General features: G+C 40.1%; 9 protein-coding genes across 10 annotated transcripts in view; 4 read left to right on the forward strand and 5 right to left on the reverse strand.

Moving 5' to 3' along the window:
• LOC113743329 (uncharacterized) overlaps positions 1 to 90 on the reverse strand; it is a 1,586-nt gene extending 1,496 nt beyond the window's left edge. The window contains exon 1 of the mRNA XM_027271312.1: positions 19 to 90. Coding sequence (XP_027127113.1) covers positions 19 to 90 — 72 coding nt within the window. The remainder of the gene's footprint in view (positions 1 to 18) is intronic.
• Positions 91 to 1,194: 1,104 nt separating this feature from the next.
• On the reverse strand, positions 1,195 to 2,390 carry LOC113732819 (ethylene-response factor C3-like). The gene has a single exon (XM_027258807.2). It carries the CDS (start codon positions 2,264 to 2,266, stop codon positions 1,457 to 1,459), a length of 810 nt encoding a protein of 269 aa, XP_027114608.1. The 5' UTR covers positions 2,267 to 2,390; the 3' UTR covers positions 1,195 to 1,456.
• A 17,315-nt stretch (positions 2,391 to 19,705) lies between these two features.
• Positions 19,706 to 20,299, forward strand: LOC113729981 (ethylene-responsive transcription factor ERF098-like). Its single transcript, XM_072049133.1, has one exon. The coding sequence runs from the start codon at positions 19,744 to 19,746 to the stop codon at positions 20,209 to 20,211; it is 468 nt and encodes a 155-aa protein (XP_071905234.1). The 5' UTR covers positions 19,706 to 19,743; the 3' UTR covers positions 20,212 to 20,299.
• Positions 20,300 to 25,294: 4,995 nt separating this feature from the next.
• Positions 25,295 to 25,687, reverse strand: LOC113743346 (ethylene-responsive transcription factor ERF098-like). Its single transcript, XM_027271331.1, has one exon. It carries the CDS (start codon positions 25,685 to 25,687, stop codon positions 25,295 to 25,297), a length of 393 nt encoding a protein of 130 aa, XP_027127132.1.
• A 3,371-nt stretch (positions 25,688 to 29,058) lies between these two features.
• On the forward strand, positions 29,059 to 30,992 carry LOC113732826 (hyoscyamine 6-dioxygenase-like). 2 transcript variants are annotated; one of them, XM_027258817.2, is made up of 4 exons: positions 29,059 to 29,412; positions 29,588 to 29,838; positions 29,984 to 30,302; positions 30,457 to 30,992. In XM_027258817.2, exons 1-4 carry the CDS (start codon positions 29,206 to 29,208, stop codon positions 30,706 to 30,708), a joined length of 1,029 nt encoding a protein of 342 aa, XP_027114618.1. In that variant the 5' UTR covers positions 29,059 to 29,205; the 3' UTR covers positions 30,709 to 30,992. The 2 variants fall into 2 exon arrangements, with proteins under 2 accessions (XP_027114618.1, XP_071938671.1); XM_072082570.1 differs by having other exon boundaries at positions 29,274 to 29,412; positions 29,543 to 29,838.
• Positions 30,993 to 31,736: 744 nt separating this feature from the next.
• On the reverse strand, positions 31,737 to 34,737 carry LOC113732836 (flavanone 3-dioxygenase 2-like). The gene is made up of 4 exons (XM_027258828.2): positions 33,771 to 34,737; positions 33,339 to 33,595; positions 32,863 to 33,181; positions 31,737 to 32,298 (listed from the first exon to the last, which is right to left on the reverse strand). Exons 1-4 carry the CDS (start codon positions 33,978 to 33,980, stop codon positions 32,056 to 32,058), a joined length of 1,029 nt encoding a protein of 342 aa, XP_027114629.1. The 5' UTR covers positions 33,981 to 34,737; the 3' UTR covers positions 31,737 to 32,055.
• A 7,551-nt stretch (positions 34,738 to 42,288) lies between these two features.
• Positions 42,289 to 43,610, forward strand: LOC113743355 (RING-H2 finger protein ATL16-like). The gene has a single exon (XM_072049135.1). It carries the CDS (start codon positions 42,332 to 42,334, stop codon positions 43,379 to 43,381), a length of 1,050 nt encoding a protein of 349 aa, XP_071905236.1. The 5' UTR covers positions 42,289 to 42,331; the 3' UTR covers positions 43,382 to 43,610.
• Positions 43,611 to 44,851: 1,241 nt separating this feature from the next.
• On the reverse strand, positions 44,852 to 47,860 carry LOC113732842 (protein KINESIN LIGHT CHAIN-RELATED 2-like). Its single transcript, XM_027258843.2, has 2 exons — positions 46,048 to 47,860; positions 44,852 to 45,363 (listed from the first exon to the last, which is right to left on the reverse strand). The coding sequence occupies exons 1-2, from the start codon at positions 47,721 to 47,723 to the stop codon at positions 45,117 to 45,119; spliced, it is 1,923 nt and encodes a 640-aa protein (XP_027114644.1). The 5' UTR covers positions 47,724 to 47,860; the 3' UTR covers positions 44,852 to 45,116.
• A 916-nt stretch (positions 47,861 to 48,776) lies between these two features.
• LOC113732846 (CDT1-like protein a, chloroplastic) lies at positions 48,777 to 53,166 on the forward strand. The gene is made up of 7 exons (XM_027258848.2): positions 48,777 to 49,364; positions 49,554 to 49,673; positions 49,775 to 50,009; positions 51,102 to 51,821; positions 52,008 to 52,209; positions 52,290 to 52,380; positions 52,532 to 53,166. The coding sequence occupies exons 1-7, from the start codon at positions 48,997 to 48,999 to the stop codon at positions 52,587 to 52,589; spliced, it is 1,794 nt and encodes a 597-aa protein (XP_027114649.2). The 5' UTR covers positions 48,777 to 48,996; the 3' UTR covers positions 52,590 to 53,166.
• Positions 53,167 to 54,436: the final 1,270 nt, after the last annotated feature.

The following is a 54,436-nucleotide window of genomic DNA, read 5'->3' on the forward strand; positions in this document are numbered from 1 at the left end:
TTGAGTGAACATTTTCACTTTGTCATCCCCACCGTGAACCTTATTGGGTTCACCTACGGATTGGATGCCTTTTCTAGAGTCTTTCGCCATTTGGATTTGGAACCCCAAATGGAAAACAGTTACCGTGTTCCATGATACGATAAACATCAGCACAATACCAGACTTTGTTCAACTGAATCAAACATCAAGAAGGGTTTTTGTAGCTTTTTTTTTTTTTTTTTTAATGGAATTTTTGGACTCTCAACTAGCTGAGATATCATGTTACTGCTGTTTAGTGTTGATTTTGTGACACATGATCTCTTATCCTGGAGACCTGGACTGGAATGGAATTGTGCTTTATTTGTTCGCCTCCTAAAATAGAAGTATGGCTAGTGTTTAGAACCCAGAGGCGTTGTCGCTCCCAGCATACTTGAAGGTAGGCCCAACCCAACTTTCTATGAGACACATGTGTGCTTGGTCCTCAGAGTAGGCCGCTAAAACAGTTCTTCAACTCTAACACCTTGTCTTCTTTGGACCAACAAAGGCATCCCGCCGTGAGTCAACGATTGGGCCCATCGTGTACTGTATATATACATATATTATATAGATAAATCATCATACTTGACTCAAGGCCAACCAAAAAGCTTCCGACGGTAAAAGAAAAATAATTAAAACAAAATTATAGGAGGAGGAAATTTGAAAAGTGAGTGGGACCTGCAAAAAAATAATAATAATAATAATTGTCCCACAAGTGAGACGGTGTGTACAACGTCAGAGACTTTTAGGAATTGTCGAATTTGGCACAAGAAACGAAAAAATGTATCAGAATCTTAGTGAATTTATTGTTGGGTCTAAAACAAGAGATTAGTTGGTTATTGAGACCCGCCAGAAATTTCCATCACTTTGCTCGCAAAACCTCTGCAACGGTCCTTTGGGGGCATATGATGTGAGCATAAAAAAAGTTGGTGATATCAAATAAAGTACCAATTTCTTTTCTGGAGAATTTGTCCATTGTTAAGAAGTAGTAACAAATTAGAGGTTAACAAAAAAAAATATAAAGAAAAGAAAAAGACAGTAAAGTGTTAGATTTGGTGGGATTAATTTGAACCCATCCTCAAAATTCTCGAATCCCAATCTCAATCTCGTTAGACCTGAAAAGTCGAATACGGGCCGGGCCGCACGAGCACCTGGCGTCCAACTGTACAGCCGCAGACAGAATCAAAATGGATGTAATTAATTAGTAGTAGTAATTACTTTACGCTGATCGCCTTTTTCTTAAAACAAAAGGAAAAGAAAAAAAAAAACCACACATCCTCAGAGGGAACAGAAATGACTAAAAAAGAAAAGAAAAGAAAAGAAAAGGTTCTCTCTTTTTTCAAACAAAGAAAAAAAAAAAAAAGGAAAGGAGCAAATTTATATACAAACGGAGAAGGAATTGTTATTGTTTGAGCGGTACAGCAGAGAGAGAGAGAGAGAGTCACAGGGCAGCAGGGATTTCTGATGATGAATTTAATAGTTCTTCCAAATATTCAGCTCCCAAATCCTCCAATATAACCACATTCTCTACCTTGGCTGCCGCCTCTCTTGCAATTTTGTGATTCCTAATTGAGGATTTTTTCTTTTTGATTGAATGCCTCTGCTTCAGTGCCACCACGGGAGAGCACCCTCCTCCTCCTCCTTCAGAACCGCATTTCATATCACGAAGGGACTCTTGCACCACATCCACAGGAAAATTGAGCACGGCCATGGGACCCCTCATACAAAATGCAGCTTGATCATACGCCAAAGCAGCAGCTTCGGCGCTATCGAACGTTCCGAGCCACACCCGGATTCCCTTCCTCGTGGAATCCCTGATTTCAGCTGCATATTTTCCCCACGGCCGCCTGCGGACTCCTCTGTAACTCTTTTCCTTGTTTGTTTCTTTTGTGACGTTGGAAGTCACCTCTTCCTCCCTAACGCCGCCGCCGGAGGAGTTGGAGTTGGAGTTGGTTTCCGAGGAGGATTGTCTCAAAGAAGCATCTCTGGCAGAGGCTCCTGCTCCCTCGGCCAGGACATCGAAAAGAAACATGTCTTGAGAGTCATTGAAATTGAAGGGAAGAAAATCGCAATTGTGCTGGAAAAGCACCTCATCCCATGATGATGACGAAGGTGATGTTGATAACGATGATGATGATGATGATGGGGTGAAAGAATGCGGTTGGGGTGAATCAAATGAAGATGATGATTCGAAGGGGCAATCTAAAATTATAGTGTCGTGAAATTGGAATAACGACCTATTAGCCTCCATTTCTGAATTTCGAATGAATTCTTTTGAATTCTATATAGCTTATTAGCAGCAACTACCAGTGGAGATGCCAAATTTGGGCGTTCGACGAAGTTAGGACGCCGACCTCCCCCTTTATAGACTCCTGAAAAATGGATAATCCAAAAGTACTACCAGAGAACATCCTATCTTATTTTTTTCCTTTTTTCTTTTTTTTTTTAAATATATATTATTAAAAAAAAAAGGGTCATAGTCATAGATTACTGGATTTTGGGCAAAGAGGGGATGTCCCGGCAACGTTGTTGTGGCATCAGATGCATTCGTGTACCCCCCCCCCCCCCGGGGAATTTGACCATTGACCCCACCCGCGTAAGACAAAAAACTGCCAGGTCTTACAACACTCGTGTCATGAATCATGATGCATGGAGTGTGAGTGTGTGGAGGTTACACACTTTACACTAGGAGAGTTAGGATTTCATTTCAGGGGCAAGGGGATGCCTTTCGGTTTCGGGCCACGTGAGTCAAAATGACGCACGGCGGCGGAGTCTAGTCGTCATTGGGTTGGGGCCGGGGGCACCAAAATTACCGGAACAGCTGCATAAATACGAGTCCGAATGAAAGGCTTTTATTCCTTTCTATTTTGATAGGTCGAAGTCAAACTAGGGGCACAGATAAGTCGAATCGACTCGAGTTTCGATCTAATCAAGCAAAGTCTTGACATAATTTTATGAGATTCGAAATCAAATTTGAACTTGACATTTCGAGTCTAAATTTCAACGTAATTTTACAACACTCGAACTCGCGCTCAAATTCGACGAGTTCAAAATGTCAGATTTGAGTTCGAGTTTTAAAAGACAAAAAATAATTTTTCTTAATTAATAATAAAAATATTATGAATATATATGTAATTTTATTATTAAAATAAAAAATTATATATATATAATGTAATCGAGATCGAATCGGTTCGCGAGCTAACGAGTTTAGTATTTTTGAACTTAAATTCGAGTTCGAATTTGATTTGATCAGCTCAAATTCAACTCATATTCGATGTTAATCGAGTTCGAGTCGAATTCGAATTCGAATCGCTCGCGAGCGGTTAGATTCGTTTGCAGTCCTAGGTTGAACAACAGACTGAACGATAGAATCGTGCAAGCTCGTGAGCGACATTAAGAGGCTTCATCCCCAGAATATATATAATTGTTCTGGGGCTGTTGTACTAGTAACAAGTTAATGGGTAAGTGCCATTCTAATTAATCCAGTCAAAGTTTAGTGTGAAGTAGCATAAATTTCCAGTGGGACAATTTGATTCCTTATTATGATCAAGACGGCAAAATTGAATGGATAGTTTAACAATACTACATTAGTGGAGTGGACTGATTACTACATATTTGCATTAGTAATAGTCCATGGAATGTATGCAAGAAACTTCCTACCGGGGTGCTCTGCAAAGCCTGTTTAATCACCTTTCTTTCTTTCTTGTGGGAAAAAAATAAATACTTCGCACCACTTCTTTTTTAGATAACGCTTAACATATAATAGATATAGCAAGAAAAAACGCTTTTCTATTCCACAAACGAATGGCACACTCCGATACAAACATAAACAAAATTTTAGGCTAGTGGGAGGGCCAGCAGTACACGAAATCCCGACGAGACATAAACTCATTAACGCTGGTGAACAAGTTCATGAACGCAAATTAAATATATTTGATATTTATTCCACTTTCTTTCCCATGCTTACCGCTTGAATGGATCAATTCAGCTATTCTCTCTGACATCAACTCTTTCTTAGCAATAGTGGAAGAAGAAAGTAACCGATGACCCATATTGGTAAAATTCAACACTTTTGGTTTTTTTTTTTTTTTTTTTTTTTGGGTTTTATATAATTACTGCTACAAAACATCTCACTAGCTATCTGCACCCTAAACACATAACTTATTTATTTCTGGAAGTGTTTAGTTAGGTGCAGGTACCAACCATAAAAGCTCATTTCCTTCTTCGGGTTGATAATTTATGCAAAGAAATATATGGCGAAAGGGTACAAAACTCGCTACTACTAGTTAGCCAAAGATGCTAAAAACGTTCTACACATGAATAATATTTTAAAACCCTTTTTGTACACACACACACACACACACACACACACACACAAAAATTATTGAAGCCATGGTGCACTCCTCTGTTCTGTCCGTTGAAGGACCCGACAATTCCAAGGTACCAACCTTATCACAGTCTAGATTCAGGCCTCCTCGCCTGTCTATTTTCCGCTGGTCTTTTTATTTATTGACGCATGGATTTAATGGCCGAGCCTTCAATTTAAAAAAAAAAAAAAAAAAAAAGAGTCTGAGATTGTACTCGCCTTTTGCGATTTTGATGAAAGACATCCGCATAATTATACAGTCATCATGGGACACGAATCCGTCTTTTGCAAAAAGCAGAGTCGTGAAGTGAAACTCAGGGTGACAAAGAAAGCAAAGTGTGTCTTCGTTATTTGCCATGAAAAGAGTGGCAGTGTGGTTTCTAGAAACGTAATACTAAAGATACATTCCGCTTTGTCTACATGGTAGTATCTTATAATCTTACAATCAATTCCCAGCTTCGGTTCCGATCCTCTTCTGCAAGCAAACAATCTTATCATTCCATTTGTAATACGTTGGCTGCAAACCGTAAATAGCATATTGGTTAATCGTAGTAACAGCGACCGGTTGCAGGCAAGAGGGCTGCATTTGGCATCGCCTTCTTCCAGATTCATCGTACTTGGCTATTGCTTTGAAATGTTCTGTTTTTTTTTTGCGCTTTTGCTAGTTATTTCCCTGTTTTGTGGAAGCCTGAAAGTAGTTTTTTTAATGCAAAATTAGTGGGTAAATTAGACGCGGACGCTTGTGGCTACGGGGCATGAACCCGTACCAGTCTGATATCACGCGACCCTTTCATAAATCCTTTCCTTTTACGGTGTTAACCATTCAATTCCATTTCCATCACTCTCATCTCTAATTTTGGTCAAAAGTCAAAATCGTACCCGTAATTACTAATATATTTCTCTCAATTTTAATTTTGGGCAAAAGTCAAAATTGTTTTTGAGCAGAATTTCTTTAGTCATTATTGTGTCGATTCATAAAACCCAAAAAAAAAAAAAAAAACCCGAACTTCATTAGCCATTATTGTGTGCAAAACGTACCAATCCCAGTTCAAGTTTCTCTATTTAAAGCAGTTTGCATGATTGCCGCCATAAAAAAACCGAACCAATCCTACACGTCTTTATCAATAATGAACTCCAGGGTAATTCCTCCTAAATATGATGAGAAGAGAGGCATAATCAATTTACCTTGACAATTGGTTGGACCCAACCGTTTTACATCATTGAGTTCTGAGGATGGTGGTCTCGGCCGGGGTAATCCGGTGGCTCACCCCGGGTCTCCCGCTCCGAACACCGTCCATCGAGTCACTCCCCGCCCTTTGGTCACCTCGGTCAATCTCATAGCCGAGGTGACCTATGGACACCCGACTACAGCATAAAGGTTGGATGTGACTCCTGGAGCCTCTGACACCCGACAGAAGGTTGTCCTGACGCGTCGCCTGAACCTTTCCAACGTCCCATCATGTCTTTTCATAGGGACCGGTCTAATCCACCGGATGCGCTGACCGAATCAGATCTCTAGGGACCTGTGATGGAGGTTCTTCCCACGCAACCTTCCCCTATAAATACTCAACCCTTCTACTAAAAAGGGGGATGATGAATTTCAGGTAAAACAATACTCTCCTCATTCACTATCCAACTCTCTTTACTTCCGAACTGACTTAAGCTTCGGAGTCATATCGGGGGATTCAGCCCCCCCATAGCCTGAGCAGGTGACTTCGTCACAGTGACCAGTCTCCAGGAGGAGGTATTCTCAGTCCGGTAAATTCTCTTCATCCGGTCAGAATTTACCTCTTCAATTGGCGCCGTCTGTGGGAACGCAAAGACAGTAGAAAATGAAGCCTGCGCGTTCTAAGAGCAGAAAAGCTCTCACTATAGAGGCTGAGCAAAGCAATGCAGTTCAACCGGAGAATATTTCTGAAGGACAGGAGCCCCCGAGGGCTCCGCCCCCGAACGAAGAAGCCATAACTCGTATGGCCGATTTCGTAAATGAAAACCCCAACATTTTCGAGGAGTTGGGAAGATACCTCAAGAGGCAAGGCAAACAAAAGGCCGAATCCTCCAAGAGGAAGTCGGATGGGTCTCCTGAAGACTCATCCGAAGAGGAGTCAGATGGAAGGCGCCTGAGCCGAAGTGCGTCGAAACGGGCCTTCTCTAAGGCCACCTCCAAGGTAGCCTCTATTACTAAGGCCTTTTCTCGAGGGCTCCTAGGGAGACGACCCGAGGAAGAGCCTCGGCCTTTGGGAAGACCTGGGGTGGATTACATGAGAGCCCCACCCTTCACTAACGATATCAATGAGGAAAGGCTTCCTCCAAATTTCAAGCTTCCATCAATACAATCTTATGATGGCCGAGGTGATCCTGAGGATCACATCCACGCCTTCATCTCCGCTTTCCGCATGTACTGCATTCCTGACCCCGTCATCTGCCGGGCTTTTCCCGTATTCCTCCAGGGCACAGCCCGAAAATGGTTCGCAAGTTTGGAACCTAGGAGCATTTCGACCCTGGGAGAATTAGTGGAGAGATTTCTTCACCGGTTTATCTCCTCTCGACCTACAACTAGGACCTCGGCTTACCTGCTGAGTATGCAACAGAACCCGGGGGAATCACTCCGGTCATACGTCCAGAGGTTCAATGAGGAAAGTGTACAAATACCCGACCCCAATGAGCAGGTTACCATAGCTGCCTTTACCCATGGGCTCGTATCCGGGGTATTCAACACGGGGATTCATAAAAAATACCCCCGCACCCTCCACGAGTTGTGGTCCAAGGTCGAGAAGGGCATACAAGCCGAAGACCTCAACCGTATGAAGAAAGAGGTCCAAGTTGCTCGCCCGAGGGTTGATACCCGAAAAGGGAAGGACCTCGGTCGAAATGACGCAAAGGCAGGAGGTGGTTTCCAAAGCCCCGGCCGAGATCGCCGCAGCGTGTTCGATAGAATTTCTAAAGGGAAAGCCCCCATCCCTGAGTCTGAGGTGACTCCACTAAATACCTCCCGATCTCAGGTGCTATCCGTAATGGAACAACGCAACCTCGGGAAAGCACCCTCCAAGATGAACGGTAGCCGAGACAAGAGGAACTCGAACCTCTACTGCTTGTATTACCGGGACATCGGGCATGAGACTGAAGATTGTAACGATCTAAAGAGGGAGATCGAGAGCCTGATCAGACAAGGTCACTTAAAGCAGTTCATCCACCGAGGTGATCAACGCCGGGACAACCGCCGTGATGGACGAAATGACCATCGCCGAGATGAACGGCGGATTTCACGCAGCAGTTGCCGACCTCCTGAGGATCCTAGGGAAACCAAAAGGCCCCCTCCAGACGGATCATCAGGCCAGGGGTTGGGTTACGGACCAAATATTGCCGGGGTGATCAACACTATCGCCGGGGGTCCGACGGGGGGAGATAGTCAAAACTCCCGGAAGAGGACCTACAGGCAAGCCAATCCGGAACAGGCCGAGTCGAGCTCTCGCCTGGCCGAGATGATCACCTATGGGCCCAGCGACCCCGTGCCAGCTGCCTCTAGTAGTCATGAGGCCTTGGTGATTGAAGTCCTCACCAACAATTACATTGTAAAAAAGGTCTACATTGACCCGGGGAGTTCAGTGGACGTCATGTACCTGCGCACCTTTGAGAGCCTCAAGCTGGCCAGGGGGAGCATGACCCCGGTAAGAACCCCTCTTGTGGGGTTCGGGGGACACATCGTGCACCCCGAAGGGATGGTGACTCTGACTGTGACTGTTGGACGCCACCCCCGCTGCAGGACCGTCCCCGTTAACTTCGTAATAGTCAAAGCCGACTCGCCTTACAATCTGCTCCTAAGTCGACCTACACTAAATGCTCTGCGGGCAGTATATTCCACCTACCACTTGAGCTTCAAGTTTCCCACTCCTGCTGGGGTGGCCGAAGTAAGCAGCGATGTCAGTGCCGCCCGAGAATGCTACCTCGCCACTCTACAGGCAGCCTCACCCTCAACCTCCGAAGTGAGGGCTGAGAGAAGGTCAAATATCCTCTCGATTGACAGCATCGATCCTCGGCGGGCTGAGAAGGCACCGAGGCTAGAGACTGGGGATGAAGTGGAAGAGTTCCCTCTGGACCCCACGAAACCCGATCAGACGGTGCGAGTTGGTACCCGATTACCCAGGCTCATCAAAAAGGGGATGTTGGATCTTCTCAGAGATTACCGGGACATCTTTGCCTGGAACTCAGAGGAGGTCCAGGGGGTCCCACATCACCTCATGATACATGAGCTGAACGTCGACCCCCAGATCCGCCCGATCAAACAAATAAGAAGGCACCTCGGCCCCGAGCGTAGCCGAGCTGTAGGGGAAGAGGTGGACAAGCTTCTCCCGGCCAAAATCATTCGGGAGGTTCAGTACCCGACCTGGCTGTCCAACCCGGTCATGGTAAAGAAGGATACCGGGGCTTGGAGAATGTGCGTTGATTTCACTGACCTCAACAAAGTCTGCCCCAAGGACTGCTACCAACTACCCAAGGTTGATACCTTGGTAGACTCAGCAATGGGCTACGAAGTCCTTTGCTTTTTCGACGCCTTTAAGGGGTACCATCAGATCGGAATGAGCCCGGAGGATCAGGAGAAGACCGCCTTCTACACCGATCGAGGCACCTACTGTTACACCACAATGCCTTTCGGACTAAAGAACGCCGGGGCCACGTATCAACGCTTGGTAAACCAGGCTTTTCAAGATCAGATCGGCCGAACTGTCGAGGCCTACGTGGATGATATCCTCCTCAAAAGCTGTACCACCACCACATTTCTGGCCGACCTGGAAGAAGTTCTGAAAGTTTTTCGAAAGACGCGAATGATGTTGAATCCCAAGAAGTGTGTCCTGGGGGTCACTTCGGAAAAGTTCCTGGGATATCTTGTTTCCCGACGAGGGATTGAAGCGAATCCAGACAAGGTGAAGGCAATTCAAGAAATGTCCCCACCTCGGTGCGTCCGCGATGTACAGAGGCTCACTGGGCGGTTGGCCGCCCTGAACCGGTTTCTATCGCAGTCCGCATCTAAGGCCCTACCATTTTTTAAAGTTCTCAAAAAGGCCACCGACTTCTCCTGGACAGAGGAGTGTCAGAAGGCATTTGAGCAGTTAAAGGAATACCTCTGCCGCCTCCCAACACTCACCTCACCTCGCTCCGGGGACAAGTTGTTCTTGTACCTGTCCGCCGCCGCCGAAGCGGTAAGTGCCGTACTCATAAGGGAGGAAGGTGTCCAAACACCTGTGTATTATGTCAGCCGAGTTCTCCGAGATCCGGAAACCAGATATACTCAAGCGGAGAAACTCGTGCTAGCCCTGATTCACGCAGCTCGAAGGCTCAAGCCCTACTTCTTGGCTCACCACGTCTGCTTGAGGACAGACCAGCCACTCCGACAGGTCTTGTCGCGACCGGAGGCCTCTGGGCGCCTCACCAAGTGGGCCATCGAGTTGGGGGAATACGACTTATCCTATGAACCGCGCAAGGCGATTAAAGCTCAGGCCCTCGCAGACTTCCTTGCCGAGCTCACTTTTGACCAGGTACAGGTTGCCACCCCGGCTACTATCCAAGCTCCCACTCCGTCCACCCCCGAGACTCAGCGCTGGATCTTACATGTGGACGGCTCGTCCAATAGTGGGGGGAGTGGAGTCGGGCTGCTCCTCGAAGATCCCCAAGGAGATGTGTGCTCATACGCTCTAAGATTTGACTTCGCAGCCTCTAATAATGAGGCTGAGTACGAAGCGGTTATAGCCGGACTGCAGCTTGCCCGTAAGCTTGGAGCCGCGCACATTCTAGTCTACAGTGATTCTCAGCTCGTCGTGTGCCAAATACTAGGTGAATACGAGGCCAAGGAGGAGGTAATGCAACGTTACCTCTCCAAAGTCCTTCAGCTGGTGGCTCACTTCGAGTCTTTCGAAATCCAGAGAATCCCGCGATCGCAAAACAGGAGAGCCGATGCTCTCTCCCGGCTTGCTTCGACCTCTTTTGCCGACCTGAACAAAACTGTTCTCGTCGAAGTCTTAGCCGAGCCAGGGTACGAAGGAGGAGAGGTGTACCCCATTTATCCCGGGGACACCTGGATGGGGCCACTAGTTCGATTGCTCGACCGAGGTGAACTCCCCGAAGACCGAGCTGAGGCACGTAAGCTTCAACGTAAAGCAGCTCGGTACACTCTTCGACAAGGCCTCTTGTACAAGAGGTCCTACCTCGGCCCCTGGTTGCGGTGCATCATCCCGGAGGAAGGCAACAGAATTCTTCAAGATATTCACGAGGGACTCTGTGGTGCTCATGTCGGTTTCAGGATGCTGGTGAAAAAAGCTTTATTACTCGGGTACTTCTGGCCCACCATGAAGATGGACACCCAGGTCATGGTCCTTTGTTGCCCCTCTTGTCAGCACCATGCTCCTGAGCACCATCAGCCGACCAATTTAATGATTCCTATCACCTCTCCCTGGCCCTTTGAGCAATGGGGAACTGATATAATCGGCCCCTTCCCAAGGGCTCCAGGTAGTTATGCCTACGTGGTGGTAGCAGTAGACTACTTCACTAAATGGGTCGAAGCAGAACCCCTGAGAAGCATTACCGGAGTGGCTGTCCAAAAATTCTTTTGGAAAAACGTGGTTTGCCGCTTCGGCCTTTCTCGGGTAATCATCTCGGATAACGGCCGGCAGTTCGCTGACAACCCCTTTAAGGCCTGGTGTGACGAGCTCGGGATCAAACAACATTTCACCTCGGTCGGACACCCCCAAGCTAATGGACAAGCCGAAAATTTCAACCGAACCCTCCTCCATGGCCTTAAGACCAGGCTCCACCGGGCTGGGTCGTCATGGATGGAAGAGCTTCCTAGTGTGCTGTGGTCATACCGAACTACGCCGAGGTCGGCCACCCAAGAAACTCCTTTTTCCCTCACTTATGGATCTGAATCTGTCGTTCCGGCTGAGTTTATTACACCCAGTCCACGGATGGCCGCATATGCTGCAGAACTCAACGAAGAGGAGCGGCGAGTTGACCTCGACCTTGCCGAAGAGAAGCGCGATATAGCCGCAGCCAAGGTTGCTACCTATAAAAATATCCTAGCTAGCTATTACAATGCTCGGGTCAAACACTTAAGGTTCAGCCCGGGAGATCTCGTACTCCGGAAGAATTCGGTTAGCCGAGCTGAATCTCAGGGAAAACTTAACCCCAAATGGGAGGGACCCTACCGCGTTGTTGAGTCCAGCCAAAATGGATATTGTAAGTTAGCTTATCGAGATGGTTCGCGAGTGCCCCGGACTTGGCACGCTGAGAATCTTAAGATGTATTTCCCTTGAGGGGGTACGTATTGTCGAATCTCATTCCATTGTTATTTCTCACTTATTCTCCTTTATCTTAAGTAAAAAATAAGGGGACAAAACAGTAGCCAAAAGAAGGAAAACAAGAGAAAACCGAACTCAATTAGCAAAAAACATGTGAGAAAAAGTCAATTGCATTGAAGTATGAAAGAGCAATAAGCCGAAGTCATCCATGACCTCGGTACACCTATTAGTCCACCTATTACAAAAATGGGTGCTCCTAAGCACTCTGGCCTACAGTTTCACCCCCCACCTCGGCGTCTGGCTGGGCCTTAGCCCCTTCGCCGGCCTGACCTCCTTCAGCCTCTTTACTGGTTTGACTCCCTTCGGCGCTATCCCCATCTAGTTCAGATTCTAGGAGCCATTTGTTGAACTCGGCCCGGACCTCAGCCAGGTCCTTCCCAGCCTGAATGCCCTCAGCTATGCGGTTGCATAGCTCCTTGGCATCCTCGTTGTAGTGTGAGGTGCTCTGAAAGGACTCTAGCTGCTCAGAGGAGAGGAAGGGTGTCGCCTCGGTGATGGCCGACGTGTAACCTAGCATGAAGCTCGGCCTTGAGAGCTCGCCGAGGTCACGAACGAAGGACTCGGACCTGCGGAACGCCTCTACGGCGGAGACCCCGGCTGCGTTTATGGCCTCCAGATTTGACTGCTCTTGTTGAGCTCTTCTTTGCTTCTCCTCGTCAAGCGCGGTGAGCAGGGAGTTGTTCTCGACCACGGCTTTCTCCCTTGCTGCCTCGGCTTTATCCCGTTCCTGCTCGGTGGCCTTCAGCTTCTCCTCCAGGTCGGCAATTTTCTTCTGAAGCTCGGAGGGTGACTCGTAGGTGCTGATGAAGTCCCCGAAGCGTTGGTACATTTCGGCGACGAACGCCGTAGTGGCAGCCCAGGAGGCCGCTGTTCCTTGCATCAGCTCGGCTGGATCGAGCTTCCTGGTGTAAGTATTGTCCCGCGGCAAGACTGAATTCACCAGGAGCTCGTGCGCGACCTGGGGATTCTTGCAGCGGTCATTCACATTAATCTCCCACTCCGGACAAAATTGTGCCCCGGAGTGCCTTTTGTCTTCCCCTGCTGTGAGAGAGGGTACATGATGGAGGTTGAACAATGAGTTCCCCGTGATGGGGTGATCCTGAACCATTGTAGCACCCCGGCCTCTTCCCCGAGGTGGAGAAACCAAGGTCACTCCACGGGAAGGGATCCCTGTCGGAATGGATGGCTTGGATCTCCCAGCCGTGCCCGAGGTGTGCGAACCCTCGCCTATTATCACCACGGCGGGCTCACGGGTGCCCGCTGTTGCCGCGGCCTTTTTGGCCGCCCTGGAAGAGGTCTCGGCAGCGTCCTTGCGCTTCTTTGATGGCCTCTTCGCCACCTCGACTTCTCCCGAAGTAATGAGATCGAAAAGTCTTGTCACTGCAAAGAGTGAAGCAGAGTCAGTTAGAATTCAAGAAGAAGGAACAAGAAGAGAAAAATGGAAAAGTACGGGGTATATGAAGCCTAGTGGAGATCAGGACGGGGTGATCCGGGCTGATTAGGGCTCGACTGATCCCTCCTTCCACAAGCACGTTCTCAGGGAAGTCCCAGCAGTTGATTTTGAGGCCCGACCCCGTCAGTTTCTGGAAGTTGCGCTCTTCCAGTTTCCCCGGGGAAGTCTCTTTGACCGAAGTTCCTTTTCCACTCCTTTATCGAGCTCGGCGCATCATACACCAACTTCGGGACCTTATTCCCGAAGTAAAACCAGCCCTTCTCACTCCCGCTATTCTTAAGTGAATAGCAACGACGGAAGAGGTTGACGGTGGGTTCGATCTTCTGATGTCGGCAGAGCAATTGGAAGCCGACTAGGACCCGGATCGCGTTCGGGGTGAGTTGAGTGATCCTCACCCCCCAGTACCTCAGGCAATCCCGGAGAAACCTCGTAGTAGGCATTCTGAGCCCGGCTTCTAGTTGATCCATGTATACCGCCACCCTCCCTTTAGGCGGCAGGGCGGCCGATTGGTCCGGCTGAGGTACGTAAATGCTGTAGTCCCTTCTCCAAGGGTATTTACGTATCACCCCGGCCACAGAAGCTTCCGACATAGCACTGCGGAAGGCTGGCATGTGACCATAGTTCATCGTTGTTACATTAGGAGGAGTGGAGGGCTCCTGCACGCCTTCATCTTTAGGAACCTCATCCCCGAGGTCGTCGTCATACAAGACCTCGGGATCAACCTCGATCTCGTCGGCTTGTTCTTCCAAAGTTTCAGCTCGGTGAGACGCCCCCTCACCTCCATCCCCGGAGCCAACTGTATGTCCTTCCTCGGAAGGGTCGGGCCTCTCTGCCTCGGTGAAGTTGGGTCTCACTGTTTCTTTGTGGGTATGAGCGACTCTAGCCATAAGGGCAGAAAAGAGAAGTATACTTACTAGGGAATGCGAAGTGAAGAAGTGGTGGAGGATAATTTGTAGGAAATTGCCGAAGTGAAACGACGAGGAGACAGAGCTCTGAAGTGATTTTTGATTATTAGTAGAGAATAAAACGGTGAAAAAGATCCCTATTTATAGGCAGCAGAGGGAAACCGAAGAGTCGGCACCCCTCGAACTTCCTACAGCACCCGTTCTCTCTCCTCATTAATGCAAATCCTGTTCACCTGACGATTGATTTTACGGATCCGACGTTAAAGCTGACAGCCATCTTTTCACTCATTCCTCACTCCTTTCTCAGTTCCGTGTTTTACACGCTCATCAGCCTCGAGGAGGTACGACTTCGGATGACAACGACTTCGCCCTTCTCGAAGCTTGGGGGGCTTAGTGAGGATGGTGGTCTCGGCCGGGGTAATCCGGTGGCTCACCCCGGGTCTCCCGCTCCGAACACCGTCCATCGAGTCACTCCCCGCCCTTTGGTCACCTCGGTCAATCTCATAGCCGAGGTGACCTATGGACACCCGACTCCAGCATAAAGGTTGGATGTGACTCCTGGAGCCTCTGACACCCGACAGAAGGTTGTCCTGACGCGTCGCCTGAACCTTTCCAACGTCCCATCATGTCTTTTCATAGGGACCGGTCTAATCCACCGGATGCGCTGACCGAATCAGATCTCTAGGGACCTATGATGGAGGTTCTTCCCACGCAACCTTCCCCTATAAATACTCAACCCTTCTACTAAAAAGGGGGATGATGAATTTCAGGTAAAACAATACTCTCCTCATTCACTATCCAACTCTCTTTACTTCCGAACTGACTTAAGCTTCGGAGTCATATCGGGGGATTCAGCCCCCCCCATAGCCTGAGCAGGTGACTTCGTCACAGTGACCAGTCTCCAGGAGGAGGTATTCTCAGTCCGATAAATTCTCTTCATCCGGTCAGAATTTACCTCTTCAAGTTCCATGCGTAAGAATTTTATTTTATTTTATTTGTCCTCTCACTAGAAAATTATTTTCCTAACCCTGCCGCGCTGCGCCGTCTCAAGGTGCAGCAAAAACATTAATCAATAAAAATATTAGTCCAATGGACATTTCTCAACCCTGAACAACTTCGCAGACGACGCCCCTCGCAAGACCAGGATTCAAAACTTTTGAGTTCCATACCCATACCATTCGGCAGAATGCATAACATAGAGAGTATTTGCTGTTCAAACAGTACTATTGTAGTTTTGATTCTCCTGTAGTAAGTATTCAAAAATCCCAAAAAAAAAACTCAAATTTGGTTGAAGTTTATTAATTAAGAAAACTAGACTCACGATCACTTCTTCTTTCTTTTATCCGAGAAGCAGTTTTTGGTCAATTTTGAAGATTAATCAGTCGCTTTCCTTGGGCCTCCGCGATGTAACTTGGGAATTCATCCCCTCTAAATTCATTGAATCTTCATCGCACGAATTTTATTTTCACCTTTGCATTTACAGGCAAGAACGAAGAGTACTGATATTTAAACCTTCCTTTCTTTTCCTTTGTTATTATATATATGTATATGTTTTGTGGCTCATGAAAATTCGGTACTCTAGCCAACGGTCTCAAGTGCCCCAGTAATTGGAGCAACTTCTAAAACCCATGAAAACTGACCGTCACAGTGAAAGGGACCATTGATTACATACATATATATATATATATAACAATGTGGTGGAGCCAACAAAATCATGTTTTGAGTCTTGACACTGTATTTGATGGGTCTAATATGCGGTTTAATGCATGCACTCCACCTGAAAGAATTGAAAAATTAGTAATTAGTGATTAAACATTACAATAAAGAATTGGAAGCTTTTGTCTCACGATGGTTCAGAACTTGCCTGGAAATGGCACTTCACTTTTTTAATGGTACTATACTTTTCTAAAAAAAAAAAAAAATCCCCTTCCTTGAGAACTCGCTTTTTCCTGTTGATGACGATCTCGTTGACGCCTAATTAGAATACATTGCTAATGGGTGCAGGTACATAAGATTACCCGCTTTCGAGGAAACTGGATGTCGATCAAGAGACAAATGCAGAGAATTTAAATTCGCATCTGTCATCATATATATATATATATATATATACACACACACACACACACAGTAGTGTTAAAATCCAATTTAGCTACTACGGATCCTAAAATCTTTCCTTCAAAAAAGTTGGATTCTCTTTTGTAGGGGTGTCTGGATTAAGTGGCTTTATTTTTGTTCTTACTTTTAAGCATGCACCTGATAGTAGGTGTATAAAGCGAATTGACTCTGGCATGCCAATTTAATTGTAATAACATAGATATTAGCAAGAGTTGGAGTACCTGGACGTTCTGATCTCTGAAAAAGGAAACGAAGAAGAGTTTGATCGGTGAAGCTACAAATCAAATTCTTTTTTGGGGTATTAGTAGTAGCAGAGTATTATATAAGTAATCCGAAAACAATTGAAACAAAAACCAAAAGACATCATCAGCTCCCTGCATCGTCTGATGGATCAACACATCCCTTTTAGCAGGCTTTTGCATTTTAGGCAATCCAAACCAGAACACTTCGTACTCTTCTTTCTTTTTGGACCTTTCTGTTTTCCTGCAATTAGAATAATACACAGTTTGGATATCCCCTTTTTTAAATGTTATTTTACTTGCAATGTATTTTCATTTTCTAATTACTTTTTATATTTTTAATTACTCCTTCCGTCCCACTTTGATAGTCCTGTCTCTTTTTTCACACAGTTTAAGAAAAAGTAGTTAACTTTGTTGGAAAAGTAAATTTAAATTGCTATTTTTCTAAAATATCCTCACATTAAATAGAGTACAATTTTATGGGAACTTGAATTGATGGTAAAAAAAGAGTCAACTCTCATTAAATGTGGTGGGTTTATAGTAATAACAACTTATATTTATTCAATTGAAAAGTGGACTATAATTTGAGACAGATGAAAAAGAAAAACAAGACTATCAAAGTGGGATGGAGGGAGTATTATTTTATTTTATTTTATTTCATACACATCACGTTAGAAGAAGTAGTATAATTTTAGTTAGTGGCAAATGGCAACAAAATTGACTAGTATGCCGACAGTCTGATGGGTGGTGAGCGTGGGATGGGGTGAATTTGCTGCTGCGAGAAAATAATAGATGGCAAACAAATTGCGTTTTAGTCCTGTAATGATATGAAAGTAACAAGGAGCGTGGATATCGTTTCTGGCTACACGAGTTGTACCAAGGAGGCTAAGAGAGGAAATTAAAGAGAAACATGAAGGGTTACTGCAGTTTAGTCAACCAACTCAAATTGTTTGGTCAAATTAGTAAGATTTGTCGGATTACACGTGTATTTGAGTCGAGTTCAAGTCGAGCGATACCCTACTCAAAACTCAAACTTGACATAGATTGAAACTAATTAAATTCAAACTTGGCTCGTTTAATTATATAATCGAGAGTGCTCGAACTCAACCTGAATTCGAACTTGAAATAATTCAGCTGTCCAACTCTCTCCTAGTTTTTTGAGTTTCAACGCACTGAACGCCACAAATGAGCTGGGGCCTGGGCCGTCACTTAGACGTAGCCCCCCACCCCCCCCCCCTTCCCGGCGGCTGTTCTACTATGTACAGCAGGGGTACGTGGGAGAATTCCTCCAGTGCTCTTTTTTTTTTAAAAAAAAAAAAAAATATGAATTAGAATGGCTATTTAAAGTTTAAGATAAGATACATTACATTTCTTCTTGCAAACTTTGATGATAGTAGAAACCGATGCATCAGAATTAGGATATGGAGGAATTTTAAAACAAAGACTAGATGCTTTAAAAGAAGAATTAGTAAGATTTCATTCAGGAACATGGTCTGATCCACAAAAGAATTATTCTACCATTAAAAAGGAGATTTTATCTATAGTATTATGTATATCAAAATTTCAAGATGATTTGTACAATAAAAATTTTTTACTGAGAATAAATTGTAAATCGACAAAAGAAGTTTTATAAAAAGATGTTCAAAATATAGTTTCAAAACAAATTTATTCCTTAAAAGTATTGAAATACGAGTAGTTTAGTAAACAAGAAAAAACTGAATTTCATTCTTTGTTATCTTTATAAATCAAATAAAAAGCAGTAAAGTATGAACTGTTATAGTTACGGGCAAGAGACAAAAATAGAGTCGTTGTGTGTCCCTTGGAACAGGCTACGTGGTGCGCTGGCAGCATCCGGTTGAACGTAGGGTAATATGCATTGGATTATTTTTTTTTTTTGATAATGAATATGCATTGGATTATTTGTCTAATGAATTAGAAAAAGAATACAGTACTTAAATTCAAGTCACATTAAATGTGAGAATTACTTAGCTACCATTGAAAATAGTGTTACACTTTTTATAGGCTTAGAAAACATGTCATACACACGCTTGCACTTACGGTTCTCTATTGCAAATTTTCAATAACTTCCCAACTTAACTTCATCTTACCAAACATTTAACACATGGATGGATACCTATTCTGATTAATACCCACGTGGCACTCGTATAATATGATATATTGCACCAACAAGTATTGGTAACAATATCTACCATCCATCACTTGTATGTTTACCTAACCATGTAAAATAATGCAATGAAATTAGATTTTGTTGGGGGGGGGGGGGGGGAGTAAACTAAGGCCCCTTTTGGATTGTATTTTTCGTCATTTTTCATGGAAAAATTACTGTAGCGATTTGATGTATGTGAGGGAAAAAGATAATAGGAAAATGTGATCACGGAAAACGACGTAATTTTTCGACGAAAAGCGACAATCCAAACAAGGCCTAAGATGATAACTCCCTAAAAAAAGAAAAATATTCAAACATTGAATAACTTCATGGTCAAAAAAAAAAAAAAAAAAAAAGAAGAAGAAAGTGAGGACCCTTCTAGCAACTTTCCTTCCTTGTGCGCAAGTAGGCTAGAGCATTAAATCTTAAACTGATTGGCTGCCCAAAAAGCCTTTTTGAATAGATGTCGTAGGCAGAAACCAAACCCCTTTACGGCGTACAGCGATTGCGCTGAATGAAGGTGACCATTTATTGATACCTTGGCAGCCAATTTGTCTGCTGCTGCTATCTATTCTTCCAATTAAGTGTGACTGATTATGCAACCCCTCACAACATATTATTATTCAGATCGTCAACACATAATCTTCATGATGAAAAGCAACAGAAATATGGAAAAGAAAATATCCCAGAATTGGAAACATTTAAATTGATTTTGCGTTACCCTAAAATAAACTACTAATTAAAACCGAGCTGTGGAAAGATAAAAAAAAAAAAAAAATTCAAAATGGCTCTGTTGAACAGCAAAAAAAAAAGAAGCAAAACGCTAATCAGTTATCATATATGCACCCGTATCGTGGATTTTAAAAATGGAAATGTTGATTAGTATGGCCAATAAAGAACTTTCCCGGAAAGAATTATTGAATGAATGAAGTTTTAGACAAATTCCACATGCATCAGGCGTCAGATTAGACTCGAACTACATTTGCCTAACATATACATGCATGGTGCACGAATAGAAACGCACTTTTCAAACAACTTACCGTACCAAACCTTGAATGGAGGAGCATAAAGAGAAGAACATCTGCATCATCCCTTATCTGCTTTAAATTCCCTCCAAATCAAGGAAGCATTGCAATGGAGAATGATCAGGAGAAGGGAAAGAAAGTGATCAAGTATCGCGGGATAAGGAGGAGGCCATGGGGGAAATACGCAGCTGAAATTCGCGATCCAACAAGGAATGGAGCTCGTTTGTGGCTAGGGACTTTCGACACTGCTGAAGAAGCAGCCAGGGCATACGATCGGGCTGCATATGCTTTGAGGGGTCACCAAGCTCTTCTCAATTTCCCCAATGATGGTCATTATAGAAATGCTGATCCTGCCGGATCGAGCCTCGATCTTTCTCAGCTGCCATCGTCTTCGATGAACTTGCCCAATTCTGGGGGAGCTGGAGCTCCTGTTGAAACTCCTGAGTTGGAAGCATCGCCAAGAGGACAAGAAGAACAAGTCATTGAGCTCGAGTATTTGGATAATAAGCTGCTGGAGGACCTTCTTGGGTCGCAATTTCAGAGGCAGGATCATAGTAAGCGACCGAAGCTTTCGTAGCTATCTAAAATATTATGGGATTCCAGAGAGACCATTTTCTCGGTAGAAGAAGTAAATCAGCAATTAATGATGAAAATATACCAAAGAATTTGATGGTGTTTATTTTTTTTGTCCTCCCACCCCTTCCCAAACTCTTCCAACCTTCAATTGTCAGGTTTAAAATTCGAATCATGAATAGTAAATAACACCCTAAGAGCCTTTTTTTTTTTATAACCACTAGGCAACCCTAGTGGTTAGACAGACGGTGTATAAATGCATTACGAAATGCTTGTGTTGTTTAACGTATTTATTCATTGGCATTTTCTTATATGTTAGACAATAATATACTAGGAAAATCATCCCAATGAGTTGGTCATCGCCTACATCTCTTCATTTGGAAACCTCAAAATTAATTTTTCTTTTTCTTTTCAGCGAGATAATACAATTAATGTTTTGGCTTCACAGATCGTAGCTCATTAAAAACAATTAGGAACGAATACGGCCATTCTTGGTCTTCTTGACGAGCAGCAAGTTGGCAAGATCACTTCCAATATTATGAGCAAATAAAAGATCATCGATGGGTGCTAGTTCAAGGAAGAGATAAGAGGCATAAAAATCCTCGTCGTTTGTTAAGCATAATGTAAAAGCACGCACAAGCACATCAATGGATATGATATATTGATGTTGAGGTTTCACACAAATATATTTTCGGGTTTTGCAGTATGCACTTGAAATTCTCGGTGACATGTTTTCTATGCCAACCCAATGCTACCTATAGTAGTGCGCCAAGTGTCATGTTATTATTTCCACTTGTGTTAAACCAAATCAAGTTGAATTATTAGAAAATTAAAGTGTAAATAATAATAAGACACTTGACGCAATACTATAGGTGGCATTGGATTAGCATAGAAAATATGTCACCGAGAATCTCAAGTGTGCAGCATGGCATATAAAAAAAAAAAAAAGCTGGGGGGTAAGCCACATAATAATGTGCTTCCTGGCCATTAATTAATTAATTAGCTTTGGTGCAGCCTCTGTCAAAACAGTCTGTCAACATTTTCACTAGAGGTAAAAAAAAAAAAAAAAGAAATAGGACAGTTTCACTAAAGGTAAAAAAATAGTGCCTAAACTTTATTCTTACCCAATTTGTTCTTTTAACTATATTTACGTGATCAAATTTGATCCTTATTTAATTTGGTTTTGCGGCTCAATTCATAAATGTTGTACACCTCGCCAATGTAGGGGAAAAATAAAAAAAAAAGCCACCACCCAAATTGTACAGCGCCAATATGTAGGGGTTAGTAATTTCTACGACTGTTAGCGGCACTTCTTTCTAGCATCTAATGTAGCTAGTACCTTGTAAAAAAAAGCACATGCACATGCACATGCACACGCAAACGCAAAATATGTATGTATCTACTTCAAACAGAGAGTTCTTTTGGGATTCAGAATTTAATCACAGCAATTAGTTAATTCAAACAGCATAGCATAATTCTCACCGTTTAAGTTACAGGTGGCGCGCTGTGATTTGTCAACTCATTACAGAATTGCGTTCAAGACAAGAGATTCCACCAAAAATGACAAAAGCCTTTGGTAGAAATTCCACAAAAATGTTTTTTTTTTTTTTGAAAACATTTTCATTTACACAACTACCTATATATATATATATATATGTTTTCAACTAATCCTTGATAAGTAAAATATCAACACACCAATTAGAGAAACGGAAAAACTGTATCAATTATGACCGAAAGCGTTAGTTTCAGTACTGTTATTACGCTCTCATGCTATTGTCAACTTTGATGAGTTACTAATACATCGTACTTGATCGCTTTCCGGATTCATCAAAAAACGGATGGCATAAAGAAAAATCACCGCCGACGGCTGAATACTATTCAGCCGTTGGTAACAGTGTAGCGAATAAAACTAGTGTCGTGTCGGAGGCGCGCGAGTCTTTTTGACTCTTAGCTCGGGCATTGTAATAATGCGTCTGACAATTAAAATCCGGGGGCATTCTTTAGTTACGTAAGGTAAGATTGGTTGGTTAACTTAGCAACCATGCCATCAGACTTTTATTGATAAGTAGATGGTTTTGAATCAACGACCTTTTATTTATAATCCATTTCAACGCATGTGTTTTGAGGAACGAGCCCCAATTCTCCTGTACTTGTTCTTGTTCTGAGTGCAAGATATCCAATCTGTCAGACAGCCCTTATGAAAGCAGACATATTTGTCTTTTCAGATGAAAAATTGTCGTTAATTTCCATAGAGCTATTCCTGTCCAAAAAGTTCAGGAAAACATTATTAATTGAAGCAACCATCATTTGACTTAATCATTTTCTTATATATATGTATGTATGTATAAAGAAAAGATGAAAATGATTAAACAAGGACTTTTCTTGAATTTGCAAGAATTTTTTTTGGTGTTGAAAATCTTTTATTTCTCGTTTGGTTTTCAAATTAGAGGAAGGTTAAGTTTCTTCTGCATGTTGCCTTTGTGACATATTTATGGTGTATTTAGTTACTGTTGTTAATTAGCGTAACTTTATTAATAAAATTATCTGAATATTAAAAAGAAAAAAAATCTTTTATTATGCATGTCTGTGCAAAATAATTAAGATTTGGACATAACTAGGAGATGTACGTGAATCCTCCTCATTAATAATTAGTCGCCAGGTAATTAACTCGACAAGTAACCTTTGAATTAAGAATAAAACGGTGTTATGCATCCATTATTAGTCACTAAATCCACCAACACCGTTTATCAGGATACGAAGAACAACCAATATGTATAGACGTTATACGCTCATTCGAAGTCACTATGTTGGCCCATCATCGTTTATGACTTCAAATTGAACTCTTTATTATTATTATTTTTTAATGAACTAATAATGGAGGAATCAAACTTTAAGTGTTGCACAATGCGTCAGGTTTAAGCATCAGTAGATGGTATTCACATTTCACATCTATTACTACTAGCCTACTCTTTCCTTCCAATTGTGTCATTTACTTGTGTTCCTAATTCGTGGCAATTAATTAGCCTTTATTTTTCTCAAATCAACCACCAAGATAAGCTAAATCTATTAATCTATAAACTTTCGTCACCCGGTCAATGTTCAATTCATATATTGCAAATAGTAATAATTTAGTACGTTTTCACCATCACTTTCAATTGAAATTTGGGATAATTTCACAAACCTCCTTTGAGATTTCTAACAGTTCCAAGAAGCTCCCCTAAAGTTCTAAAATTTACACAAGCTTCCCTTCTATTAAGGGTTTAGGTAATTTACCTACGAATATCCTATAATACCCATTCTCTTAATTTTAAAAAAAAAAATCTATTACTCCGAAAGTTGCTGCCAAATGTAGGTTTAGTGTCAAGCAATAACTTTGTTTATGTGATTAATGGTCTCGGAATCAAATTGACATGGGTGAAGTGCTTGATATTCGTATCATCATTTTCCCCTTATTTTTCCTATTACTGTTATGCAATTTCTGCCCTTTAATTTTTTTTCAATAAAAAGGGAAAAGGAAGAGTTGGGATATGAATTAGATAGCAGAAAGGGCTACTTTGTTAAGCACGAGAATAAGGTAGAAAATCTTGGATTCATGCAAAAAAGAAAAAGAGATTATGAAGTTACGGTTGGTGAATGATGATAATTAAAAATTTTATAAATTGGGGTGAAAATGAAAGATTGATGGTTGAAATGAAGTTTTTTAAAATAGGAGTTAAGATTTTAAATGAGTGGGAAAGATGGATGGTTGCGGTTGGTATTCTATTCCCCTACAACCATCAAAAACCTTAGGGAAGGTTTCTTAAATTATCCCTTTAAATTAATTGATTGGCAGGTTTTAACATTTAATCCTTCCATTTTAGATTAGTGAAGCGCTCCATCCGTGGCAAAATGTTTGTCCCTTTTAGGAAATCAAAACTCTTTTTGTCCCACTTTCTAATATTATCCCTACTTTTAGTCAAATGCATGTTACATTCAAATTCAAAATTTGAATTGTGAGGGGTAGCATTAAAAAGAAAAGTCCAAAGGTCACTGTGCTGTTGATAAAAAGTTGGATTTTTAGAGTGTGACTAAAATTTTGAGACGGTACATATTTTCAACTCGTCATTATAGTCCAGCGTTTAATGAAACTGAAATGTTCAACTTTGGGAGTATCTTACTACAAAATCAAAAAGCGTCAGAAGTGGGCATAAGATTACCTTTACTGGTTATGCCCCGTCGGACCGCCCCCACGTGTCCGCTGGAGATCCTCCACACGAATGTGCGTAAAACTAAAACCTGCCACTGCGGGCGTGCAGGAGGTCAATTCTTTTCCATTTTAAGAGGGCTTTCCAAAGATGGTTAAGTAGCAATCGGACATCACACTCGTATTTATTTAGTAAATAATTTCACAATTGTAGAACATATATATTTTTAGCCTTGAATAAATAACAACTATACAATATTTGAATTTGAAATTCAACTTGTGATTTTTACTCTTAATTAAGTGACTTTTACAAGATGTATTCTGAATTATTTGAATCATTTAAAATACAGCAAATTAAATCGACATAATAAAAACCTTATACTTTTTATGGTTGTGAATCAAGTGCCAAGAAACGCCGGCAATTTAAAAAAGTCAACCGACCGTCTAAATTTCTAATCCCTCAGTTGATGTCTTCTATATAAGTTTTAAACTATTTTATTAATTAGCTAATATTTGATTTGATTCATAAAGCGAACCCGGACGACAAAGGACAAGTTCTAGCTTTAATTATCTTTCTGTTCGGGAAATGAATGACCACTATTTCTGGTCAAGTCAGCTTAAAGATTTGTAACTAATCATGATTAGTAGACGTTTAATTTGTCCCGTGATTAAGGATTTAAGCTCCAGCACAAGGCTAAAAAGTACCACACCCGAGTCAAGACGAATAAGAAGCTATTAATTACAATTAAAAAGACTGGGATTCCATATAACCCAGATGCGCATCGCATCTTATTGGTCTTATTTCCTTCAATTAAGATGAAGATTACATACTAGATGTTTCAGACGTTAAGATACAAATCCTCCAATGCTGAACAACAAATTAATGCGATGCGAGTGTGAGTAGTTATTTCTTGGTGGTCTTATTTTCTTCAACCTGCAGAAGGTCTTCCAACACCTTATCATCCAAGTACTCGAACTCAATCACTTCTCTGCCAACATTGGGGTTCACGTGTGATGATGATGATGATGATGATGAAGGCAATGAGGAAGAAGAAGGGTACTCCTCGGGGAAGTTCAGAACCGCCAAAGAACCCCTCGTTGCAAAAGCAGCTCGATCATAGGCCCTCGCGGCCTCCTCCGCGGTGGCAAATGTCCCCAGCCACAACCGCGCTCCGTTGTTATTCATATCGCGAATTTCCGCCGCATACTTCCCCCACGGCCGCTTTCTCACCCCTCTGAATCTCACTTCTCCTTCCTTGTCGTCTTTGGATTTATTTCCACCACGTTGATCAGCCATCCCCTTAACCAGAGCGTGGTGTGTGCAGTAATTTTGCATGCTCTTCCCATAATTTATATTTGTATATATAGGGCAGGAAAAGGTCAGAAATGGATACATCATACAATGAACAAGAATTTCATAATGGTCCCCATGCCAGAAGCACCAAGACAATTATGGTCGAAGCATCGAACGTGTTCAAGAACTATTCTCAGTGTAGAGCTATGGAGAGATGCAGTTCTAACATACGTCAATGATGAGCAGATATGGTGATTGCTTTTGGGAGGCTGCTAAAATATTTTATGCTCGAAATCCCAATTTCTTTGGTTTGAATTAAGTTCAGGTTACTTGCACCAGGTTAGTGGTCAGGTCAAGTTGATTGTTTTGTTTTTGCTTCTTCACAAAATTAGCGTATTTTATCACTTTATGTGGAAAAGTGATTGATTGGAAGTATTAGTTTAATATGTGCTATTATTTATTGATTTCCATGCCTAGTAAAAGACTCTACCTGGCTATCCTGTTCGCACTAACTAGCACCCAATCACCGGTACATCAAACTTGATGATGGTGATGTCATGGGGCTCGCAAGAAAAGAACTACTGGTAATAATAATATATTGACGAATAAATGCTGATCAAACACGTCGGTTCAGATTCTAATGCTTTTATATTCTGGAATTGGCCGGTTATATACTGGTAGGGTTACTGGCTATGAGTAAAATGCAATGAAGGATGAGATCATATACTATATGGTTACGTTGATCCGGCAACTGTGTTCTACACTGAAAATGACAGGACAAGGCTTTCATGGAAAGTGCAAATTCTGTCGAAAATGAAATCCAATAAGGTGAAAAATTTACCCAGCTACGATTTCACAAAAGTATAAGCCGCTGACATTCTGAAACTGTCGAATTTTTTTTTTTTATATATATATATATATAAAAAGCTAACCATCACTCTATTTTAGGGCAGACATTTAATTGTGAGTCTAAACTATTCCCATATTACTTTTCGAATGTGAGAAAGAAAAAATCAGCAGAACCGCCGCGATGCAAGTTCACCTGCGAATTGGCATGTACAAGAAGATGGTTGATTGACGGGAGAAAGCTGAGAAAGGGCCTTGATTTAGAGTTCCAGCCTGAGGAAAGAAACGTGACATCATTTGCCAGTCGCCACACGAATAACGATGAATGCGAGAGCCCACAAAATCTTTGAGAAATGGCTCCACTTATGTTATGCCCAGGTTGGAAGTTGGAACTCTGGAAGAAGGGCGCGGTGACATCATTCCGATGATGACGACGTCTCTAACTAATGTCACAGGCTCACGGGGGGCGTACAAAGACTGAAGTCAGCGGCTGGCTTGAAATCACCAAGCATATATAATTGATCCGACCAATGATTGAGTTAATCACCCTAGATTCAACTACTCAAATCTATTGGATCAGGATCTCGCGGGTTACGGATAGATTTGGGTTTGGGGTGGAGAAAAGCGGCAGACGGAAGATATCAGCACGTGCTTCAAAGGAGTAAGTAATCATCGATGTGATCGGGGGGTTAGCGTGACCGACATCATGGTACACTGGTGTTCACAAGTCAACTGGATTGTGGATTTTGTTGTTGTGAGGTCTCTGGCTTAAGCCGTTCTCAGGCAGATGATCGATATTGTCCAAAACCGGAAGGACGAGGAAGGGGAGTGCAGAATGTAGATGGATGGGGAAGACTAGGATCCGATCCTAAGACAAACCAGAACGATCAAATGTTTGTATCAGCAGAAGTGATAGATATCCAAGAACACATTTCAGACACTTCGACTTCAGCCTGGCCAGGTACTTTTATGGACCTAAAAAGAGACATCTTTTGTACTATCTTCCGACTTCAATGAATGAAACATATATAATTGGATCTCTCATATATATATATATATATAGACACACACACACACACGCTCCATGTCTGCATCAGTTAATTTGCTGATTAGTTGTAGCCATTTATTGTTCCGCAGGGTGTTCTTGCATGCTTAATTTGATGCGGCCCTCGTCGCCGGGACTTCTGGGTTGAGATATAAGATGATGGTGTGTTCTGCGGGCTTGCTTTGCAAGGCTTTCGGAAGGCCTTGAACTCTCGGGCTGCTCTGCAAGCCCAAAAGTTTTAAAATTAGCCATCCCAAAACATCTGGTTTGCCCGACTGCAAAAGTAATATCCCCATTTTGGACTCATTAGCATCAATAGGTTCATCTAGCCCAAAAACCTGCTATCGGTAGCGTCAACGATCATCTTCAAATTATGTCCCAAAAATAAGGATATGTCATTTGCATTCTCACCGTTCATTTTTATCGTATAGTCTAATAAATAAAAATTATATAATTAAAATGATAATGAGAATTAAAAAAAATAAGAGCATAAATAACATTTTTCCATAAACAAATGCGTCATTCTCGTGAATTATATAGTCAGATTTATTGTAGAATAAGGTCTGACGCATGCAAAATTGACATAAATTAGTGGTCCTTAATTGAATTGTTACATCAATCGGTGGTCCTTAATGCAATTCTTACCGAAATTGACATGAATTGGTGGTCCTTCATGGGATTCTTACGTAAGCTTTGCAAAATTTTAAATTAATTTAGTTTTGTCCCTGATTAATGATTGCGGATATGTAATCGGTTATAAAACCAAAATGTGGATTTGCGTGTGATGTACTGCTCGTGTCCCCTGGTCCCGAAAGACAAATTACACAACTTTTTTTTTTACCCCCATTTGTTAGGTAGGAATCAAAAGATCTTCTCACTCAGAATTCATTTCCTGCCAAAGAGAGAAGAGATGATTTGAAAACCTATACCATTTATAACATTTTAAGCAAAATTATGAGAGGATTAATTATATATAGATTTTTAAATCATAGAGGATTAAATACCAAACCACCACCATTGGGAGGGAGGTAAAAAGTTAATTTACCATTTTTTTCTTTTGGGCGTGAGAGAGTGAAAGTGATCGGGATGTGTTAATTGAAAATGTAGAAGAAACCTGATTGTACAAGTCAGACGTACTGAAAGGCTTGATGTTGCATCAATGCATTGAATTTGGAATGCAATAAGACCAAACCGAGGATGCATGCTGTATGTTGTGGACCGTGCATGCAAGATGGTGTCATAGATGTCTTTTTCTTTTTTCTTTCTTTTTTGGTTTTTTGTTTTGGGGGGGCTGTGTGTTTAAGAGGTGTCATTGATGTCGGAGCTAGGCTTAAATTGCATAAGATTTGGCACGCATTATTGGTAAACAACAAATGCAACGGAAATTTGATGAATCTATTTGATTACATTAACAAGTGCTAAATCCTGCTGCTTGAGTGAGGTTGTCTGATCTTCTAGCGGGGTCGTAATCATAATAATTCACTACCTGGTTCGCACTCCTCTTCTCTCTCTCTATGTGTGATTGTGTGTGTGTGTGTCTATATATATACATATATACAGATGTAAGTTCACCAAAACACGTTCAAACTTCAAATCTAAGAGTGAATTTTGGAGAGCCAAAAAATTAAGGATGGAGCTGCTGCTTATGTCAAACTGGACAGATGTTCAATCAACGCCTGAAACTTATGTATTTCCTCCAGATAAAAGACCAGGGAAGCTTATTTTTCCTGATTGCAAGGACCTTCCGACCATTGACCTTGAGAAATCTGAAGGGCTTGAACGGGCTGAAGTCATTGAGAAAATTATGAAAGCAAGCCAAGAATTTGGATTCTTTCAGGTCCAGATCAGCACTGGTTATGTTTGAACTAAAACATTAAACATAATCGTTGGTGATGCTTTGTCTCAAAACATCTTTTGGAAACTGATAATTAAACTTTTAAGTGCTATTATTTTGTTCATGATGACAGAAGGTTTTGATGGTCTGGCGCGCCGCGCTGTTCTAAATGATACAGGTCATTAACCATGGAGTTTCTCAAGGCTTAATGGAAGACACAATGAGTGTTTTCCAAGAGTTCTTTGGGATGCCAGCAGAGTACAAGGCAAGCTTTTACTCCTCCGGCACCAACCAAAGCTGCAGAATCTACTCCAGCACTTTGAACTATCACAAAGAAGATTTTCACTACTGGAGGGATAACTTCACCCAAAGCTGCCATCCCCTGGAGGATCACGTTCAATCTTGGCCTGAAAAGCCAACCAGATATCGGTAATTCCCCTTTCACCTTATAACCTTTTTTTTTTTTTCATTTACGTATGAAATTCTACTCAAAATGGCATATTAGTATGAAAAGAAGTTAGCTAGGAATTCTATTCCACGGACTAGCGCCAAGATCGACACTGACTTTTTCCAGGGAAGTAACAAGTACATATTGCGTTGAAGTGCGGAAGTTTCTGTTGAGGATTTTGGATCTGATCTGCGAAGGGCTGGGACTGAAGTTAGGCTATTTTGAAGATGAGCTGACTAAAATTCAGCTGTTGTCTGTCAATCATCACATACCGTGCCCTGATCCGAGCCTGACGCTGGGTATGCCGGAGCATTGTGATCCTAATCTGATAAGTATGCTTCATCAGTGCGCGGTACCTGGACTTCAGCTCTTCAAGGATGGACAGTGGCTTGGTGTTGAACCTGTGCGTGATGCATTTATCGTCATTTCAGGTCTCCAGTTAAAGGTACTTGTCTATAGACCGTGCTGAAGATGCCCAATAATTCATCTAACTTTTTTAACTCTTGTCCGATACTCCATCATTATCATATGCTGACTGCTATGCGTACGTGTGTGTGTGTGTTACATACTTACATCCATCTCTTTTGGAAATGGTTCAGGTAATCAGTAATGATTTGTTCACCAGTCCTATACATCGAGTGGTGACACACACAAAAGATAAAAGAACCACGATTGGCACCTTCTTGATTCCATCCGGTGATATCCCGATAGAACCTGCTATGGCTCTGGTTGACACGGGAAACCCTCCTGTTTACCGAGCTTTCACGTACAAAGAGTTCTTTAGCACCTTCACTGGGAAAGATTGCGATGCTCAAAGCGCTCTGGGATGCTTCAAGAGAAAACTGGAATGATCTTTGGACTTGTGTAAAAAGATTGGGAGATTTGCAGTTCTGTGTCAATCAAGAGTATTATTCCCCTTAGAATGCCTAGGGTGGAGCAAGGGAGATGTCCTCGACGGATCTACAGACAAAAGGAATCAAGACGCTGTGGACAATTTCTATTTCGTAATTCGACTTGCAGCAAGATTTGAGGTGCATCAGGCCGTGCGGTGCCACCTCATCACTAGACCAAATGCTTTTATATAATAGATTGGATGCCAGTGTTTCATTTACATTAATATTCCCTTTTCCCCCAAGTCTTCAATTTTTCGTTTTTCTTCTCCCTTAAAACACTTCTGAACTGAGCATGTTCTTGCATCCTTAGTACTCTCAGACTTTATCCTAAAAGTTAGGTAATAATTAAATTGACAAAATGATATCTTACCATAATTCATTCCCTACTGCTCCGGAATTTTAGCAACATTTTCCCATTAGGCTTTTCGTAATGACTTCGAATAGATTTCTGGGGAATATCAAAAGAAAATGATATATTCATGCACCGTGGAATCCCTCCTAAACCTTAAAGTCGATCATAATCGTACACGCTATTATTATCAAAAGTGTGTAGGATTATGGTATTAACACAGCGTACTTCCTTCAAAAAAAAAAAAAAAAAAAACACTGCGTTTAATTATGATTTTTTTTTTTTACTATTTAAGAGGGATTGTATGATGCCTAAAAGTCATAATCCTACACACTATTATTATTAAAAGTTTGTAGGATTATGGTATTAAAACCGCGTATAATTATGATTTTTGCTATTTAAGAGGCATTGTATGATGCATGAGTACATTGTTTTCTTTTGAAATTTCACACAAATTTTGTCAAAGTCATATTATAAAAAGATGTTAGCATCAAAAACAAAAAACCATTGGTGATGTTAGTAGTTTTGTCCTTAATTTTTGTTAATTAATTAATGTAATATGCTTGATTTTATTCCTTTTCTCCACATATTTTCATGTCTGTAGAATAGCCTATCTGTGTATTTATTTGTGTATTGATTTGATCTCCTCACTGTATAATTTTTTTCACTTCTAAACCTTTATACATGTATATATACACACGCATGTGTGGAATAATCAGGATACAGCATTGGGCAGAAGTGAATTGACACTTCCGCAATCTAACGAGGTCTGTCGGAGGGAATACTCCAACAAAATAATCCTGGGTTTCCACTTGTTTCATCCAAATAAATCTGTCAAACCGGCTTTGAATCAAAACATTTCTTCTTCTTCTTTTTTTTCCAGATGTTTTCTATAAAGAAAAGTATGCGTGTTACTTGGTTCGTCCTTTTCGCAAGTGAAAGAGCAGCAATTCCCATTAAGAATCAAGAGGCGCAGGCGGTTTTGTTGCTTCAGTGGACGCAACTTTGGACGTGTGAGCGAAGTCTTTGTACAAAGTGGGAGCGTAGCGAGGAGGATTTAACTCATCAACCAAAACTTTTGCAGGTTCTACAATGGAGTTGTGGGAAGGGTTGATGAAGGTGGCAATGCTTATTCTGGCTTCATATGAATTTGTCACCGCTCGATGTTCTGCGCTCTTTAGCTTCCCATTACTGATAATCTACAACAACAATTACATATGTAAGATTGGGATTCATTACAGGAAAACTATAAAAATTAAACGTCTTTGGCTTTGGCATTACATGGTTATCATAGTTTCCTTACTTGTTAAGATATACTTGGTGAAACCATTTAAAGTTTATAGTATCTTCAAAGTTGCCAATTACAAAAATATACGAAAAGGGATGTCAAATGCTAAGAAAATGATAGGGCATGTTGAAGCAAATTCAACAATTTAAAGACGCAGCCATATATTGCTATTGATTTGATCAAGCAACCAAGCTCCCCAAGATTTTGAAATTGTTCCATTTTTCATCATACGTAAAAGCAGAAATTTTCAGTGTTTACTTCAACATGGTAGATTTTTGCGTACTGTACTTTGACTACTATAAGTTGAAAATGATCTCGCACATATAACTGTTTCATTTTTTTTCCTTCCTTTCCTCTGATGTAAGCATATCACTTACAAAACAAAGAAAATAACAAGAACAAGGGAGCAGTTGGTGGCTTGTGGAAAATCAGTTAACAGAAACAAGGACATTCAAAAATTTTGAGAGAGGCATACCTCCAGCTGGTTACCAATGTTGACAACAAGGGCATTAGGAAGAGGGGCGACCCCTATCCACTTTCCATTATGCAAAACTTGAAGTCCACATGCATTTCCTTCTTGAAGGAGGATGGTAATTAGGCTGGGATCGCAGTGCTTTAATAGTCCCAAGGTCAAACTCGGGTCCGGGCACGGTGGATAATAGTTGCCTACCACCAATTGAACTTGGCTCAACCGTTCCAAGTACCCAGCTTCCAGCCCCAATCCTTCACATATCAGCTCAAGAATTCTTCCACTCAATCTCCTCATTTCCTCTACGTATGTTGCAACCACCTCTCTGGAAATTAAGGTTCAATGCATCACCAAAACATAGAGTAATCAGAGATGCACTCCACGAACCTTTGATTTGATAGGATTACGTTCTATATACGTATATATACTCAGGGGATCCTTTGCTTCAAATGTATGAAAAGAAGAGTAGGGATCAGATATACCTATACCGGGTTGGTTTTGGAGGCCAACCTTGCATGCATTCCTCCAAGGGGTGACAAGCAAGTTTAACATTATCCCTCCACAAATGAATACCATCTTTTGCAAATACGGAGGAGCTGTTCATGTAGATCCAGCCCCGGCTTAAATCTCCATCAGATGCACTAGTACCTTTCTTGCCCTCCGCATACATGTTGAAAAATTCCTTAAACACGGTACTCGTTTCCCTCACGACATCTTCAGATACTCCATGGTTGATCACCTGCACCGATCACCATACATGTGCAAAACATGTGTTTGAACAAACTGTGAGAGTTGTATACTTGGATATCTAATCAGTAATCACCCCAGAAGATGGAAAGACGGAGGAAATGAAACTGACTAATTAATCATAAACTCCAACATGGAAATGAGGAAAAATAATGGAACATGTATACCTGGAAAAATCCATATTCTTGACTGGCTTCTACAATCTGTCGGACCATGCTCCATTTTTCTGGACTCGTAGTTGACTTGTGGAGGTCAATTACAGGGACTGCGTCACATAAAGGAATGGGAAGCCGTCCTGGTCGATCCTCCAGCGGAAAGCGGTAATCACCAGGCACGGATTGCACGTCAAACCATCTTAAAACTCGTGGCTGCTCCATATCGATGACTATGGCCGTGGAAACAAATCAATCGCGCTACCTGCAGTTTAGTTGAGCATGGCGCAGATCTAACGAACGATAATGCTGGCATACATACAATATATGATTTTTGTAGGGTGACTACAGATTAGTACATGAAGAATTTCTTGTGGAAAACTTGGCCACCCCCACAATAAACTCCTCACCAGCTTATTCTCTTTCTTGATTGTATGCCTAATGGCTTCAATTTTTAAATCTAATAAGCGTGATAAGCTGCCGGCCCGGTTACATCCTTTATTTTTTCCCCTCTTACCTAAAAAATGAGCAAGACCGGTAGAAAGTTGACCAATTCGCTTTCAGGTTGAAGAGGCCGTGCGTGAAAGACAAAGCTTGAGATCATTGGCTCAGACGGCCGCAAATGTGGTCGCTTTCGCTTTGTATTTGTGGTAAACCAACACGAAAGCCCACTCCTCTCCTCTCTTCTCGTGGTTTTGCAGATTTATTTATTCGGGCACTCACCAAATGCAAAACTAGGGTGCGTTCTACTTTTGTCTTGTTGTGCAAATGAAAACTTAGTTCCAGAATCAACTCTGTGATCATGTGATGCTAACTGGAGAATCATTCTCCCTTGAAGTGGACAAAGTTAATTGGAAAGAGATCAGAACATAACATTTGTTGCGCCACAATATATACTCTCATCTTTCGGACGCTAGAAATATACTACTATCAAACTAGCTGGGGATGAGCATGGATTGAGTCCTGGTCCTGGTTTAATGTATAAATAATCTTTGACATCAAGCACCGTCTGAAATGGGGATACTGTCAATTCTCTACGGAAATCTCATGGGCTTTTTGGTTCAGTAATTCACACACAAACATATGCTTTGTCGATGCAATTCCATGCATTTTCCGTAGTTCACCATCTTTTAATAGGAGAGGCCGGCTACGGTTTCACATGAAAAAGTTGTAGTATTAATGATGTAAATGACGTTGATGTGCTCGAAATGATTCAATTTTGGACAATCTTCAAACCTCCCTTTTAGTACTTTAATCATACTAATTAATGACGGTGGTTTTAAAGTCACTGAAAACCTTAAATTAGTGAAAGAAGAATCATTGATTTGATTAAATAATAATTAACTACATCCAGCTCTTGTCAAAGGTGCACAAGGGGCAAAAGAGATGTTGTCTTTTTTTGACTTTTTGGCCAAGCCTAGAAAAGAGATGCTATGTGGTGTGCGACGGTAAATATGAAACAATCAAACAATTAAACGCATCTTGAAAGCAGTCCCAAAAGTCATTAAAGAACTGGAAAATATCTTTTGATTATCTAATACAACACCTTCCCCGTCTTCCTTGATCTCTACCAGCTGCACATTTGAAGATTACAGAAATTGCATTTTGACTCGAGTATTCTAGCACCCTCCGTTGCTTAAAGCTTGGGACCTGAAGGGTTTCAACGTAGTTTCGCTGTCACCAGCCTTATCTGCGTATGAAACTCGATAGAGTAGGGAACTATTATTGTTGACTAGAGCCCCATCACGTCCTGTAATGCTGTTGAAATCAGGACATATAAAGGTAAAGGTTATATAAGTTCCTGTTGGTGTATTTTAATAAAATAAATAGAGTTTAATTACCAAATTTTTGATGAGTTATAACTTGCATGAAATAAAATAAATAGACATTTTGGGAGTTGCAAAATCTTTTAGAACAGGAGTTACATGTCTTTTATGTTTTAGTATTAATTGTGTAACCTTTATAACTGTTTGAAACGGCTATAATTGTACTAATATGACTGTTATACAATTAATCTAATATTATATTTGCAACCAAAATTCACTAACAATGTAGAGATAAATTCTACCTTTGTAACTCCTATCTTTTTTCCACTAATAAATAGATGTTCAAAAAGTATGTTTCAGATCAGTTTTCTTTCTAAATATGTTTTTCATGGAATAGTTATAGTATAATCTCCATTAATACTAAATTCTAGTGTTAAAAGAAGATAGTTATTATTTGGTCAAAGTAAAGTGTTGATAGAAACTTCTATTTCTCTTGGTTGGGCCAAGTCAAACAAAAGCAATAATCTTGAATTAGGCTATTGTATTTTGAAGGTAATGTGTTGGGACCCTCTATATTAGAATTAAATAATTTTTGTAGGGGCACGAATAGCTTTAGAAAGGGCATGAATGCTCCTCAACTCTATCGTATTTTTTAGTTGCGGTAAATTCATGATTGCCAACCTTAAAAATTTGAAGATGTTGTCTCGTGTGCCAATATATATGTTTCAAGTATTATTATTTTATGTAACATTGAGGTAAGATAATCTTATAAGTTGAATTCAACGTGACAAATTATTTCAATTGCTTGATAATATTGGCTCTAAAACCAACAATTTTAAGACGAAATATGCTCCTATCAAAGGTTATGTACTTGTCGATATCTAATTAGCTGTCAACTACCAAGCATTTACTTGGTAGCTGTCAACTACCAAGCACGTACACGGTCGTTGATAAAGATGTATTAAACGAGTGATTGACTGATCACATTAATAATGCGTATGTACTGCAGACGATCCATCTCGTTAATTGCTTGGAAATTGCATGATGAAAACAAAAAAATGACATCCATTTGGATTAACTGTTTTGTGGAGTGTTTTTGAATGCCACGGTCTTATAGTATGCTTAAATTAACTCAATCTATATCTATATGTATTCAGGAAGGGATTTTTAGCAGAAACCCTCTCAATGACTTCTAAATTTCTCATTCTTTTTTCTAGATTTTTGTATTTATTTTAATACATAAAATGTAGTGGGTTATAACCCACCTTATCACCCATCAATATTCCCACTATCTCACTCCCACTATCCCACTATCTTAACTCATCCTATAACCACTTCTACAAATTCTCTATTCCCACTATCCCACTATCCCACTATCTCACCCCCACTTTCTCTCATTTTCTTATTTGTTTTTGGTTCTCTATTCATTTTGTAAATGTATTGATTTTGTTTCTTTTATGAGCAGTAGTGGAAGATATTATGTGCAGAGACTTTAGCAGAACTCAACTTTCTTGCGGAGAATTGGAAGTATATTCTTGCCAACTTAATTTTTCAGGTCAGTCCCCTCTGCCTTTTAAGTATGTTTTGCTTTTGCTTTGCTTTTTGTCATGAATGATATTGCATTGATTTTCTGATCATCCATTATTTCTGAAAATTTTTTACAAAATCCTATGAACGGTTGTTTGCTTATTGTTACACTGTAAAGCAAAGATAGTCAATAGTGGGATAAAGTATAAATACAAAATCACAATCGCATTTCTAACATAAGGTATTGCTTGCTTATATAATTGCGAATGGTATAGATTCATGATTGAGGGTTTTACTATTTCTAACATAAATTGTATATTATAAAAATTTATTTGTTTGTATTACTGAAATTTTTTTAATTATTTTTTATTGCACATTTATCACATAAAAAAGGTATTACGATAGTTATTTTCATAATTTTATTCCAAAAATGATCGTGCATGAAATTAAAAAAATATTTTTTTGATAATAAAAAATAATTAAAAATGGTTTATAATTAGAGAAAAACAATTCAGATACTACTAATAACTAAGACACTATACGCCCATTATTAAAATTGGATTAATTTTTAATTTCGTCAGAAATTCTTTTGGCAAAATTGCATTCTAGCCTTTCTTTTCTTTATCATTTTCTCTCTGCATTGACTGCAATAATTTTCACTTCACTTTTAATGGTTGGCCTTTCAAAATTGGTAGAAAGAGAGTTTATTAGCATCCAAATAACTGTTCTATGTTGCATCTTTTTGAGATGCTAAATAAGGCATGAAACTTCTTGAAAGATGGTATCCTACTTTTTAGAGTTTAAATCACAATATTACCTTCATTTTTTTATATTTTTGTATTTTTGCATCCACTGGATTAGAAAAAATGTGTCCTTCTAAACTTGGATAATGTTCAGTAGTGATGCCAAAGACCTAACGATATCTATATGAAAAAAAAATCCAAGGGACATAATTATATATCATACCAGATATCAGGAAACTAACTGCATAAAAGAAATAATCCTGACTCATATTTCGGCGTTCTACCTGACTCAAGACAGTGATTTAAAAAAAAATCTGGTTTCTCTTGGTATTTGAAAATTTCTGAATTCTAACTGAATTTAAACCAAAAGAATAAATTAAAAATTATAGAGGCTGCCAAATTAAAAGACAATATTGAATTGGATATTAAAAGATGGTTTAAACATAGTAGGGACTACGAACCAAAATCTTTGAAAAACAATTCTGTATCCAAAAAATAAAAAAAAAATCTACAAGAACAAACTCATTTTCCCAAAAAAAAGAAAAAGAAAATAAGCCTATAAGAACATACGTCCTTTTCCAAATTTAATAATTTATCTACATTATGAACATATTATAAACTAATACATTCCTTTTTATTTAATATTAAAAATTGATTTTAAATATACAAGTGATAGCAGAGGGAATGAAGCAGTTAGCGACATGTGAAAAAATCGAAAAGGACAAAAACAATTAGAGGGATAATTTCGCACAAAATTCATGGGTTAAAGTGCAATTTGAGGTATAGATGGGAGGCATTTTAGTGCATTTATTGGTTTGTTTTCAATAAGTGGTGATTGGTTTTGCGGGATTTGGGGGGTCTACATATACCAAAATATATTTATATAGGGATTATTTCATTAACTATGAGTGCTAATAACAATTCTATTGGTGCGTAATTTTCATTTGATTACAACACAATTGTATTAAATTCTATTGATGCTACTTCTATATTAACTATTGTATTTTTTTGTTAACAATTCTTATACAATGTATCACTTACTACACATAAAATAAATACAAAAACTATTTATTTTTTATTTAATATATATATTTTTTCTAGATCAAAGAAGTGAAAATATTGCCTCTCTTCAAGTTCGACAGTCATCCGCATCACCAATACTTTTGGTTGATCATGGTAAATATACAGTTTTTTATATCGTCAAAGATCGTGCATTTTCATTTGTAGTACACACTCCACAAAATTCAACATACTTAATTAAATCATTAATTTTGGCTTTCGTACTAAAAGTGGATTGGTGTGAAGAGTGTTCGCACCTTCAAGAAAGATTATCAAATCGAATGCTTAGTATTTGTAAGTATTTCATTTTAACAACATTCAATTGCATTCATTTGTAGAAATATATCATTCCTTTTTTTAATATAAATTTTAATTTTTTTTTTCAGAATCCATCTTTCGAAAAAAGACAGTTCTTGAATGATATACACATTCTATTATATTTCAAACTATTGTTAAACAGATATTACATTTAAATTTTGTTGGTTCAATTTTTTCATCTTTAGTTGTTCACCATTTTATTTTTTTCAATAATATCAGCACGCACGGGTATTCACACTAGTAGATTTGTATTTGAAATGTTTCTTTGTTTCAGTTTCTTACGTGACTAGGAGAGTGTATTTACGAAGCAAAATTCTAGTCTTATGACGCCAAAAACATTGTTTTAAAAAAAAAATAGTGGAGGCATTTACTTGAATTCGAAGGCAATAATGATGTATACTTCATGAAATGCATGTATAACATGTGGTTAGTTTTTTTTGGTAAATAAAACATGTGGTTAGTTAGTTACTTTAAAATGTGCCCTGTCTTAACATAATTCAAGAAAATTGCATTTAATAGACATATTTATAGTACTCCCTCCGTCCCATTTTGATAGTTCTATTTCTTTTTTCACACAATTTAAGAAAAAATAGTTAACTTTGTTGGAAAAGTAAATTTAGATTGCTATTTTCCTAAAATACCCTCACATTAAATATGGTACAACTTTATGGGAACTTGAATTAATGGTAAAAAAAGAATCAACTCTCATTAAATGGAGGTAGGTTTATAGTAGCAACTATTTACATTGAATAAGGGTATTTTAAAAAAATTAAAATACAACTACATTCTTCAATTGGAAAGTGGACTATAATTTGAGACAGATGAAAAAGGAATACAGGACTATCAAAGTGGGATGGAGGGAGTAGCATATACTTAAATTGTCCTGAATAATGCTTATATTGATTTTAAATAAATATTTACATTTAATGATTCATTTACACTTCATTGTTGGAGCAGAATGCAGAAGACTGGTGGAACAATAAAGCACCCAAAAGTCAATGCATATTTGTCATTGGCTCGTGTCAATTTTTAAGTTATGCTTCAGCTAATTGAGCAGCCGTTTGTATGTATGCTATTGATAGCCTTCCATGACCATGTGCATGTAAAAGGAAATTCATACAAGTACTTTCTTTTTACTCATCGCCATGTATGTTTTTTATTCTTTTTTTGTTTTTGAAGTACGTTTTTTATTCTTGTTGATGCTACACATTGGTGGCTTCCATTGTGATGTATACCTTATGAATAGCAGCATATTATTCTCTACACATAATGCCTTTTATTCTCTATAACAAATGTAGAGTTTCAACTTTAAAATGCTATATGCATTTGTAGCACTCAGATGGTGATTAAAATCGAAACCTAAGGCCTTGTTTGTACAGCAATTTTTCAAATTGCTACGTTTTCTGTGAATATATTTTTTAATCATCTTTTTATCTCATATATATCAAATTGCGATAGTAATTTTTCTATAAAAAAAAATTCAAAAAAATGCAATCCAAACAAAACCTAAGTTTTGAGTTTGAACAAAATTACGAGCGGAAATTAATTAAGCAGAATGAAGGAAGCAAAGGAGTCAATAATGGCATAATCCTGCCTGTGATGGTAAGCCATGCTTGACTTTGATCCAGCTCACAAGTCAACTCAGGAGTGTCTCTTTGGGGCTTAATTTATCATTAGGCGGGGAAATAATTAATTAAACCGACATCATCCGATGATTCCTTCGGATGCCGCCACGTAAGATGTCGTCGTAGAAATCATATACGTACTATTGCAGAGCCTTGGGCTGGGTTAGGAAAACGTATGCTGTTTTAAGATTTGCGTTGTAATTCCCGTGCCGTATGTTGCTGCCATTTTCTTGGATCAAATTCCTAGTTTGACCCAAATAGCGAAGAAGTGCTTAGTTGGGCCTGTGCCAATCCAATTCCATTTAGTCATGATTGTACTCCCGACAATTACCAATATGATTATTTAATTAATTAACTTCACGCGAGTCTCGGCTTGTTTGGATTAGCAATAGAAGTTTTTACTGCTTAGTTAACTACTTATACTAGCTAGTATTTTGGTTTTACAGAAGAAACCCTCTCCTAATAAGCAGAAAGTAATTATGCAACTATTCGAGCAATAGAAGTGTTTGACTTCGAAACTCAAACAATTTAGGATTAATCATTTCTACACTGTCAGTGTATACACTATCACTGTTTGATTCATGACATGTGTATAAAAGTTGAATTTCAAATTCAAATTTTATATAATTGTCATTCATCCAACGCTGATATAGTGTATACACTATTAGTGTATATAAGATTTACTCTTAAAGTTATCCGGATGATTTTACTTTTTGTAGGAAAGGGAATTGGACGAAGAGAGCCAAAGATTATTATTGCCTTGGTTCGGTGGCAAATCAATAGGTGGTACAAAATAAGCACAACCAACTAGTTAGAAGAAGAAGAAACCTAATCTAATCTACGATGTCGATAGGAAGAAATGCAATGCTGCCGTGCTTGGTAGAATTTCATCAAATACAGACAAGACACACCATTCTGGACGTGGAACTGTTCCGAATGCATCTGTCTAATTCTGGATAGCAAATTGAATCATAATTTTGGAACAACTTACACTTTTTTGTTCGAAGTGCTAAAGGATTCTCCCGCACGCTGAAACTAAATAAAGAGCTCCCCATGTCTGGTCGTGTAATTTTATTTAGTTCAACACTAAAGGCTGCCGCTAATATTTTGGTTTTTGAGGCAGGAAATAAGAACCTTTCTGACATCTTCACTCCCATGTCTGCTCGCATTTTTTACCCCAGTACATACCTATGCACATATATCTTCCTGTCAAACAGCGATGTCATCGAAAGTCAACTTGAATTTTTTCATTTCTCCGAATTTTCATCATCATGTCTGAGCATCTTCAAGCACTTCTTCCATGCGTTATTTTTAAATTACCTGTTCATTCAATGCCAAAGTCATAGTATTTTTTTAATCTTTTTTTTTTTTTTGCCTTCTCTTTCTCAAGAACCCCTAATTTTCTGTTCTATTGTTCTCTTCATTTCATCTTACTTTGCCATTTACATCTTTTATTGACCAATTCATTCCTATGTTCCTATCTCACTATTAGTATTTCATTTCTCCCTCTTTGAGAATCTACGCTGAAGTCTGTTTTCATGGATAGATTACAAAAGCACATCTACATCCATGAATCCCTGCTCCTTCCTCAAATCAAGACTCAACAAGCCCCGAGTAATCAACCTCCCTTGCCAGTTTCCAGCCATGGGTTCCCCATATTGGCCATTGCTGTACTAGGCATCATGGCTTCTATTTTCTTACTAATCAGCTACTATATCTTGGTCACCAAATGCTGCTTCAGCTGGCAACAACTTGACCCCCTGAGACGCTTTTCTTTCCGGCGAGCACCCCGGAATGAAGACTTCTTGATGGCCTACTCTCCTTCATTACCGACTCGAGGCCTCGATGAAATGCTTATCCGCGAACTCCCCACTTTCCGGTATTACAGGACCGAAGGGGATGAAAGCGGCAGCCTAAACAAGTGTGTGGTCTGTTTGAACGAGTTTCAAGACCAAGATATGCTGAGACTTCTTCCTAAATGTAGCCATGCCTTCCACCTAGATTGCATTGATATATGGCTTCAGAGCAACGCCAACTGCCCTCTTTGCAGAACAAGCATTTCTGGGACCACCAGAGATCCATTTGATATGATCATTGCACCAAATTCTTCACCCCAAGAGCCTCAGCCTTTGATGAGAAGAATGGTTGGAAGCAGTGAAGACTTTGTTGTGATCCAAGTGAGCGGAGAAGAAGGGACTCGCAGCTTGTTGCAGGGGCACCAAGAGAGAAGTGAATCCTGCAGACAATTGGTGCAATCTAGGAGTCGGTCCCTAAGAAAGTCTGAGTGGAAGTTGACAGAGTTGAAACCAGGGAAGGTTCATCATGCTTCCATAATGGGAGACGAATGCATTGATGTTAGAGAGAAAGATGATCAATTCTCCATCCAGCCTATTAGGAGATCATTCTCCATGGATTCTGCCGTGGACCGTCACGTTTATTTGTCAGTTCAAGAGGTCGTAACGCAAATTAGACACCCCAGTGAGGTTAGAAACAGTGAAGAATCAAGTAGCAGAAGCCAAAGATCAATCTTCTCATTCGGACACGGAAGAGGATCTAAAAGAGCAGTTCTTCCAATAGATCAGTTATAACACGCATCCATTGCATTAAAGATTTCGATTTCTCGTAAAACAAAAACATCTTACTGTTGTTGATTAGTTCGACTCTTATTCATTGCTTATTTCTTGTAGATTGAAATATTAGAACTTTTAGCAGGTTAAGGTATATTAATCGCAACACAATAATTAGGTATGATGTTGCACGATGCGAAAAGAGCCGGTCACTGGTGGTTCGTGCTGAAATGTAGGCAACTAGGGCTGGTAGAATCATTGTTAAACCACTATGGCTAGATAGGATTTTATGCTGATGCGACATTCTTCTTCATGAATGGAAATGATTGCGTTCGAACTTTCTTTTTTCTGCTTCTCTCAAGAATGCCCCGCATAATGCATCGAGAGAATTAAAGGGTTCACGAAAGAGGCCAGAGGACCCAACTTTTTCCCCAGAGAATGAATGAAAAGGTATGATTGCACATATTGGAGTGGAGGAGTAATTTTCAGAGACGAACCATAGTTGACCATTTTACTCTTTACCGTAACAGTACTGTCAGTGAAAACTAAAAGGGCAGCATTGGAATGATATGATATGACGCCAATTCTCTCGTTTCTGTCCAAATTTGCAGTACCAAACACGGCAACACCAATTGATTCCAGAGGATCGACACAAGCAGCTGGTGAGTTCGAAGAGTTGCTCGATCCCGGGGAGGAGCGCAAAAAGACTGATGAAGAAATATTGGGCGAGGGCGAGGGTCAAAATAAAAAGAGAATTCGTTGCCTCTTCTTCACTAAGGGATTGGACAATCTTGAAACCAGGTGTCAGGTTGCCCTGGCCCCTGCCTGCGAAGGAATAAAGAATTGGCAACCGACCAGACCAGTTCACTTCATAGTTCATATTCAGACTCAGTATAGGAGATCTCACGTTATTTTGAGTTCGAAATTCGTGTTTGACTTTACTCCAACATGACAATCTGCAACAAATCCTGTGGGTTCACATAAATTACTACTCGATATACGTAGAGTACCCAACCACTGCTGACTCAATAACGTGCCCAAAAAAACTTATTACAGAAGTAAAATAAAGCCCAACATAAAAATCCCTCATTATATTCAACCAGAAGATTTCTTCCATACGCACTCTCTCATGCGACTTCGTCACCTCTGAAGCTCCCTCAATGTGAACGATTGAAATAACCAAACACATGCTAATTCAAGACTTTGACTTCACAGTTTCAAAGATGACTTCAGATCCCATTTTTCTCATTTCTGAGAAAACATTTTAATCAGGGATTCACGTGCAATTCATGTTTACTCGGATGCACTCTTTCTTGACCCTGTTTCTAGAACATCTTCTGTGAGCGACGAGATATCGGCCTAATCTTATATGCCTTACCCACACGATCAAGCTTCGATATGTTGTCTGACTCAACTCAAATGAACTCATTGAGGCCAAGCAAGGCAAAGAGGCCGAATCATTGGGTTTAGTTCCTAGGAACAAAATCCATCTAGTCGGTGTCAACAGCAGTTTCGCAGATATTTCATTCCTATAAAGTCAATCCAGTCAAATCAAGAAATGAAACACGAGTATGTAAACCTTCAGACTTCAGAAGAACTGCTGAATTTCTAGCTTCTGTTAATCTCTAGGCATCTCTAAGGTACTAGATTATTGTTATCGGCAGCCAAATAATGAAATGAAACACAAATATGTAACAGGAAAAAAACTCGTACAGAAGCTGTTCACTCAAAGCTTAATTCTGCAAGATTTAACAGCTCATAATGCACTCGACGGTGCTTGATTAACTGAAAGACCAGTTTTTGAGTTTGCGCCAGAAACAGCATTTATCGTGTGAGGCAAAGGTAATGCCTTCATCAGAGACTCATTCGAGGATGCACCAAGTGCTCTCTTATTCAATTGTTCCAGGAGTCGCTGAGCTTCTTTGACTTCATCCTCCACGCTTGGACCATGGCCTTCCCAAGCTTCAATTACTTTCTCCTGGAAGTTAATTGCTAGCTGGTAGCTGCAAAATCCGAGAACCAATTTTAACTAACTATTCAACCACTAGTAAAAAGCAAATCACAAGAGAGATCGAGCCACTGTACAATGAATATTGCTAAGCAATACACAACTTTGACGAACTCTCACCATCCGGTTTATCCCTCTTCACAAAATTTGTGTTGTCCGCTATAAGTTTTCATAGAGGCGTCCCACATAAATCAGGTTAAGTATTTAGCTCACTAAGGAAATCTTTTAAGAAAATCAGCTTAAACATTTCACCAACTCTTTAGGACTATAGTCAAATCAAGATTCAAACATCTGAAGCCATACTACACATCATTACAACTATATTTCTTGCTTTTAGCTCTTCCATCTCTTTCCCGGAAGATTGATGAACAGAGACCACGAACATCAAACTATTGAAAACTGGAGCATAAACTGACCTCTAAGAAATTGTGAACATCAGCAAGGAGTAAATAACTGACAAGCAATATTGGAAGCACAAACAACAGTTCTGAAATCAAGCATACCAAATGGGTCCCAATCCTCTGTTCAACAACTTTGATACAACAAAATTTTCTCCAAGGAGAACCTAATAATTCCTAAGCACCATACAAAGTAAAAATACTAACAGGTCATGCATTTAAGATCAGAATGTTCTGAGAGACATTATATACAAAATCACCAATAAAGATGTTTCCATTACCTTCCCATGGCAGCATATGCCTTTGAAAGGTTTTGACATGCCTCGATTGAGTCTGCATGATGTGGACCCAGGGAAACATCCATGATATCCTTTGCAAAAGCAAAAACCTGTGCAGCAGACTGAGGTCTATCCAACTCCAAATATGCTGCACCCAGATTATTGTACACGTAGCCAACCCCGTAATGCTTGGATCCAAAGCTCTCTTTTAGTCTCTCAGCTGCATCCTCCAAATAAGGAAGCGCTTGCTCAACCTTCCCAGTCAGGAGGAGTAACCAGCCAATTCTTGCAGAGACACTTCCTACTGAATGTTGCTCTTCCGCAATCTTTTCAAGCATTGCATGCGCTCTCTTTAACAAGGATATTGCAGTTTCAAACTCATTCATAGTCTCATACTGCATTGATATTTCCATAAATGCCTCAGCAACTGCTATAGGCGAGGTTGCTTCTTTCTTGTCAAGAATTCCACTAGCAATCACAAGGCACCTCTTAGAGTCTGCAAAGTTTTCCTGATTACACAAAGCCTTGGCCATGGAAACAAAGATCATAGCTCGATCCTCACTATCCTTAGGAGTTTGCTGTACAATGCCCTTCAAAGTATTAATGGCCTCATCGTACCTTCCTAAGGCAATTTGCATATTGGCAGCATCAATTTCAGCTCGGAGCAATTCAGAATTGCAACCCCAACTTTTCAAGACCCTTTGAGACAACTGATTTTGCTCCAGTGCCTTTTCATGCTCTTCAAGTCCAGTATAAATAACTCCAAGAAGCCTCCTATCGTGAGCAACTTCCACCGAGTTATGTCCCAATTGCGTTTTATGGATATCCAAGGCCTTCAAACAAAATGGTAAGGCCTCCCTGAAACTCAAAACTGCGACGTAGGCCTCTGCTACCTCCCTGTTAGCCTTTCCAAGTTCCCTACAGTCTTCATCTAACATCATCTCTTTTAGCTCCAATGCCTTCCTAAGATTACCAATAGCCTCCTCTCTCCTCCCGATGGCAGTCTTAGTATTAAACAATTCAAATTGAACAGCATGAAGAATAGGCCTAACATCATCAGCACTACAAGAACGTTGTTCCTCCAGCCGGTGCAATATTCTATTAGACCTATTAAGATACCCCAAACTATCATTAAACCTTCGTAGACTATAGCATACAGAACCCAGTAATTGCAAAGTCATAGCAAGAGGCAAAGAGGGTTTATCATCTTTATCAAGAACTTTCAAAGCCCTAGTAGCAAAAGATAAAGCCTTTTCAAGGTCCTCACCTTCTTGGTCAAGTTTGAGGCCTAATTTCAAGCAAGCTAATCCAAGCTCAATTTCATCAAAGCTGTCCTCCATGTCCTTGAATGCCTTGAGCATATCATCAGTGGTCTCTGCCGACTCGAACGCCTCTTCAAGTTGGGATCTTTCTTTTATTTTTCTCTGTCTTGAAGACATATGAGGGGCCATAGGGGTTTGGTCAGAAAGGGTGGTGAAACCTTGAGATTTAGTATTGGATAAGAGTAAAGCATCGGCCTTGGAGAAGTTCTTGAGATGGGATTTTGATGGGTGGTTTTGGGTGCATGGCGTAGGGTTGGGGAGGGACGATATGTGGGAGATGGAATCAACTGAAGGAAATGAGAAAGAAATTTTGGAGTGATGCTGGAGCTTTCCGAGAATGGATGAAACCCTTCTCATAGCGGATTTGATAAGCCTTTTTCAGGGGTGAGTGTGTTGTAATTTGAAGCCCTTGATGTTAAACCCTTGAAAAACCCTCGACAGGGCAGCCAGCTTTCTGGATTCTGGGAAAGTGTTTTTTTTTTTTTTTTGTAGTTGCTATTAGGCTGCTGCCATTACTCTTTTTTTTTTTCTTACTTTTGTTATGAACGTAATTGCAAGATCATCCTTCTAATGCCTCAAAATTATGATCAACAACATCATGTTTTCCTCTATCAAAAGCTATCGCCATATTTATTGATTATTGGGTGAGCGATCAATTTTAAGTTTTTCTTTTTCTCTCTTAAAATGGGAAAGAAAGAAGAAAGAAACTTATTTTCATACATTTATTGACACTGACTTTCTTTTCTGAGTTAATTGGTGAAAATAGAGACACTTTTATTAATCTATCTACAATATTATTTTACGATAAATGACTAGATTATTTGATAAAAATTCGAATCTATAGTAAAAATTAGGAAACATATGTATGAAATTCGTAAATCCAAACTCATAACTCGTGATTCTTTTTTCAATAACTCCTAAAGAGAATGGAGTAGTAAAATTTGATTAGTTTAAATTGTCAATGAAATAGTTATGTTCAAAAAAAAAACCAAACATAAATTTTAAATGAAATTCATACTTGAGAATTTTTTATCATTAAAAGAAATTTTCAATGAAATAGTCTTCATATACACCATTTCACTCTGTATTGGTTTTAATATTTGTAATACAAAGTATTAATGCATGGAATGTATTGATTTAGAGTAGAATAGTTTGGATTTAGCTCCTCTCAAATTGCATTATCATTAGCATTTTCTCATTGTCTTTCCCCTGTTCCTTCTATTCTTTCAAGGAAACAAATTGGCAAATTCTAATACCAAAACAGGAATATTTGTTGGAAAAAAGGGGGGCAAAAGGAAATAATGACAAGATGGACCATGACTAAGCATGCCAAGTTATACCTGTTCCATTTTGACTTTACTCTTTAATACTGTACTAAGTGTAAGGGCAGTAATGCAAAAACAACGAAAAGGATAGAACGTTTGCAGCGGGGTCAGTAACAGACGGTGCAGCGCCATAGCCCCCAATAATCTAACGCCGTTACTCCTTCCCGGGAGAAATTTGGCGCCAAGCCTTACCTTTTTCGCGCCAAAAGCCCTAGAATACCTTCTCGGCTGTGCTCCCCTCCCAGCATCCATCGCCATTCCCCTTTCATCTCTCACTCGCTTTGCTCAACCACACTGCCTCATCAATGGAATCCACTGAACCTTCGCCATTGGATTTGTTCAAGTCCAAGAAAATTTTGCACTCTTCTACTCCAACGCCATCTGATAAAAATCCCCAACCTCATCCGCATCCGGATCCAAATCCAAGTCCATGGAGCTCCAAAACCCCCGAGAAACCCATCGTCCCCCCTCGCAGGACCCGGAACAGCGCTGCTGCTCTTTCCTTGAAAGAAGTAAGATTGGCTGCAAAAAATCTCCAAGAACCGGCTCTGCATCAGAAACCCAGACCCGACCCGCTTATGCCCGCCGCCCTCAAAGAGCGGATCCCTTCCTGGCCCGAATCTTCTCCTGCTAAAGTAAACAAACCCGACAACTCGATCAAGCTTCCAGAAAAGTATGTTCTTCTGAAGATTTTTTTTTTTTTATTCCTTGGACTTATTTTGATGAAATGCTTTGATGCTTTCTTGGATTTTATCCAAATTTTCTTTTTTTTCCTTTGATAAAAATTTGTGATGCTCTGGCATTTCTTGGGATACTGTTCTGAGAAGTGTTAGTTTCTAAATCTGGTTGAATCTGTTTTCAGGTATGACATTCTGGATAAGTTCTTTAGTAGCCTGGATAGTTCAATTCGGCTTCTTCGGATGAAGGGATCGACGACTACATTTACCAATATTAGTCCCAAAATGGAGTGCTTGACGGATAGGTATCAAAAGAGATCAGTAAAAGATGCTTGATTTTTTAAAAAAATTATTTTGTTCGATACTTGGGTTTTGGCTGATTTGCTATTTGGGTTCTTTGTTTTAGGAGGTTTACTTACAGCCATTTGGCTCAGCTTAAGTTTATTCTGCCTGAGGCTATTGAGATAAAGAGGATTTTGATGCATGATGAGCGCACCAGTTGTATGAAGCCGGATCTATATATTGCTTTGCACGTTGATGAACTCGAGAAAAATGTTAAGAAGAAATCAGACGGTGGCAATGTCCAGCTGAGGAAAATCTTCCATTCTCGGCTTTTAGATTTCTTTAAATCTCATCCCGAGGTAAGCATTTTGCTTTTGATCTAGTGGTACTTCTGTAAATGCTTTAGTTTTTGTCAGCAGTTCTTCAACGAGTTTACGAAGTAAAGTGCGTACTTTTAATTACAATGCCCTGCATATTGTTGCTCCCACCACCTCCCAATTTTCATCTCCCCTGTTTGCTCCATATTTGCAGATGGCCAAGATAATGTAATCAAAATGGTTTAGCCACTCCAGCAAAACATAAGAAAGTAATCTCAGAACTTTTTTTCATCTTAGGGATTCTTGTCACTTTATCTTCTGAAATTCTTTCAAATATTCGTAGTTAATTGGAGACCAGGGATTTCTTTTTCTCTATACAATCTAGAGCATGAAGTCTCTTCATTACCATGTTTGTGTGGCTTGGAGATCTATAAGTTGCAAAAAAGGTATCCCCGGCCACATAATGGAGAGTTGGGGACAACCTCAATTAACCTGGAGAAGGATATAAGAATAGGAAGTCTCCTCTTCCAAACAGCAAAGAAAATAATTTAGTTAACAATCTGATGCAGGATTTTACTCGAAGTACTGGCGTAAAGTTTGTGCTCTTAATATGTTTGATTCTTGAGGTTTTAACATTTTCATTTTCTTCTTTCATATTTCCGTTTTCCTTAAATAATTATTTTTCTTGAAAGCTGGGAAATTTTCTGTGTACATTTCATTGTCCATTCATATCATATGCAATAATATAATTGAGGCAAGGAGCTTGTTCTGACTAATGCTATACTCCTAAATAAGGACACAAGCTGAGCTGACTGTATAGAGAAGTTGAACCTTTTCAACACCACAGATGACTAATAGTCAGCCAATTCTTAGTGCAGATACTCTTGCTGCAAGTGATAATTAAGTAACAAGAAATTGCTGTGTGGGACAGTCCTTTTTTTTTCCCTTATTAGACTGCAGGAATCCATGGACTCCTGTATCTTAGGGATGGAAATTGAGCTTAAACTACTTTTTAACAAGGAACAACAATAAAAGAAACTGATGCCTGCTTATATCAGCAGCCCAGCCCTGAATAAATGATCCCGAGGTACTAACTCATGCTGCTATATTAACACCATGAGTTTTTCCTCACAGGGTGATGAAGTTCCTGAGGAAGCACTTCCAGAACCATTTAATCAGTCAAAGACAATTCTTGAGGCTAACTTACCAAGAATCTCAGAATCATCGACAGTTGGTGAGACACAAGCTGTTGCATTATCGGAACAGCAGCCAATTGCAGCATCTCATTTATCTCGGTCTTTTACAAGGCACTTTTCACATAAGGTTACTGGCTATGAAACTGGTGAGAGTAAGCAACAAGAGCGAGTTGTATCTGATCATGCTTCATCTCTAGTTTCTGAACCAGACTTTGCCCAGATAAATCTCGATCCAAAAAATTGTACAAAAGTACCTTCGAAAATGAGGAGAATTGCTGAATCCTCATCTACTAGGGCTTGCCCACTTTCTCCACCCCCTGCAACCCCAGTAAAAGACACAAGTTCCTGCATGGGTGCAGATTGTCCTCCCAAAGAAACTGCTGCTATTCAAGGGACCCCTTCAGGATCCGCCTCTACTCCAGTAAAATTTATGAGTGCCACACCTGTTCTTCAACCACCTAAAAGATGTTACATGAGCCCAGATGATGATTTAAATCAGTTGCCTAACAAACTTGTTAGGCGTCCATCACGTAGCCGGTCGCTCAAATTTGACAATCCAGTGAAGAGTGCAGCGGGTGATGATGAAGTCCAGAAGGCTGAATTTTCATCAGTTGATAGTGATGTTCTGGATGTTCTTTCTGATAATCTCATACAATCGGTAAATGTTCTAATTTTTGCATCCGCTGATAGATTTGTTATGCACTATAATGTGATTTTTCAGTATGCCATGCTTAATGAACCCAAGTTAGATTTGGAATTCCTGTTATTGTATATCTGATTTAAGATCTGTGCTACTTCCACACCTGCATTCTGCAGTCTAATAGACACAGAAATATCTTTGCAGATTAGGGAGAAAGAGAGAAAGGCATTTTTGGAGCAAGATCCAGCTATCTCACAGGCAAAATGGCGGAAACAGATGCTTGCTAGCTTGCCCAGGCTGTTCGACATGATTTACTTTTTATTTCAATCAATCAGGCGTTCTGTTATAACAAAGGAAGAGCTTATGCACAATATAATTTCTAACCAATTACGTGTAGTTGATAGAAGTAAGCCTCATCACTCATCTTTCAAAATTAGTCGTCCACATTATGGAATTTGCATTAAGTTACTCTTTATACTGATACAGGGGAAGTTGAAGAGCAACTAAAACTCTTGCGAGAGCTAGTTCCAGAATGGATTTATGAAAAGTCATCATCTAGTGGTGATAGCCTCTTATGGTAAGCGTGTGATTTTTGTGTCTTTTTCCCCTCTGATTGCATAATTTATGTGTTAGTTGTCTATTGGAGTTGGGCTTGTGCTGCACCAAGCTGCCTTATTCTTGTTTCTTAAAAGTGATTTGATGTTAATAATGGCATGTTATACTTGCAGTGTGAACAAGATATCAAGTCCAGAAATACTGCGCACGAGACTGGCTGAAGCAAAGTAACAGTGGTCATAAAATATGACTACTTCAAGTATATGAAGAAAGAACTAGATGAAGCATGAGATTGCTCTATAGATGGGATCTTGACCTGTTAATAGCAATGTAACTTTTGATCATTTATATCCCTGACTCTGAATTAATGTTATGGTTCTTCTTGGTGCAAAATTGCCATGCGCTTCATCTTATTGACATTTCAGACTAAATTATGCATATTGAACAAAGTAGTTCTCCATCAAGTATGGTGTTTCAAGGACAAGGCAACCTCTCAGTTTGGAAGTTACTGATGGTTCTAGCTGAACAGCGTGTAGATTTGAGATTCTGACATTTCTTGTTCGATACTAATCAGGCTGCTTTTGTGGTCGTGAATGACAATACATGTTGGACAGAAATATGATACGGTTGAATGCATGCGATTCTGACCTTAAATTAGAGTAGCATTCTCTCTCCTGTATCGAATAAGTAAACAGTAAATTTAAGGATTCTTTACCTTAAATTTTGTTAGCATAGGTTTGAGCTTCTTTTAATTTGTATTGATAATGGAGGCGCTAAGGACAATGTTCTGATGCGTCGACAGATTTTATGCCGTTGGCCTTTTCCTTTTGGAGTACATTTCCATGCTGATGGATCCACCCACCCAGGCGAATCTCGCCTGTCTTAGTCTCCATGCAAATGAGAAGACGTCTGCATGAGTATGAGATTTGTAGTTAGGGTGCCGTGCTATTGAGTAGTATATAAACTGCTTTCTTTTTCTACTTTGAAACAATGCCTAGACCCGGCCAACTAAATCAGTACGATCTGGTCAAGATATCGATAATTAGGACCTACCAACTAGGCACGTTACGCACGCAGTGTCTTTGCTTCCATATGGAAAGAATTTTCTCACAGTACTGCTAAGAAGAATTGCATCGGGACTTTCTTGAAGCAACCGCCTGACTTTGGTATTTTGCTCATTTTCGTTTTCAAAATTTCTCCTTGTTAGGATTCAATTAAGTAATGAAGACCCTGGTCAACAGTCCAGTAAATTTTATTTCAATAATAACCACAGGCCGGCCTTAGACCTGTGTATTTCAAGATTCTCGTGTTGGCCGAAGGTCCCAAACGTCTCTACAAAATATACAGTGACTTTGTCTTGCCACTTCCAAGTTCCAAGAAAAGTACATCGAATGCATGGAACTTTTGTCTTCCGCCTAATGAATAAATAACCAACATTCTAACGCTCAGAGCATATTGTCCAGGTAAAGTTTTGCGTCAAAAAAAAAAAAAAAAATGGAGAATAGGCGACGGCAACTGCAGCACTTCTTGACACCCCAACACCCATCTATGGGGAAAAGTCACTGGGGTGAACCTCAACACTTCATGACACCCCAGCACCCATCTATGGAACGGGGAGCCGATTCTCAGCGGTTTGGGACACCAGAACATGACTCTCTGGGCTCAAATCGTTGGGGCGGTGAACTCCAGCCGTTCAGGACACCACAACACCCACCTTCCGCCACAAATTACTGGGGCACCGTTACTGGAACTCGGCAGTTTGGGACACCACAGCACCCATCTTCGGTAAGAAATAATCATTCGGGCACCTTTGGCGGAACTCGGCAGTTCGGGACGCCACAGCACCCATGTTCGTTGACAAATTGCTGGGGCACCGTGAGTGGAACTCGTCAGTTTGGGACACCCCAACGCCCTGGATCATTTCGGGAGTTCAGGGCACCCAAACATCCATCTCTGGGAACTAATAACTGGGGTGGTGCCTCTCCCATGTTAGCAAGGAATATACCCCGACAGTCACTCGACCAGAAGTACGAAAGGCTCTACACGGTTAGCACTAGTGGCGATGAAATCGTTACTCC

Source organism: Coffea arabica, chromosome 1c (assembly GCF_036785885.1).
Source record: "Coffea arabica cultivar ET-39 chromosome 1c, Coffea Arabica ET-39 HiFi, whole genome shotgun sequence".
Taxonomy (NCBI): Eukaryota; Viridiplantae; Streptophyta; class Magnoliopsida; order Gentianales; family Rubiaceae; genus Coffea; species Coffea arabica.

Excerpts from the sequence above, each read along its gene's own strand:
- LOC113732836 (XM_027258828.2), bottom strand. The coding sequence starts at position 33,980 with ATGGAGCAGCCACGAGTTTTAAGATGGTTTGACGTGCAATCCGTGCCT. Across the intron at positions 33,596-33,770 it reads AAGAATATGGATTTTTCCAG|GTGATCAACCATGGAGTATC; the intron begins GTATACATGTTC and ends TGATCGGTGCAG. Across the intron at positions 32,299-32,862 it reads ACATTGGTAACCAGCTGGAG|ATTATCAGTAATGGGAAGCT; the intron begins GTATGCCTCTCT and ends TTGTTGTTGTAG.
- LOC113732846 (XM_027258848.2), top strand. The coding sequence starts at position 48,997 with ATGGAATCCACTGAACCTTCGCCATTGGATTTGTTCAAGTCCAAGAAA. Across the intron at positions 51,822-52,007 it reads CTGATAATCTCATACAATCG|ATTAGGGAGAAAGAGAGAAA; the intron begins GTAAATGTTCTA and ends ATATCTTTGCAG. Across the intron at positions 52,210-52,289 it reads ATTACGTGTAGTTGATAGAA|GGGAAGTTGAAGAGCAACTA; the intron begins GTAAGCCTCATC and ends ATACTGATACAG.
- LOC113732842 (XM_027258843.2), bottom strand. The coding sequence starts at position 47,723 with ATGAGAAGGGTTTCATCCATTCTCGGAAAGCTCCAGCATCACTCCAAA. Across the intron at positions 45,364-46,047 it reads GCATATGCTGCCATGGGAAG|CTACCAGCTAGCAATTAACT; the intron begins GTAATGGAAACA and ends CGGATTTTGCAG.
- LOC113743355 (XM_072049135.1), top strand. The coding sequence starts at position 42,332 with ATGGATAGATTACAAAAGCACATCTACATCCATGAATCCCTGCTCCTT.
- LOC113732819 (XM_027258807.2), bottom strand. The coding sequence starts at position 2,266 with ATGGAGGCTAATAGGTCGTTATTCCAATTTCACGACACTATAATTTTA.
- LOC113729981 (XM_072049133.1), top strand. The coding sequence starts at position 19,744 with ATGGAGAATGATCAGGAGAAGGGAAAGAAAGTGATCAAGTATCGCGGG.
- LOC113732826 (XM_027258817.2), top strand. The coding sequence starts at position 29,206 with ATGGAGCTGCTGCTTATGTCAAACTGGACAGATGTTCAATCAACGCCT. Across the intron at positions 29,839-29,983 it reads GAAAAGCCAACCAGATATCG|GGAAGTAACAAGTACATATT; the intron begins GTAATTCCCCTT and ends GACTTTTTCCAG. Across the intron at positions 30,303-30,456 it reads TTTCAGGTCTCCAGTTAAAG|GTAATCAGTAATGATTTGTT; the intron begins GTACTTGTCTAT and ends GAAATGGTTCAG.
- LOC113743346 (XM_027271331.1), bottom strand. The coding sequence starts at position 25,687 with ATGGCTGATCAACGTGGTGGAAATAAATCCAAAGACGACAAGGAAGGA.